Below are 62,180 nucleotides of genomic sequence, written 5' to 3' on the forward strand. Positions count from 1 at the left end.
TCCTTCGTGGTACTTCCTACCAATTTATCGTAAAATGACCCTTTTATAGTGTTGATGAAGAGGACGATTATCTCCGTTTTAGTTAATAGAGGTTCTACTTGAGCCGAGATATCCCTCCATCTTTGTGCATATTGTTTAAAGGTCTTTGTTAGCTTCTTTTCCATCATCTATAAAGTTAGTCGATTAGGTATCATATCTGATACATGCTTATATTACTCACAAAATACTGATGCTAAGTCCTTCTATGATCAGATCCTTTCTCTACTAAGCTGATTATACCATCGAAGAGCCGATCCAACCAAACTGTCTTGAAAGTAGTGTATCAACAATTTATCCTCATTCACGTAGCCAGTCATCTTCCGGCAAAACATGATAAAATGTACTTTTTAACATTTTGTCCCATCATATTTTTCAAAATCTGGTGCCTTAAATTTCGGGGGTAGAACCAGATCGGACACCAAACTGAGCTCTTTGGCACTCAATGCAGAGAAGACTTCAATACATTTTATTGCCTTGAGTCTTTCTTCCAGGATCTTATACTTATCTTGAATATTATGATCATCAATTTTCAACCTTGCTACTTCTACAGGATCATCTAGATCTGGAACAATTGGATCTGAAGGATTATCCCCGGGGTTCGATATGAATATTCCTTGCCCTAAATGAGTAGGTGGTACAGGATGTTGTTCCAAGACTGGAGGTTCCCCTTGGGGATATCTTCTTTGTGTTGTATGGGCGTGAGGTGGAGTGAATCCTAGGGGATAGAGTGGATCCTAATTATTATTAACTCTTAACTGGGGCTCTATGATATTGGGGCTCTACATAGGTCTCTTTCCTTTGACCAAGGTTGTCATCATCTTCATCATTTTAGCCATTTGATCCCTTTGCTCGAGTGATTCCTCTCGAGATCTTACCATCAGATCTCTTGCCTCTTGCTGTGACTTAGCCAGCTTCTCTTGCAATTCTTTTTGGGTCATTTCCATCCTTTCAATTCTTTCGTTGAGTTTAGCATCCATAGCTCTAGCTCTTAGACGTGTCCTATAAGAATGACGTAATTCAAGACTTGTAGTGTCGTAACTGTAGATTATATAGTTCTAGCCTTAGTGAATGATTAGAGTGATATGTACATGCAATGAATGAATGAATGAATGACTAATGAATGTTATTCGTACGTAAATATGGAAAAAATAGGTGTTGATTTCAAGATAGCCCCATACTTGGGCGTTTTATTAATCAAAAAAGTCCATTACAAAACATTTTCCATTTTTGATTTAACAGTTACACAAATTTCCTATCCATATCGCCTTGTTTCCTTACACGTTTTAGAAACTCCAGCATGCTCGATTTTTGACTTAGAGGGAATTGGCAACTGAGAGCTTCTACTTCATCCGATAATTACACTATTTGTACAGCCGCCTTGCGAATTTCATTGACCAAACTGCCAATATGCATATCCTTTTCTTGGAGGGCTATTTCGTAGGCATGAATGTTTCTATCATGCTGATCATTCTTCTCTTCTAGGGCTTTTAGGAGATAATCCAAATGTTGCTGATGAACTTGCAGCGTCTTTTTTAAATCTTGTATCTTTTCTTTTAGCTCTTGACGCTCAGACTGACTAGTCATTAATTCTGCAGACACGGTTTCGTATTCAACATTCTTCTTCCTTAACTCTATCATAGCACGTGCAGCTTTTTCCTCTTCCTTCTTCGCTTTCCCTCTCCAAAACTTCATCCCGCCTTTGATGTTGCTTATTTCTCTCTTCCATTCTGCCGATGATTTACCCAATCCACTATTCCTTATGGTGCCTCTTTATTTCTTATTTCCAAATGAAGATCCCTTAAGTCATTTCTCATGATCTCAACTTCTTTTTAGACTTTCTCGGTTCTAGATTTTTCAATTTGAACATCAATCTTCAGTTGATAGTTTTCTTCTTAAAAAGAACTAATATCTTGTAACAGCTTGGCTTTTTCACGTTCAAATTCATGTCTCGCCTTCTCCAGCTCGGATGGCACTTCTTCTGAGAACAGATTCTAGAAAGCATAATCAGTCGGCGGGGTTAGTTGATTCTTCACTCGTCGTTGTCTCTATATGTCATAATCTAGAGTGATAGTATCAGCATAGAGAGCTAACTCTATTAGGTAGATTTCCTTCCAAGAATTTGTAGCATCTCGAAACTTTTTCATGTAACCCTTACCCGTAAAAGCAAACTCAGATTGTACCAATCCACCGGTAGCTGGTATGAACTTTCGTGAAGCAAATTGTCTTTGAACCATCAACGGAGCATACCCAACTCCACCCCATAATCCTAGTAAAGGCACCAAACATTGGTTTCCACACTTGTATAACAGGACAGAAGGACGAATCTAAGGTGCTATCCAAGTTATATTTTCGGCACGGAGGTTCTGAAAAACCGAGATCTAGTGCTGTTCAGTGACATCCTTTGGCCAATCTTTTTTAAGGTATGCTACCAACGGAGCAAATGTATTTGAAAACATATTGAAAGACGTATGTTCCACTTTCCAAAAGTGGCTAAAAATCCAAGCATTAAGTAACTGAAAGCATCCGATAAAACACCATTCCCCTTTCCTCCTACAACTATTTAGAGATTTAAAAGTCTCGGCCAAGATGGTCGGGACAGGGTTGATTCCTTGCCTCAACTTTTCGAAGAAATCCACTACTGTAACTTCAATGTGCCCAAGAACCTTTGGGAAGATGATCAGTCCATAAATGGCCAAAGCAAACAGATCCATTCTCTTCAAAATATCTGGATGATTTTAAACTAAATCTCGAAGAGAAAACCACGGAACACAACTAACTTCATTCTTTTTCCTTATTTTTTTTTAGCTTTTTCTTTAAAGTCATCAGTTTAGGATCCTTCACATATATGTTGTTGAGTTGTACATTGTCAATGCGAAGTAGGGCGGCATACTTTTCTATGGTCGGAGTCATGTCTTCCTAATTGAAATTGAAACACTGGTAGGTTGGGTCCTAGAATCGAACCATGGCTTGAATCAACTACTCGTCCACACTGATTGTTATCAAGTGAGTTATATCCCCATATTTTTTAGTGAAGATGCCTCTAGTGTCTGAGTCCCACTGTTTCCAGATCCTAGTCAAGTTTTCGAGGTCATTCTGACGAGTATTTGAAGTCACATGCCCAGGAAGATTGGAGATATATCCTTCCTTTAAACTGTGCCTTTTTGTTTTTTGGGTCCTCAAAGACTAGTCTTGAACTACGGCATTTTTATCAGTTACTTGAGTAATTGACTCCTCCATCAGAAACCCTTTTTTGGCAACCAATCTCTAATCAACACTTTCCTAATAGGATACCTATGATGCACGATGGGAAACAAAATGAAAATAAATAAACTTAGTTAGTAACCACGACAAATATAAACAGAGGAAAAACTATGGTAAATCTAACAAATTAAGCTATTTAATCATGCATTTTGGAGAAACTGACCCACATTTTTGTCTCATCATGCTTTACGAAATAAACCTACCCCACATACTCATCAGATAATCTACCCAATCCAAATTTATTAAACGGGCCTAATTCCCTTGCAAAAAGTGGAAATGTAAAAGAAATAAAAGGTAAAAGACATTTCTCCCATGTTGTAATACCTCGAAAATTACTATAGTAAGAAAGTAAGATAATATCCTTGATATAGTAAAATAAGGAAATAAAGTGATCAAAATAGTAATATTGAGTTATGTCAACATTGAGAAGTATATTATGACATATTAATTCAAGAAAGGATTAAATTACAAAAGTGAGAAAAGTTTGGTTGCCCAAGAGTAAATACTCAAAATTTGAGGGGTTAAAGTGTAAATACGAAAAAGTTGAAGGACCAATAGTGTAAACATTTACGGGTGGAATAATCTAGAAACTAAAGAAAATGGATGAATTAGGACCAAATTGAAAAGGTGAAGAATTTTGAGGGACTAAATTACAATTTTACCAAATTAAGTGATAACTCAAGGATGAAATTTAAAAAAAATTATTAAGGGCAAAATGGTCAAATAGATAGAGAGAATTCTAGAAGGTAATGATGATGTTTGTGATATTTTTAATTAATTAATTAGATAAATATTATTTAATTAATATTTTATTAAGATTTTTAGTATTATTTTATTATTAAATGATAAATATAAAAGGGAGGAAAGATGATGAAAAATCATCATCTTTCCATGCAACCAACTTAGAAGAGAAGAGAAGAAAGAAAATTTTGCTTTCTTTACAATTTGGTCCTTTCACCAAAAATTCACTATTTTCACCTAGAAATCAAAAGAATTTCTATAGCTTCCAAGAGAGAGAAATAATAAGGAGACAACAGGGAGCTAGAATATCAAGTTAGATTCAAGAAATAGAAGCTGGAGGAGAGAGAAAATCAAGTTAAAGATTGAAATCAATAGCACAAGGTAAGAACATCAAGATTTCAATATATTTTTAAGTTTGTTATTGTTGAAAAATCATGGAAATGATGTTATAGTAGAGTTTTCTTAAATAAAGTCTTATGTTCTTGATATATTAGTGAAGGAAATAAGTGAAAATGATGGGAAATATTATAGAGAAAGGGAATAAGGGAGTTATAAATTTAGTAATCAACATCTTGCACTAAAACAGTTTTGGACAGCAGCAGTAGGTTAACTTTGAAAAATCACCATAAATTTTGGAAATATAATTAGAGGATGAAAAAAATATGGATTTAAATCTTATTAAGTCTAGTTTCTTATAGAAGAAACGATGTACGTAATGGAATTGTAAATCATGAGATATAATAAATTTTGTGAGACAAGGTCAGAATGAATTCGGGTTCCCCTGTTCTGGCTTTGGAAAATCATAAAAAATTTAATAAAAATGATTAGAGGCTTAAATTTATATGTTTAAAATCCTTAATGATTATATTTTCAATAGAAACAAATGGAAACATCATCCAAATTCTATACAAAGAGATAATTAATTTTTAGTGAAGAGGGTCAAACTGTCAAACAGTTAAATAGGGAAACTTTAAAGTATAAACTGTACTTATTGGATAAACCAAAAATTTTAAAATCTTATGGTAAGAAGATATGTGAGTCTAGTTTCATATAAATTTAGCGTATCTTAATTTGGAGTTCCGTAGCTCAAGATATAAATAATTTAGTGACTATGACTCAAGTGGACAGCTTTGAATTAATATATAAATAAATTGTGGAATTATAGATAATATTACATATAAGCATATTATACATTAAGGATGTGGAATGGAGAAGAGGAGGAGGAAAATAAATGATTATTCAACTAGCATGAGTTCTCATTAAAAATAACCAATTTGCATGTTTTAGGTTCAAGGACTAAATTGAATAAAAGTAATGTTTTAAGGGTAAATTGGTAAAATGTCAAAAGTGACCAAATTGCATGAAATGAATTGTTTTATTATTTAAAACAATAAATCGAATGGAATATTAATTTATATCAAGATTAGGTGGAAATTGCGAAAATAGAAAATTACCAAAATGTCCCTAAATTTTGGTATTTCGCAATTTAGCCTGGTAAGTTCGTGTAACTTAAATTATATTCTTAGATGATTGAAATATATATATATTTGATTGAGAAATTTATTTGAATTGTGAACATGAGAAATTGTGAATTGAATGAAATGGAAATGAAGATTTGAATTACATGAGTAAATATCAGCTCTCGTAGGCCTTATCTGTTATAAATATAATATTTCGAGGATATGTTGTAAAGAATTATAAAAGCACGTTAATAATTTAAAAGTTTTAATTCGGATGAAATTTTGTAACTCGGTTTAATACGTATGCAAATGTATGTCTTCTAGTAATGCCTCGTACCCTATTCCGGCGTCGAATACGGGTAAGGGGTGTTACAATGTGATATCGCCAGATTCGGTCATAATGTTTAGACCGAGTTTGGGGTGTTACACATGTACTTATTTTGTGACTATTCAACGGACAAAGGTTCGGTATGACTCTAATTGGGTGGCTCGTACGATTCACTATATATGGTTTTGGTTCCAGAAAGGTACTCAAATTTTCCATATTGTTGTCTACTAAGGCTAGTATGGAGCCTCGGTCATCACCCATCACAGGGTCACGAGCTCAATTCGAGGGATCACATTTACTTATGCCTATGCGGAGCAACAAGTTAACTCACGAAAGCATAAGTCATATGTAACCCGAAAGCATTTCACTAACCTGTGCGGAAGGACGAGTTAACTTACGAAGGCGTAGCGTTTACTTCCACTTAAACGGACGGAGCTCGGGTGGAGAGCTCATGTTATGCAAGAATGCAATTGCACGATGTGTGGGGAGAAACTCACAAACCTTTTTTTTTGCTTTTTATTTTTTTACTAAAAAACTAAAATCATAAGATTTACAGCTGAAAAGCAAAAAGGTAAAACAAGTTAGAAAAATGTTTACAACATTATGCAGATGCATGACTTTTCAAAAACGAAATTCAAGGATCACGATTAAATGTTAATTTGAACAAAGAATTTAAAAATATTGACAACACGCTTTTAACATCAGACTTAACTCTCAAAAAAATTATCCCCAGAGGAGTTGCTAGCTGTAGCGACCTAAAATTTTTGCGAGCGCTAGTCGAGGTCATTACGAAAGGAAATTTTATCTTGACAGTTATTGAAAATTTGGACAACAATCTCAATTTTACTTAAAAAGAAGAGTCACCACCGATCCTTTTTCCAGGTGTGATCGGACACCTATTAAATTCTCTTTTTTTAAAAGAAAAAACTATTTTTAAAATTTCTTTACAAAGAATCGATTTTAGGTCTATGTCAAAATCCAGAGAAAATCAGAGTTCGGGAGTCGGTTACATCCGAGGAAGGTATTAACACCCTTGTGACGCCCAAAATTGGTATCTCGTTAAGTGCGTGTTGTCTCAATTTTCAAAAATACAAGTTCAATTTAATATTTAATTGTGATCCGATTGAAAATTGAAAATTTTAATAAATTACATATTATTATATCATATATATTTTAATGAAAGAAATTTTTTTGAATTTTTTAAATTTTTAGAATGGCGTTCTGTATTTAGTAAAAATCAATGATATCCACCCAACATAGCAGTGAAATTAATGACTTAATGCTAAATCGGTTCGTTGCCTTAGGTATTGGAATTATTTAGATTTAAAATTGTAAATAGAGTAAACATAATAATATTTCAAAAAAACTATTTAAAAATGTCAATTCAATTAAAAACGAGATGTCATCAAAATACATGGACTAGATTAAAAGTGGATAAAAAATATCAAAAGGCCAAAGTTATTGGCTTGATCCGAGGCAAAATGGGCCTTTTTTATTTTTTATATTGGATTGGTCTGCCTCTGGCGTTGGGCTGCTACCTGGCTGGTCTGCCAATGATACTGGGCTTCTGCTGGGTTGGATCTTCTATTGGGTCTGCTGTTGCTAGGCCTGCTGTGGGATTTGGGCCGTTGTTAGACCGGCTCTTGCTTGGTCTTGACCATTGCATGTGCTCGTTCTTGAGGCTCGGGTTGATGGCGGGTTGGGTCAACCCGATTGTTTCCCTTTCTTTTTTTATTTTCTTTTTTTATTTATTTTCCCTTTTTTTCCTTCTCTTTTCTTTTTCTCTCTAACCCTAGCCTCCTTTCAATCCACTTGCTGTCGTTGCTTTCTTCGCCCTGCGGCTTGGCGGCTACCGGTGTTTCCCCTCTTTTTTTCTTTCCCTACTCTTTTTTTTCAAAACTCTGAAAGACGTAAGGACGTTGTGGCTCATCTTAGACGCCGTCGCTTGCGCTCGTCACTCGAGCTCCCGTTGATCCTTGATGGCCGTGGCCAGATCTCCTATTTTTTCCGGCGTCTTCCTCTAAAGGATTAGTTTTTTTTAATTTACTTTTGGTTTCTATGGTGGCTTGGCATTTTGGGTTGTTGAGGGTGAACAAAGATAGATATTGGAAAGGTTGGGGTTTCGATTTAAGATGGGTCGAGTGAACGAAGTGATGTTGGAAGTGGTGGTCGCATGGGATATGATAGGGGAGGCCAAACAAAGATTTCTTTTTAACTCTCTGTTTCTTTTGTTTTTTTCATTCAAAACCTTTTTTTTCTTGGATACCCATTTTGAAAGGAGAAAAAGTCTTTTTATCCTGTTGATTTCTCTTATTTTCAGGTAGCATTGGAGGCCATTATGAGCCTAGGCTGGCCGTCGGAAATAGCGGATGGTAGGTGTGCGAAATCTGCCTGGCGGCTGCAAAACTGACGTGATGTGCCAAAAGGATCGGATTGTAGAGGATGCAAAACTCTTAGGGCCAAAATGTAATTTAGAGGAAAAGTTAGGGTCAAAATATAATTTTTGAAAAAGTTAGGGCTAAAATGTAATTATTAAATTTTTTATTTTTTCTGATTTTATTTTTTATTATTATTCTATTATTATTTTAAAATTAATACAACATAAAAAAACTTATGGGCTAAAGCCCAAACAAGTCCAAAATTAGATTGGGATAAACCCAATTATCTAATCACAACAGGCCCAATCATTGGACCCATATGAGACGGGCCCAAACCCTAAATCCCTTGATCCAAAAAAATACTTCGAGCTTAAATTATCTAGACCTGTAATTTGGAAATAAAAATTAAAACATGAAATCAGAACCGGACAAAATTCAATAATTACAATGTGTATATGTGGTCATGTTGAACTACTTTTAGTAGGTTGGTTGTGAATGGAATAGACGAATTGATATGGTTGAAAGGTTTGTAAGCTATGAATTTGTGTTGGATGAATGTGTATTAGTTTGAGGTTTGATATGTGGTGTCATTGAAGGGATAATGGTTAGACACTTAGGTTGAATGATTTAGCATGTTTTAGACATGTTTAAATGTGTTTTGAATGTGTGAAAATAGTTGGAAATGGTTTGGCTTGGTACCTAAGAAATGGTTTGGCCTGAAACACAGGCTATCACACAGCAGTGTGCCATACACTGTCGCTCCACAAAACCATGTGACCTATTTGATTTTTGGTGCAGGATTGCCCACACGGTCTTGCAACATGACCGTGTAACCCTAAGTTACACGGACTCAAGTTGTTACACGGTTTAGCCACACGACCATGTCTTTGAGCCACACGGTTTGGGCTCTGTCACATGGTCGTTTGACCCTTGTTTCTCAGTTTTTTCCATATTTTCTATTTTGTTTCAGATTAGTCCCTACTTGTTTTTAAACTGGTTTTAGGGCTATGTAAGCTCGATTTAAAGCCCGCATTCGTATATATGCTATAGATAATGATTGGTTATGAATATTTGATATTTAAATTTATTTTCGAATTGTTTTAGATTGTTATTGAATTCGTTAACTTTTGTAATACTTCATAACCCTAATCCGACGATTAAGACAAGTTAGAGGTGTTACAAGGTGGTAAGCCTTGACCACATTGCTCTGATCTCAACCTTCAAGTTCGCTCCAATATTGGTCAAGAGCGATATTTTGGCCTTTTTACTCTCGGTAAATATTAGCACTCAAAGGGTAGAGACGCAGCTTTTTGTGGGTTTCATCGATAAGGCCAATTATTATAACACTAAAGTTATATACATGGTGCTTGATGGTAAAACAAAGGCAGTTCTATAACACCCTTAACCCCTCTCTGTCGTTGGATTAGGGTCACGGGTATTACTAACACGTCATACAATTAACCAATCATAATTACACATATATATACTACCGATTAACAATATAATATACAGGGGCAAGTCACAAACAATCAGATTGTAACACCCCAAATCCGGTCTAAACGTTATAACTGAATCTGGCGATGTCACATTGTAACACCCCTTATCCGTATTTGACGCCGGAATAGGGTACGAGGCATTACCAGAACACATACACTTATAAACAAGTTAAACCGAGTTATAAAATTTCATTCAAATTTAAACTCTTCAAATTTTTAACATGCTTTTATAAATCTTCACATTATAACTTCAAAATACTATATTTGTAACAAATAGGGCTTTTGAGACCCAGTACATACTCTGCAATTTAATACTTCATTTCTATTTCATTAATTCACGATTCTCATGTTCACGATTCAATTCAATTTCTCAATCCAATATACATTTCAATACCACAATAATTCATTTAATTCAAATCATATCATTTGCAATTTCCATTTAATTCATGTACAATTCAATTTCATTAAGTTCAATACTAATACATATTTATCGTTTAACTTAACGTCCCCTTTTTGCATCATTTTACACTTCAAGCATGAACCTAGTATTTCATTTCCTTTCCACTCCCGTTTCCTATGCATATCACACAAGATATAAACATTACGCTCAACCATAGTCGCAAGCTAGTCTTTTTGAAGACTAACCACATGATAAACCATTTTAATAAAGATTACAAACTTTAAACCTTACCACCCTTTTATGATCACAAGCATATTTCCATCTAGACATTTACCATCTCAATACATAATTTTATAAATTTAATGTGGCGTAATCCAGCCACAACTTGGTCAAAGCCTAAGCATACACACCAAACATGCTAGCCAAATAAACATATAGTATAAACATTATAAGCATGGATAAGCACCACATTTATTTATGTATCAAACTTATCAACATGAGTTAATTCATAAAACATTTTTGACATCGCTACATACCAAATCATATACCAAGTATACCACATACACATACCATGAAGCTTTATTTTCTCACATGAACTTTAACTATAACTAATAATGCACAATTATAAACATCATTTCTTTTCAATCGTTTATCGATTATAATCGAGCATATGGCCAATTATACACAAATAATTCATAAGTTCTTCCAATTTTCCTCCTCTTCCTCTCTATTCCACATCATTAATGTGTATAACACACTTAAACAACATTAACTACAATTTCACTATTCACTCACATGTATATTCAAAGTTGTCTATTCAAGTCAGAGTCACTAAATTATTTTTATCTAGAGCTAAAAAAATCCAAATTAAGATCTGTAAATTTTTCCCAAAACTAGATTCACATATCTTCTTACCATAAAATTTTCAGAATTTTTGGTTTAGCTAAATAGTACAGTTTATTCTTTAAAGTTTCCCCTATTTCACTGCTCGATAGTTCTGACCTCTCTTCACTAAAAATTAATTATCTCATTTTAAAGAATTTGGATATTGTTTCCATTTGTTTATCTTGAAAATAGATTCACTGGGGATTTTAAAAATATAAACTTTATCCCAGAATTATTTTTTTTTACAATTTTTGACAATTTTCTATAGTTAGAACAGGGGATTCTGAACTCATTCTAACTTTGTCTAACTAAACTTCAAATATCTTAAAATATATACTTCTTTTGCTTGATCTGTTTCCTTTATGTGAAAATAGACTCATTCAGCTTCAATTTCATATATTATTCAGCCTCTAATTCAATCTCCACCATTTTTGGTGATTTTTCAAATTCACACAACTGTTGCTGTCTAAACTGTTTTATTGCTAGATGTACTCTTTCATAATTTCTCTTTTTCACTTTCAATCACAATTCAATTCAAAATTCACTTTTCCATTTCTAAGTCGATATTCAATTCAATTCCACACCTATATTCATTATTCAATTACACTTAGTCAATTTCCGATGAACACTTGAATAATAATGAGATACTCGGTGGATTCAAAGACATAGCAACCACCTTATTAATCAATGATGTCCGGTGGAATCAGCACATAGCAACCACCTTACTAATCAATGATGTTCGGTTCACATAGCAGCCTGCACATAGTACTACACATGTGACCATTACCATCCGATACACGTAGTAGCCTGTACATAGTACTACACACGTGATCGAAACTATCTGGTATGCATAGTAGCCTACACATAGTACTATACATGCGACCTACCATTCCGGTACACGTAGTAGCCTGCACATAGTACTACACACGTGACCATCACTTTCACTTTTACATAGTGGCCTACACACAATCCATGCCACACATGTGATCATTTCTGTCACTTCATTCATATCCCTTTTTATTCTAAAGGTTCATTCGGGAATTTTTCACTTTTTCTCACTTTTCTTTTTATCGATCAATTTCAATTTCTCGTTTTTCTTGATTTATAACAATACATTTAACTTATATAACCTTCACACTATTCATTCCAGTCCAAAAATCATACTTTTCAAAAATTACATTTTTGCCCCTAAAGTTTCACAAAATTCTGATTTTGCCCCTAGGCTCGTAAAAATCATACATTTAACTTGCATTTTAGGCCTAGCCATTTTCATAACTATAGCAGTCCACAATACTCACTTATTCACACACTTGTGACATATTTTTTAACTTTTACAAATTAATCCTTTTAGGCATTTTCATCGAAAATTACTTAGTACAAATCGTTTATCACACTCCAAACATTCATATTATTCCATAAAACATAAAAATACATGCATATAACTCATGGGTAAATTTTTAAACACAAACCCTAGTTCAAAACAATGGTAAAATCTTATTACGAGTATTTCAAAAACGTAAAAATCATTAAAAACGGGGATAGAACGGACTTACAATCGAGCTTGGAAGCTTGAAAAACCCTAACCATGGTTTCTCCACGCAATTTTCCACCTAGGGGTTGAAGATGGACAAAAATTGGCTTTTAATTTTTTTTAATTCATTTTAATAACTAAATAACCAAAATGCCCTTAGTGAAAAACTTTGGAAACATCCCTAACCATACCCATTTTTTGTCCACCAACTTAACCAATGGTCTAATTACCATATAAAGACCTCCAATTTAAAATTTCATAACAATTGGACACCTCTAACATATAGAACTCAACTTTTTCACTTTTTACAATTTAGTCCTTTTGACTAAATTGAGTGCCCAAACGTCAAAATTTTCAAACGAAATTTTCAAGAAATCATTTTGTGAAATCGTAGACCATAAAAATATAATGAAAATAAATTTTTTTCTCGTCGAATTTGTGGTCCCGAAACTACTATTTCGACTAGCCCTAAATTTGAGCTGTTACACAGATCATATCATATCATACTAGAATATTATTTTAACAATCCGGTTTAGAACCTAGTCGGACAGTGGTTTCAGGACCATGAATCTAAGTCAGAAAAATATTTAAAAATTTCTTTTGGTGTTTACAGTAAGTGAATTAATATGTGTGAAAATTTCATGTAAAAATTTTACTGTTTGTGTGCTCAATTTGATAAAAAGGACTTAATCGCGTAAAGTGAAAAAATTTGAACACGTCATACAATTAATCAATCATAATTACACATATATACTACCGATTAACTATATAATATACAGGGGCAAGTCACAAACAATCAGATCATATCATATCATACTAGAATATTATTTTAACAGCCCAGTTTAGACCCTAGTCGGACAGTGGTTTCGGGACCATGAATCTGAGTCAGAAAAATATTTAAAAATTTCTTTTGGTGTTTACAGTAAGTGAATCAATATGTGTGAAAATTTCGTGTGAAAATTTATTGTTTGAGTGCTCAATTTGATAAAAAGGACTTAATCGCGTAAAGTGAAAAAATTTGAGGTCTTTTTGTTGAGGGCATCAAATTGATGCAAAATGGAAATGTGGAGCACTTGCATGTCAATTATACCATTAATAATAGTGGTGGACAATATTGGACAAGGTTAGGTAGATTTTAATGATAATGCATTAAGGGTAAAATGGTAAAAAGCATATTAACTTATAATTAAATTAAATAAAACATAATATAGCCATGCAAATGGCTTTATTTTGCCGACACTTGAGAAAGAAAAGAGGAATTTGGAGCTTTGAATTTTCGGCAATTAGAAGATTAAAATTTGGTATGTTCTTTGTTTAGTATTCGATAATTTTTACGTTTTTGAGATCGTTGCTTCGAATACTAGCTAGCCCATGCTTTAATTTTTTATTTTGATGAATATTTTTAGTTAAAAAATTGATGAATTTATGAGCTTTGTGATGTTAGATGATAGATTATGAAAGATATGTTTTGGATTAATATGTTTTGTATTGAAAATTTTGATGATTTTGAGTAATTAGGGCTAAATTGTAAAAATAATAAATTGAGGGACTAAAATGTGAAACAAATGAAATATATAGACTTGTATAATCATCGGTAAAATTCAGCCCAAGCATGGGACCTTGAAATTTTGCATATTTTGTGTTTTATGCAATAGGGACTAAATTGTGAAAAGTGTAAAATGTCAAGGGCAAAATTGTAATTTTCTCATTCATGTTTTTTTTGACTAAATTGAATAAAATGGTGTTTAAATAAGTTTAATTTGAATATGTTTAGATCAAGAACCAAAGAAAACGGATTTGGATCGGGGGAAAACAAAAATAATCGAATAGTCGTTTATTCCGTCCGTCGATATCCGAGGTAAGTTTATAAGCAAATAAATGCTGTTAATTTTGAATATATATGAATTTTATATGCTAATTGGAATTTTATGAATATATATAAGTGTTGGTCGAATGTTTATAAGCTTGGGAGCTATGTTTACGGGATTGATTCAATCGAGTTACGATGTTCGAAAGTCCCGTATGAACCTTAGGAAATAGCTAGGATACATATGTCATGACATAGGATTCCGTTATATGTTATCATGTAAGACCACGTCTGGGACGTTGGCATCAACTTGTGTTTACATGTAAGACCCTGTCTGGGATAGTGGCATCGTTATGTGATTACATGTAAGACCACGTCTGGGACGTTGGCATTATACGATATGTTTGACTATCCGAGTATCCTTTTTAATTCCGAATGGTTCAACGGGAAATGATATAGTTAAGATTGAGTGTAAAATCGAGTTAGAAAGGCTCAGGTATGTATTCATACTAAATTATGAAAATAAGGTAAGTTGAATGTTTAAATTGATGATATGATGCTATATGTTAATGTGAACTACGTGTATATATGTGTGTGAGAATAGGTATATTCGGCCTAATGATGTAGTTGTATTATTGAAAATAAAGGTTAAATATACTAAGGTTCAATTGAGTATTCGACCAAAGAAAAGTTATTACAAGTTATATATGCTTTGATTTATAAGATGATATGTTGGATTGTATATGAAATTATAATGGCTTATTACTACTTAACTAGATTAAATTATGTAAATGATTAAATGTTTATTTGCTTATGGCTTACTAAGCTATTTAAGCTTATTGCATGTGTGTTTGTTCGTTGTTTTATAGATTTTGGAAGCTAGTTACGAGCTCGGGGGTCGTCAGAGAAATCCATCACACTATCGATTACTATTTCGGTATATTTTAAAAGCTTGAATTATGAACCTATGGCATGTATAGGCTAGCACTTGTCTTGGTTGATTTTGAAATTGTAAATATAAAGCCATGCGAAAATGGCTAGAAATGATGTTTATGTTTTTTTATGTTTGGTCATGGTATATGTTCATGTTGGAAAAATTATGTTTCATGATATATATATTTGTGGTAGGATTTGCAAATGTGGATTGTTATGACTCGGTTCAAGTGAATTTGGTATGGTTGATGAATGTGTTTTAGTTGTGATTATTGTTGGCTTATTAATGAAATGTATAGTTGGTATTATGAATTGGTTTAGAAGTGATAAATGATTTGATTATATGTTTGGTTAATGATAGGTTGATTGAATACGTATATATATATATATATATATATATATAAGTATGACATATTTGTTAATGAATGAATTGTTGGTAAATTAATTGATTGAGTATATATATATGCTGTCCAATTTGGTGTATAAAATGCTGTCCAATTTAGTGTATATATGCTGTCCAATTTGGTATATATATATGCTGTCCAATTGGGTGTATAAATGCTGTTTGATTTGATGTATAAGAGCTGACCAAACAGGGTAGATTACCTATGTTTGTAATATGTAGTATAGTTAGTAAATTGAAATGAAATAAATGTGTACAAATAGATATTTTGATATATTCTTGGTATATGATATGTAATCATATATGTTTGAAAATGTTTTAAGAATTTGAATGATATCAAATTTTGTTTAGGTAAATGATAATGATATGGTTGAATTTTGAAACATGGTTGGTATATGTAATTTCATTAATGATGCATGCTTGATTTTAATTGGTTATGTGCTTATATATATTTATATATATATGAGATGACTTATTTGAGCGAGTGAATGATTGCTATTTGAATTTGATCAAATATATATATATATGAAATGAAATTTCGTGATTGAGGTAGTCTAATTTATGCATAAATTTTAAAATGAAAGATTGTGCTGAGTTGGGTTTTGATCGATAATGCCTCATAACCCTAATCCGGCGACGGACACAGGTTCGGGGTGTTACAATTATACAATTGAATAATGATTCATGCTATGCAATGCTAAACTTGGTCTTCCACTGTCTACACTCTTATCACTATTTATACATTGCTAAACTTAATCTTCCACTGTCTACACTCTTATCACTATTTATCCCTTCTTGAATGTCAGGATTTAGATGCATACAAGACTATTCCAATTATGAGCATCAGAGTACTAGCCCATACTAGACCTGTCCATGGGCCGGTTCGGGCCGGGCCCGGAAAAAAATTTTGGCCCGACCCAAAATATGGGCCTAGAATTTTGCCCAGGCTCGGCCCGAGAAAAAAATAATAAGCCCGAGCCCGGCTCGACCCGGCCCGATTTTTAATAAACACAAAAAAAATATTTTAAAAATAAAAAAATATTTTTAAAATATTTTAAAATTAAAAAATAAAAATAAAAAATATATATTTATTATATTCAGGCCGGGCTCGGACCAAAAAAGTTGAGCCCGAGCCCGGCCCATTTTTTAAACGGGCCTCATTTTTTTGCCCAAGCCCATATTTCGGGCCTATATTTTTACCCGAACCCTCCCATATTTCGGGCGGGCCATCGGGCCGGGCCGGGCCGCCCGACCCATGGACAGGTCTAGCCCATACTCCATCTATGATTATCTTTTTAATTTATCTTCGATGATGTTAGTGGAATGCACTTAATTTAGGTTTGCTAATCCACCCCAATATAGAGTAAATATTACTCTTACAACCCCTATTTCGAGTCTATGAGACCTTAAAAATAGTTTAAAAATAGGTAGGGACTAATTTGAAACAATTATGGAAATTTAGGAAATAATTAAAAAAATTTTTATTTTAGGGGTCACACACTCGTGTGGCCAGGTCGTGTGCCTCACACAACTGAGACACACGCCCGTGTGGCTAGGCCGTGTGCACCCAAAAATACCTTAAAACTCAAGTTTACCAGTTCCTGCTTAATTGGGCACTAAGTAACTCAATTACCGTTTAACCTATTCAAAACTCGATTAAACATGCCCAAAATTCACCAAATTCATCACCTAATATGCCTAACCAATGTACCCTCATTAGTGCCACATTTTATATGTTCAAATACATCAAGAACACATCAAACATTCAAGACTTTCATTCATACCACATTTACCATATTTGAACTAACTTTAAACTTCTAAAGTTACCAAATATGAAGCTAAGCACATACTAAGCATTATGCTAAGCTACCAAACTTTAAACTATCACATACCAAAATATAAACTATGCTAACATACCAACATAGTCTCAACCACAACCATATACACATTTAACCATCATTTCACTAGCAACTAAGTTAACCACACCTTATAAACAATATCAACCAAAGACTTTCTAGGAATATGCCATTACAAAATGAAATATCACCACACTTTAGCTCGCGATTTGTGATTTGATGTTGAGTCGACAATAATTGAATAAAGATTACCTAGCTCACTGCATACGAAAAACAAAACACATACTGAGTAAAACTCAGTGGTATTTTTATAATCCGAATAACATAAACTTGATATAAGTATTTAAAATGCAAATGCAACAAGTAAGCTATGCTCATGTGTTTCAATTCAATAGTATAATTTTTCCTATTCCTTATTCACATCTACTAAGATTTTCACATGTTCAAATATATAAGTATATATCAATGACATTTCATTAAACATTTGAATACATCATCTCATGCAATGACATGATTCATATATTTGATCAATACTTGAATTCATTCAAGTTTCACATCTCAATTCATCATTTCATATCTCATTTCTCATATCATAATCATTTCTCATATTTGCCATTTCAATATTTTCTCATCTCATATTCACTTCTCATATTTTTCGTTTCAATATCAATCACATAAATTATTATTTTACTTTCCCCTATTAACACGACACGGACTCGGACGGATACACAGATCCAACCAAAACACCAATTTGGCACCCACTGCCTCATCGGATAAATCCAAAGTAATAACTGCACCTAGCGCTATATAAATTGACACCCAGTGCCTCATCGACTCAAGGTTGAAGTAATCCCTAAGTTTTTCCTATCTTATGGCATGCCATCTATATCCGACTCAGCTCGATATAGTTAATAGAGATTCATTTCACTTTTCAATACAACCAATTTCTCAATTTCATGAATGTACATCATCACATATAAGCATATATTCAATTTGATAATAATCACATTTTTCTCAATACACATATATTCATAATATACAAAATCAATCAACTTCATTTCAATTATGAATTTAATTCAATCCCAAAGTACCAAAGTACTCACCTCAAATGCTTACCATATGCAAACAATTATATATGCAATAATCTACTATTTAATTCGGATTATAGAAACACAAACCGTGAATTCCGAGCTATTCGACGTCGATTTTATCCTTCCCTTTTTTACTTGAGGATTCCGGTACAACGTTAGCTAGAAAAATAAACAATTAAATCACATTAATATTACACACTTCAGTTTCACATTAAATATCAATTTTTACACTATATTTTAGTTAATCTTCAATTTAGTCCCTAAACTGAGACTAATTTTAATCTCCATATTTAATCTCAAATTTTTATACGACTTTCACTATAAGTTAAATTTAGCTCCCATTTTCACTTCTACCCTTAATTTCAAAAATTTTACAATTTAGTCCCTATTACTCAAAATCAATAATTAATTTCACAATTTAGTCCTTTTCCACTACTAACTTAAAATCTATCTATTTAATTTCTAATACTTAAACTATTCAACAATGACAACATCTAAAATCTTGAACAATATTAAAAATTACAACATGGGTCGAGTAGCTCTAAGTATCGAAATTCTAAAAACATAAAATTTACAAAGAAAGGACTAAATTACACTAACCAATTTAGAGTTTGAAAATTTTAAACCAAGTCCGAATGCTCCTCTCCTTTTCTTCAATTGTTTTCGGCTTGCATGTAAAAGAGAATGAAATTCTCTTTCATTCCACTATCAATAATGTTTCTTTTTATTATGTTTTAAATATTATTATAACATATATTATTATAACTTATATATATTAAGTTAACATAATATATATTATATATATACACATATCATAAATGTTCATGACCGTCCACTTTAATCGAAACAAATTGTGTAATTATTTCTTTAGTCCCTTTAATTTATTTTAATTTATAATTCAACTTTTAACCATTACGCAATTTAGTTCTTGTACCTTAATAACTCCTAATTTCACGAAATTTACTATTCCAAAATTTAATTAGCTACAAGCTAGCCTCGTAAATATTTAATAAAAATATTTATGGGTCTAGTTTACAAAGACAGAGTCTTAAAAATACGTTTTTCGATACCCCTAATTATCGGGTCGTTACAGGTGCACATTGTGGAGGGTGTGGAGAACCACTAAGATTAAAGGTTTAAGGGAGTTGAGGTTGAGTCTTAACCACGTGAGACTATATAATAGTCCCCTTTTTAACATGGGTGATGAGAAGGTATTTATAAAGGGAGCATAATTGGGCATGGGTCCCACTCATTGAGTTCCTTACTCTATAGGTGCAATCATAGAGTGGTAGATGTCAATCAATGTATTGTTGGAGCCGACTTGAAGGGACTAGATAAGACGTTCGTCAGGCTTAGATGTGATGAACTAAAGGATGTCATCAAGAACTTTTCCATTTAACTTCCGAGGACTATGTTTAGGCTAAATATATTGTTTTTCCTAGCAAGGTTATGAGGTTGAGTTTTGCCATAAATGTAGCTAAGCTTCACCGAGTACCTGTAGACACTAGTTGTATAGGCGAAGGTATAACAAATGCAATATTTGTAACTACAATGGTATATATTTTTATTAAATTTTACTATTAGCCCCTATACTATATATAAGTTGCAAATTTGGTCATTGTACTCTAATTTGGCCAATATTTTAGTCTTTATATTTTTTGAATTTTGTAATTTGATCCCGGCACAAACAATAGCAATTTAATTTGTTAGGTCAAATTCTTCTATTAGTCTTGTACTATGCATAAGTTGTAGATTTAGTCCATGTTCTCTAGTTTAATCATTTTATTCCTTACACTTTTCAAGTTTTGAAAATTTTGTCAAGACTCAAATGGTAGCCATTAAATCCATTTAACTAAAATGAGGTGATCGTTTTACAAGTATTCTATAAAAATAACAAACTGAAATAATATTACACATATAATAATATATTTACTATATAAAACTTTGAAAATAATACATTTTAACTTAATGGGTTTTACGAGTAACATTTAGTCATGACTAAAATTTTAAATATTAACAAAGCACAGAAACTAATTACTGAATTTATGCATAATTTAAGTACTAAGAACAAAATTTAACTGTATTTTTCAAAAGAGAAAGTACATCTTCATTGATAGAATAATCTTTGCATGTGGTATTGCACGTGCGAAATTGGCACCGTCCAAGGAAGAGAATAACGAATGGAACAAGTCAGAGATGGATCCAACCGGAAAAAACATAAAGAGAAGTGTGAGTGATTAATATTTTATTTTATTTAAAATAAAAATAATACGTTCGATAAATAAAATTTTAAAATAACATCCTGCTTTTCTTTTGAAATTACTCTTTATAATTTTTAATCATATCTATTATTTTAGACACAATAATTAAAATTACCTATAATCTCTTCCTAATTTATAAATAAGAGTATAATGCATTTCAATATACTCAACCCACGCCCTCCTGCATTAACAACAATATTTATATCATTTAAGTTTTTTATATTTGGGATATACTTTTAAAAATTCAAAAAAATATAATTAATAAATATGTAATTATAAAAATATATTTAAAAATTAAATAAGATTTAGATTTAATCAAAAATTAAGACATTAAAAGCATGATATCTTAAGTTTAAATCAATCGGATACTTTCAAATTCTATATTAAAATATATAAATAAATCAAAACATTCTTATAGTAATATTAATTATTTGTATTTTTAAAATTTTATATTAAAATATAGATAAATAAAAACACTCACATAATAATTCTTATTATTTAAAAAGATAAAATTTTAATAAAGCATATCCAATAAAAAATAAGGAGCATGCAGTGCTGACAGAGCCATGTCGGTATCTTGAAGACCATGATACCCTTTGGTCAAACAGTGATTTTTCTGCAATCAAATTGTCTGATGCCAGGTGTCACATTGTCATTTACCACTGTCAACCCTTTGACCAGGGTAATAATCCTCGGCCATTGCTTTTACTTTTCCATCCTAACCTAAAAATATAATTATTACAACAGCCAATCAAGTTCCACCACGTCACAAATATTCTATTTCATAGTTAAGCTCACGTATCTATGAAAATGAAAACATTGTGGTTATAGTTATAGTACCCATAAAGCAATTTAAACATGCATTCAATGTTTTGAAAGTTGATCAGATGACTTCCTCATTTTTATTAGAAATTTCTCATACGGGACAAATTAGGTTTTAGTTCGATTAATATTTATATTATTGACAGTATAGGAAGACATGAATTTGGGTACGTTGAAGTGCATTATCCTCTTATTTAAAGATTGGAGAGAAGTTATGAGTAATTCTAGATATTATATAAAAAAAATTCATATTTTAATAATTATCTTATTTGAATGCAAAACAAAAGTATAATCACTTAATTGAAATGGTAAACAAATTAACTTAAAATCAACATAAAAATTATATTAAATATCTAAGAGCTTAGAATTTTCTATTTGCACCAAAAAAATTATACATACATGGTTGGTATCATTATTTTCCTTAAAAGGTTGTTTTTAATTTCAAATATAATTTTTTCATTAAATTTGAAGTTGAATTAAATTTGATTTTATATCGAGTTAAGTTTTTAAACTCTATGTTTTCCATTTATAATATTCAAATCTGAAATTTTACTTTAAAATATATAAAATCTTTAATATTGATACCAGTACCATGGAGTCGAATTGCATTTTGTCTATTCTACTAAAAAATGGGTAAATTAATCTATATACATTAGACCAAAGAGTAAATTAGTCATTTTGTTAAAAATTTCATCTATTTTCACTAGTAAAAATTGGCCTCGTATGTCAACATAAAGTACACATGGCATATCATTTATCACTATTTAATTATTCTATCAAGCACGTCAATTTTAATGATACAAATAAATAAAAATTTTAATAGAAAATACTAATTTACCCTTAGATATCTAACGTATAAAGATTAATTTATCTAGTTTTAGTAAAAGGGACAAATATTGAAATAGAAAAGATTAAAAAAGTGGAATTATAGATTTGCAAAACAAAGAAAAGGTAGGATGGTCATAATTTCATGTAGTTTTGGCGGTGGGAAATGAAACCCTTTGCTTTGAACATTTCCTATTTTGAACATCCTTGAATAGAAATAGAAGTGGAAGCATTGTGAGATAAGGGGCAAAGGGAGGTAAAGATGGTCGGTTTAACTTATATTATTTTCCTCATGAAAATGACATAATAGCCAAAAAACCAATGGCAAATAAAGTCAAAATGTTAATTATGCGGCAGGCATACCAATAACCATCTTCTGCTTCTCTGCACTGCCTACCCTTTAACCAAGACCCTCTGTTTTGCCCTATATATATACCCTTTTCACTGCCCCTGTCAAACCTCAAATCCATAATTTCATCCATGGCTGATAATAACCTAAGGATTGTTGTGGAGAAAAACCCTTCAGAATCTAAGCTTTCAGAGCTTAACATCAAGTGTTGGCCCAAGTAAGCTCTTTTTTCTCTCTTTTGTTTGTTTATGTCGTATGATTGAAAAGGCTTAAAAAAGGGTGTTTGCGTTTTTGGAAATAGATGGGGTTGCTCACCTGGGAAATACCAGTTGAAGTTTGATGCAGAGGAAACATGTTATTTGCTGAAAGGGAAAGTGAGGGTATACCCAAAAGGTTCGACAGAGTTTGTAGAGTTTGGTGCAGGAGATCTTGTTACTATCCCTAAAGGTCTTAGTTGCACTTGGGATGTCTCTGTTGCTGTTGATAAACACTATAAATTCGAGTCTTCTTCACCACCTCCTTCTTCTTCCCGTCAGTAATATAATCCTTCTGCTATATCTCCACTCATTCTTTCAAATTCTTTTTTTGTTAATTACTAGTGCAAATTAATTTCTTCTCTTTTTCGTTTTAATTTAAGCCTGTATTTATATTATTAAAAATTGATGTATGTATGGAATAATTAGATATTAACATGTATGGGTTGAACATTTTAAACATTTAAAATGTTTAAAACTACTCTGTCTCTACTAACTCATGAACAGGAAAGTAATGCATTTGAACGTACTTAAAATTATATTTTTTTAATTAATAATAATATTCATACCAACTGAATTAATACTCAATCAAAATAAGAGTTAAAATTGGTAATAAAAGATATTTTTAAGAAAGGAAGGGAAGGAAGCACCTAGTCAATTTATGTCTCATTCAAATCTTCTTTTGAGTCTTTAAATAAGCTTTAAATGTTTCCTTTGACTGGTCAATCTTTGATATTTTGTTTATCGCATAATGAATATTTTGATGAAAATGAAAAGATGTTATTAAAATTAATTTATTTATTAATCAAGTAATAAAATGTGTATAATTATTTTAAAAGGAAAAGTATACGAATAAATTAGAAAGTAAAGGTTTTTATCGGTTGAGTTCATTCAAAATTTTAGGCTCGTTTGTTAAATTCGGGCCTAATTTTGTTTGAAAAATAGATCTAAAATTTTATTCAAGGCCTGATCCACTTGTATTAATTTTTATATTATTTTTAAAAATATATATAACACATCAAAAATATTAAAAATATTAAAAAATATTTCTCAACAAATTGAAAATAATTTTTTTTAAAAATATATACTTAAATAACATTAAGGGTCTGTTTGATTGAATGAATTGATTTTCCGGAAAATCATTTCTAACTTTTCCAGCGTTTGATTGGCGGAAAATATTTTCCATTTGGAAAATAAACTCCAAAACAAGGGAAAATGGGTTACATTTTAAGGAAAATGTCTTACCCTTTCAATTTTCGTAAGACATTTTCCGTGCTCTCCTCTCTATTGCCTCCTTCATTCCTTCCTTCATTTTCGGTAGAAAATTGCTTCTGTTTATCGATTTTCCAGTAACTTTTTTTTTTAATTATTCAATACTTGTTTTTTTAACACAATTACAAATAATTTATTTGATATTAATTTTTTTCAATTTATAACGATTAATATTGTAGCTTAATAATTGAGTATTATTATAAATAAATCATTGCAATATATGTAAAATAATTTAAAATATAAAATTTATTAATACATATCAATATATGTAAAACAATTTTTTGAAAATATTTTCAGAAATCATCAAACAATAGAAAATATTTTACATGATTCAATCAAACACCGAAAATATTTTCCAAGAAATCATTTTACGAAAAAGTAAAACATTTTCGAAATCATTTTACGAAAAATATTTTACGGCAATCAAATGAACCCTAAGATATATGCAACTTAACAAGCAAATGTCTCTAAAATAGTAACAAAATTAATAATAAAATAAAAATTATATAATATTAAAATAATAACAACAAAATAGTAATAATATAATTGTGAAATAGTAACAAAATAGTGAAAAAACAAGAAAATAGCAACAAAATAATAAAAAAACAGCAAAAAAAGAGAGAAAACAATTGCAATTTTTTTATCTTGCATATTTGGGCCGGGCTCGGGCCAAAAAAGCCTTACCGAGGCCCGAATCATTTTCTAAACGAGTATTATTTTTTTGTTCAAACCTATTTTTTGAGCCTATATTTTTACCCAAACCCTCCCACTTTTCGGGCAGCCCGACCCATGGACAGGTTTAGTAGAAAGTAGTTACTTTTATTATTTTAAACTTTCAATTTGAAAATATAAAAATAATTATTTATTAAAAGTTTTAGGATAAATTACACTGAAAGTCATTCTAAAATACAGATTATCTTATTTTGGTCACTCTAATTTTTTTAAATTTAATCACTCCAGATAAAATAGTTGTTCAAATTAGTCATTCTCGTTAAAATATTTCGTTTCTTTCTAATGGATTACTGATGTAGCACATTAGCCGATTGAATGATGACGGGTTTTTTACAAAATTATTATAAAAAAATAAAAAATAACCAAAATATTATAACTTTTTTTATTTACTAAAATATTATAATTTTTTTTATTTACCAAAATATACCAAAAAAAAACCTACAAAAAGCCTGCACCAAATTGACAGCACCTTGGTCAGGCCAAAGCCAAAGCCATTGGCAGCACTACTCGTGTTATAAACACGAGCTCTGTCCAGCTGAAGGGAGAAAAATCAAAAGAAAAAGAAGAAGAAGAAGAGGTGCTGTGGAAAAGAAGAGAAAAAGAGAGAAAAAGAAGGTATTTTTTAAAAAATAATTGATTATATTGTTGTTATTGTTTTGTATATTTTGTAATATTTTTTGTTTTAGTTTAGTTATTAAGATTAATAAAACTCAAATTGATAGTTTTAGTTATTATTATTGTTGTTGTTGTTGTTGTTAGTATTAAGACATTATTAATGTATTAAGATGTAACTTAGTAGTATTATTGTTAGTAAAAACTAGTATTATTATTATAGTTAGTTATTATTTTATTTACCAAAATAAGCTAGTTAGTAAAAAACTAGTATTATTATTATTATAGTTGTTAGTTATTATTTTAGTAAAATCCTAATTAATAATTTTAGTGTGTATTATTTTGAGTATAAAATTATTAATATTATTATTATGTTAGTTATTAGGATTAGTGGTTAAACGGTTTTCATGTACAAAATTGCATATTGAAACATTAAATTTTTTTTAATTAATTTATTTACCGTTCGAGAATTTTTATGAGATTTTGTTTTTTTTTTACAGATTAAATATTGAAGATGAATGCTAAGTTTCTTGTATGCGTTTATTTCGATGGAGTCATCTTGACAACAAGTGTTGGATGTGTATTTGAATGTCGGCAACAAATAGCAATGAGATTTAATAGAAATGTATCGTTCGATGAAATGAAGGTAAGGATTAATGCAAAAATTCTTAGACGTTGTGGGAGAAGGATATCAAAAATTTTCTACAAGTTTCCAGTTTCAACAAATCCAACCAAATTCGTCGAAATGGAACTTGTAGACGACAAAGACATGGAGACAATGGTCGATCTCTACTGTGGGAATGGGAATGCACCGATTCACTTATTTGCTGAGTTAGTTGGTATGGAGCAAAATGAAGATGTTAATGCATCTGATGAAGAAGACGGGGCTGAAGAACCGTGGATGGTGGCTCCAATATCATACATTGATACTGAATCAACTATGGGTGGGATCGGTATCGACCTGAATATTACACCTGATGTTGATATGGTTGGTGGTGAAGAAGAAGGTGGTGGCGATCATTGGGATGAAGAGGTCGATAATGACGGTGATCCCGATGTGGACGATGTACTTGATGATATTGACGATGAAGATGTCAACAACGATGACGGCATTAACTCTTCTTCGGTCGGGGAGCAGACGCGGCGTATTTTGATACACAATAATCCTGGGCCACACATGTCGCTCATAGACCCCGACGCAGCGTATGTAGCTGAGTTTCCGGAGTACCCTGAAATAGTTCATTCTCACGGGTTGGCCGTAACATCTGATGATGAAGAGTTATTCATAGGCCAGAGATTCAGGTGTAAAGCAGAGTGCATATATGCCATTAAACGGTACAACATGAAGATATCGGTGGATTATAAAGTCTCTGTCTCTACTCCGACAATATATGTTGAGGAGTGTTGGAAGGCAGCGGAAGGCTACAATTGGCGGGTACGAGCTGCATTCATTAGAAGTTCTCAGATGTGGGAGATACGAAAATTTGTTGGTCCTCATACATGCACATCAACACGTATGACAGAAGATCATGGAAAACTTGATTCGAAAACTATTTGTACGTGTATCATGCCAATGGTGAAGGACATGTCGACCATTAAAGTTTGATCGATTAAAAATGCAAGCACGATTCCAGTATCGAGTCTCATATCGGAAGGCATGGATAGCTAAACAGATGGCGATGGAGCAACTGTATGAGGATTACGATTCATCGTATAATGAGCTTCAAGGTTGGATAACTACTATGCGGGAGTACGTACCGAGGATTGTGATTGAGTTGCAGACAAAGCTATATTACGGCTCGGATGACCAGTTACAGCCGGCAAAAAGGATTTTCCATCGGATGTTCTAGACGTTCAATCCATGTGTGCGGGCATTTTCCCACTGCAAGCCACTTGTGCAGGTGGATGAGACCTGGCTGTATGGAAAATATACACAAATTCTACTTCAAGACGGTAACAGAAACGTGCTCCCGATAGCATTTGCTATTGTAGATAAAGAGAACATGGAGTCTTGAGAATTTTTCCTCACAAATCTGCGGAGGTATGTTATTAGGAACGATAACATTTGCATCATCTCCGATAGAGGGAAGGGTTTAATTGCAGCTATTAGGCGTTCCGGTGTGCCATGGAGATCCGTTTACTGCATTCGTCACATTGCGTCTAACTTCCATAAAGATTATAAGAATGCAGACTGGAAGAGACAAGTCGTGGCAATGGGTAAATGATAACCTTATCTTTTCAATAGAAGTTGTAATGTTTGATGTTATCGACTTACTAGAACTTATTTTTCCTTAATACGTATGCAGCGTACGAGTTAGAGCCACATATTTTTCGGCAAAGAATGATCCGACTGAGGTATTCGACGCAATCGATCGTTCCACAGTGCCACAAATTTCCGGTCTTAATTCCCCAATCCAATTGAAATCTTCCTCTCTTAGTCATGCCGTGAACTTCCCCCACCTGGCACGGCGGATCCGGGATAGGTTGGATGCAGCCAAACTGTCGTAGCACCCGATCTCCGTGATACCACTCGACTACGTTGAAATTGATAATTGGTGCGTTAGTGCACCATATGTGGGAATCAACGTATGCAGACGAGGGTACAACATTTGTAATTTTCGGCTTACGGTATGGCATCCATATAAACTGCCTGATTAATAACATTGTAACGAGTTAGAGCCATAACATGTGAGTAAGATATAGAAATAGAATAGATGTCATGAATATTAGAATAGCAGCTTACCCCTTCCCGGGCATGCTGTTCAATCATGAGGCGGTATATCGGGACATCATACGACTTCCCGATGCCTGAACGAACAGTCCACCTACAAAAAATAATATAGGGTTTAGGGTTGGTAACATTAGTCAATATATTATGACTACAAATAATGACAATTTATATTTTATCACCTGAGTGGCAGTGGATACACATACGGTTGGTGACTAACGGATGCCAAAACCGGCAGCCAATAAAGCGCCCAGGACTGCAGCAGTATGAGGCATCCGCCGATGTTGGAAATATTCAGGTTTGTCACCTGACAAAGTTCCCGGTACAACATTGCTAGAACGGCGGAACCCCAGCTATACGACCTAGCAGTGGACAAATCAGCTAACAGGGGCAAGTACATCAAATGCACATTGTCGCCGTTTGCATCGAGCATAATCTTGCCCTACCATATGCATGATGTACGCTCGAGCAGCGCACATCAACTCACCTTCAGTAGCATTCGCTGATAATTGTCCAATTATGGCTTTCAGCCATGTAAATTTTATGCCGGAAAAATATGACTCACCGTCACCTGGCGAATGTCCTAGGAGCTGATAACAAAGTGGAGCCGGATCGGTAAATGAAGATACTCCCGTTACGGGACTCTCGTCAATTGGGAGCCCAAGCTGCAATGCAACATCCTCCAAGGTCACCATGCACTCTCCGCACGAAAAATAAAAAGTGTGGGTCTCCGAGCGCCACCGCTCCAGTAGCGCAGATAATAAATCAAAGCGCAAGTCAGAGGACCGGATCAATACTACTGACCCAAATCCGGCTAGCTCCAAGTACGGCATCAATCGTGCATCCGAAGCTTTCTTTAAAACACTCACACGACCCCTTAATACTCGGAACGAGTCCTGATAGTGTTAAATTACAGAAAAATATTACGACAACATAATTTATTTGTATATACTGCGTATATCCTTTATTAAAAAATAGAACTCGTGATTAACAAATAATAAATCATACTGCGTTATTAGCCGCATCAGATATGTGTTCATCGTTTCCAATCAATCGAGCCATTGCGATGCCTGCAAGTTGAAAAAAAGTTAGTAAAAAAATCTTACTTTGGCCATTTATTCGTATTTTTTCTCCGCATTTTATTCCTTTAAAAAATATCATAATTTCTAATTTTATAATTTCACATTATTTCAGTACATAATGTTTGAAATTTATTAATTTAGTGTGTTATTTAAATTAATTTGGTGTAAGAAAATAACCCTTACCTCTGCCCTTTGCTCGTATTATTTTCTCGATTTTATTACTTTCAATAAAAATATATTATTTTCGTATTTTATTATTTTATATTATTTCAAGACATTTTCTTTGAAATATTTTGTATTAATTATTTCTAAATTTAAAAAAAGTTAGTAATACACTCTTACTTCCGCCATTTGTTCGTATTTTTTTCTCCGCATTTTATTATTTTAAAAAATATAATAAACTTAGTCTTTTATAATTTTACATTATTTCAGTGCATAATGTTTTAAATTTATTAATTTAGTGTGTTAAAGGGGAATAAAAGAGAATAATAAATAAGGAGGGCTTAAAAGACAATTAGCCACATATTGGTGCCGCCTTTTTATTCCTCTCCATTGGTGCCGCCTTTTTATTCCCCTCCATCACCCTCTTTTTTTTTGCTCTATTATTTTGGTAAATAAAAAAAAATTTATAATATTTTGGTATTTTTTATATTTTTTTGTAATATTTTCGTAAAAAACTCGAAAAAAACTCTTTTCCCTGCCCTTTGCTCGTATTATTATTTTCCTGATTTTTATTACTTTCAAAAAATATATATTATTTTCGTATTTTATGTAACACCCCCTAACCCTAAACCGTCGCCGGAACAGGGTTACGAGGCATTACCGGACATACCAAGCAATTTACAAATAATTCTTAAATAAATAACCATCCTATTAAAATAATTCATAAATTGTTATAAATTTTTACTAATTGATTTCATTCATTTTTAGAAAAATTTGGGCAGTATTTCTGCTTATTTTTACATACAACCCACTGCAATTAAAATTCATAACATTTCCAAATATAACCAAATCAACCAATTCATTTCACGTTCTCATTTTCTATTCTAAATACTTCTAATCAAACTCAATCTACATGATATTAATTTAAATTTAACAAAACAATAAATAAATCAATTTAGGTAAACTTCATTCATTATAAATCTTAAACTTATAATACTAACATTTTAACCATTTATATTAAACATATTACTCTTTATACACATCCTATGTACATGCCACATTTACCAAAGAAAATATACATCACCAAAGTTACGCTGAAGTCGGGATTAGTCGGATCTTTGAACAGGACCTTTGACTTCTATCGACCTGCGCATGGAAACAACCGTACGCTGAGTATTTCATACTCAGTGGTATTACCATAATTCAAATTATAACAATATTTAAACATGTAATGCATAATTCGTATATACAATTTAAATTCATCAACCAATATCGTATATCCACAATTTGAGTTTGAAGAAATCATGAACCTTAGGTTCATTCCTCTATCTCATATCACATTTCAATTCACAATTCAACTTTTTCATTTCATTTCAGTAGCTCGTTTGACCAACTCGTTCGGTTTATCATTTCATCATTTACCTTATTAACAAAACTCGGACATTAGCGGATACACGGATCCAACCAAACACACCAGAATGGCACCCAGTGCCTCATCGGATAGTTCGAAGCAATAGTTGACACCTAGTGTCTCATCGGCCAAGCCGAAGAAAGTTGGTACCCAGTACCTCATCGATTCTATCCGAAGAAATATTGTGACACCCAGTGTCTCATCGACTCGAGGTCGTAGTATCCCTGAACTCTTCCAATCCTATGGCATGCCAACTATATCCGACTCAGCCCGACTAGTTAATAGGGTATTTAAATCACATATATTCTCAATTCAATCACAATTTCTCACATTTTCAATTCAATCATTTTTCCACATTTCAATCAATAATTATTTCACAAATTCACACATTTTCACAACTCAATACATTTCCATACAATTTAATACCATTCACAATTCGATTCAAATTCATTTCCCGCTTTCAATCAACAAACAATTCAAATATTAATTCATATCAACTATTCAATTTAATTCCCACTCATAATAATACTAATAATAATGCTAATAATAAATTAATACTAATATTAATACTTACCTCACATTTCATTTACTAGACACATAAATTAAAATTTAGCATTTAATAATAAATAACTTGAATTATAGTAATACAAACCGTAAATCTCCCGCTTTAGTCCTCGTAGCTTTCTCCTTTCCTTTTGATGCTGATGCCTCGGGCTCTTTGTTAGCTACGAAAATAATAATAATTTTTTGCTATTAATTTCAACACTAATTATGATAAATAGTTAAATTTCTATTCAATTTCTTCATTATTCTCAATTTAATCCTAACTAAATTCACTTACTTTCCTAATTCAATTCACACTCTATTTCTATTCAAATTTCATCCAAACTTAAAATTAACTATTAAAATTTCAGCATATTTTCCTAATTTCGAATTTTCCCCAATTTAGTCCCTAACACATAAAATTATTGTTTCTTTCACAATTTAATCCTTTTATCAATTCTAACTTGAAATTTATTCAATTAAATCCCTAATCCAACAATTTATTCAACATGAACCATGCTTAAAAAAACTATAAACTTCCAAAATATCAACTTAATTCCATCAAAACTTTGTTTTAAAGCTTTTAAACATTAAAATTAAGAAAAAAAAGGGCTAAATTGACTTACCAAATTAAATTCCAAGCTTTAGAAACCCTATTTCCCCTTTTTTCTTCTTTTCTTCTTTCTCCCTGATTCTTCTCTGTTTCGTCCTTTCCTATTCTGTTTCTTTTCTTCTTTTGTTTCTTTTATTCTTTTTATTTTAACTTACTTAATATAATAATAATTAAAACAAATATTCATTTAATAATTACATATAAGTATTACAAATGTATGTATTTTATTAATACACTTGTCTTAAATATCGCCATACATTTGTCTTTATTAATTTATTTCTTAACATAATATTTATAATATAATTTATATATTAATAAAAGTAAATAATATAAAAATCTAAGATTTTTTTTTCAATCTTATGCCGCCTCAACCTCCAATGTGGCTTACTTGCCCATTTGGTCCCTCTTATTTTCTTTTGATCTATAATTAGACTTTTACCCTTTATTCAATTTAATCCTTTTTTTTTCCGAATTACTCATAATTAAGCTAAATTCACCTATCTAAAACTTAATTAAACACACAACTAGTCTCGTAAATATTTCTAATAATTATTTTCGAACTCAATTTACTAAGACGGAGGCCCGATATTATACTTTTCCGATGCCCGTAACTTTTGGGTCATTACATTTTATTATTTTATATTATTTCAGTACATTTTGTTTAAATTATTTGTATTAATTATTTCTAAATTTTTAAAAATTTACTAATACACTCTTACTTGACCATTTGTTTGTATTTTTATCCGCATTTTATTATTTTAAAAATATCGTAATTTTTAATTTTATAATTTTACATTATTTCAATGCATTATGTTTGAAATTTATTACATATACAATTGTTTTTGCATTTTATTATTTTATTGAATATACAATTTCCGTTTTTCTTTTCGTATTTTATGTTTTCTTAAACATATTTCTTTATCATTTTACTTTTAATGTTATTTTCCTAAAGTAACTAATTTCAACTTCCTAAGTAAATTTCATAAAAAATCCCTAATCACAAATAATGACAATGTACATACCATGAATTTTTTCATTCTAAATATATTTCATAAAATATATATGCTAAATAAAATAATAAAATACGTATAATGTACATAACATAAAATTTTAAAACACAAATATTTCAAAAATTAAATTTATAAAAAAATTACCTTTTTTTCTTTTTTTCCTTCCCTCTTCTTCTTCTTCTTCTTTTTCTCTTCTCCTCTCCTTTTCTTTCCTTCTTTTCTTTCTTTTTCTTCTCCTTTCCTCTTCTTCTTCTTTCTTTTTTTTTTCTCTTCTCCTTTCCTTTTCTTTCCTTCTTTTTCTTTCTTTTTTTCTCATTCCTTTCTTTCTTTCTTTCTTTCTTTCCCTCTCCTTCTCCCCCCACCATCGGCTGTCCCCTATTATACCATTGGTGCCGCCAATGGCTTTGGCACCTTTGGTGCCGCCAATGGCATTGGCCTGACCAGGGTCTTGTCATTTTCGGTGCAGGCTTTTTGCAGGTTTTTTTTTCTGTTTTTTGTTTTTTTTAGTATATTTTGGTAAATAAAAAATATATATATTTTGGTAAATAAAAAAATTATAATATTTTGGTTATTTTTATAATAATTTTGTAAAAACCGAATGATGACACATGACACATTTTGTTGACTTTTGACTAATGATTAGGGACCTCTCTATAATTAATCCAAAATATTTTATTTTTAAATTAAATTAATAAAATATAAATTAAAATATAAAGTGAGTTTTTTAACTCTTGAATGATCATCATCTTCATCATATTTCGACAACGAAGATCATCATTTGATAAAAATCAAGGGATTAAATTTCATACTCAAGGAGATTAAGACCATTTCATTTTAACCATGACTCATATTTTTATTTTCCTTTTTTTCACTTAAGAAAAGTTAAATTAAAAAATCTAATAATTGATTATTATCATTTTGGGACCTGAATTTCACAACTTTTTTCATATTGGAGTTTGAATTTTTTAATCAAAATTAAACTTTGAACTTGACATTTTTTTCCATATTGTGGCATGAATTTTTTATCTAAGTTAGACCCTAAACTTGACAATCGTTCCCACATTGGGTCTTGAAAATTTTTTCTTAATTAATCCTTGAAAATCCTAAAATTTAGACCCAATATAAAACTAATTACCAAATTCAATACTAACTCCAAAAAAAAAATCAAACCTCAATATAAAATTTTTTTGTTAATTCATGGCTTAAATGATATAATCTAAGTTTATAACATTTCCTTTTGCTTACATGGCTTCTAGGTCAAAGTTTGAATTCATTTTCAAGCAACGAGTGAAATCCAACTCAAGTCCGAGAGACTCTGACAAAGTAGGACTCTGGTTATTTTGCCTATCTGACCCAAAAAAAATATTTATTTAAATGACCTTAGTTCAAAAACAATCATCTAAATATCCTAAAATGAATAGTAGATTTGGGTTGTGGACACTAGATGGCTAACACCTACATTATATCTTGTGTCAGGGAGTAAAAAAAAAAACAATTTTGGGGGGTTTTTGACGTTAGATGACTAACACCCATGTATTTTTTTTCAAATTGTATCATACTGGTATATTTAAAAAAAATTGGGGTGTCATGACACTGATGGCCGGCACCCCTTTATCTGAATAAAAAAATTTTGGGTGCTGGGACACTAATGGCCGACACCCCTTTATCTAATTAAAAAAATTTTGGGTACTGGGGCACTGATGGTTAGAACCTCTTTTCCAGAATTAAAAAAATTTTGGGGTATTGAGACACTGATGGCTGACAACCCTTTATCAGATAAAAAAATTTAGGGTTGTGGCCAGTGCATGGCCGACACCCCTTTTGTATTTCGAAAAAAAAATATTATTTTTGGGTGCTAGACTTCCATTACCCGACACTGTTTTTTGTCTTCCATTTGAGTTTTTTGTTTGTTTTATCAGTTGAAACTCAAAATTAAGCATATCAGTGTTTTGTTTGTTAAGGAGGAAGTAGATATTGTTGAAGATGAGTTCTAAAATTTTGTTAATGTATGTTCATTTCGATAGAGAAATAATAAATACAGCTGAAGAAGATCGTGCCTTTCAAAGTCGCTAAAAACTCGGAATAAGATTCAACAAGCGTGTTTTGCTAGCGAATTTGAAATAGAAGATCAGTATAAAAATAGCTACCCGTTGTGGGAAGCAAATGTTAAGATTGTTTTACAAATTTTCGATTCCAACAAATCCGCTCAAGTTCTCAGAAATTGAGCATGAAGATAATGATGATCTAGGGACAATGATAGCAATTTATTGCCCCACAAAGATAGAGAATCCTAGCACAGTTGAGTTGTTCGTAGAGATAGTTGATCTGGAACCCATTCAAGTTGTAATTTCAGTAAGTTAGTGTCATGGATTTGATTTTGATCTCATTGTCTGTTGGAAAGATCAGTCGGGCTATGAAAGGTCACTACAAACTCCCGAAAATTTAAACTACGGTGAATGTTCGTATAATATATCAATCCTGTGTCCTCGTCTAGAGATTCATCTAGAGGTGTTGGACATCGTAGCAGATGATGATGAAGGGTCCTGTAACAACCCGTTTTAATAAAATTGGAATAGTGGTTTCGGGACCATAAATCCGAGTCTAAAAGAAAAATTATTTTAATATTATTTCATGGTCTACATTATAATTGAAATATCGTATGAAAATTTCGTAAAGAAATTTTATCGGCTACATGTCTAATTAGACGGAAAGGACCAAATTGCATAAAATACAAAAGTTAAGTTCTAGTAGCTATAGGTATTGTAATAGGCCATTTTTTCCTGGGCCCAACAAAAAAAAACAAACCAAAAAAATAAATTAACAGTCTCAGTCCACTTACAATAGGCCCGAACAACCCAAACCTAAAATAAAAAAACCCTAGGCGGCCCAATAAGCCCAAAAACTTAAACAATGTTAGAAAACCCTAGCCTCCCTAAACACTAGCCCGCTGACGCCCCTAGCCTCTGTTGTTGTCAGAACCACCTGCGCCACATGCCATCACCGCTCGAGGCTCACCTGTCACCGGCCATCGCACGCCTCTGACACCTGCAAAGAGAAATCAATGCAAGACAATAGAAACAATAGCAAAACGACAAAAAAAAATAGAAATTAGGAGTTTTGTAAATTGGCTATAAAAGCCGAAATATTCTTGTAATTAGCCCAATTTGCCCGGGCCTAATTTACAAATAAAATTACAAACCCAAGACAATAAAAATTACAGCCCAAAAATTAAAGGCCCAACAGGCCCAAAACCTAAAACATTTTCAGAAAACTCTAGCCTCTGCTGCACCTAACCCTAGCCTGCCGCCGCCCCTAGCCTCTAGCGCTATCAGTACTGCCACTGCCGAGCCACCAACTCCACCTGCCACCGCCCACTTGCACCTGCAAAGATTAAAAGAAGAATTGACAGCATACAAATAGACTAAAAAATGTGTAAAAATGGCTATATAAGCCATTCAAACCGATTTGTAAAAGAGGTTTTTTTTGGAGAAATAAAAAAAAGATTCAAAAAACAAATAATAGTGACAAAACAGAGAGAAGAGAAGTAAAAAACGTTCAAAAGGTCTTTAGCAGAGAGAAGAGAAGTAAAAAACGTTCAAAAGGTCTTTTCTTTTTTACTTTTAGTTTTCGAAACCTTTTTTAAAATCTTTTTACTTTTGTTTTGTTTTTTTTTAAAATAAAACTATATATATATATAAAAATATAAAAAATATATAAAAACACTTACCTTTTTTATTTTTCTGACCACCGTGGACAGCGGCGCCGTCACCGGTGACCAGCGGCCGGTGCGATGGTGACTCATCGGAGCCTTCGCCAGATTCTGGACTAAAAGGGAGGAAGAGAAGAGAGGGGAGAGCTTTTGAGAGGTTTTTTTGGAGTTTTTTAGAAAAGGTTAAAAATCACTTTTTTTTCTTTTGATTTTTAACTTATATAGACTCATTAAACGGCAACGTTTTGGGCTTAAACATCAATGGCCAAAACGGGCATAAGACCCATCCGACCCGACCCGCTCCATGGCTAAGATCCGCGTGTTTTTGTTGGAAGGGCTAATTTCACCTTTAGCCCTTCCGCTTTTTTAATTGTTTTTTAATTGAGTATTTTCTGAAATAATTGGACCTGTTGCATACCAATTAGCCCTACCACCAAAGCGTGACAAAATTCACAATGTCTTTTACGTGTCTTTGTTACAACGGTATCAGTCAGACCCTTCACATGTTATTTCTCTGACAGATGTTAAAATTCAGCCCGATATGACATACGGTGAAGAACCGATCAAAATTCTGCCACATGAGGTGAAAGAACTGAGAAATAAAAAGGTAGCTTTAGTAAAAGTCCTCTGGCAACACATGGAATAGAAGAGGCTACCTGGGAACCTGAAGAAACTATGAGAAAGAAATATTCAAACCTTTTTACTGGTAAGATTTTCGAGGACGAAAATTCTTTTAAAGGGGAGAGTTGTAACAACCCGTTTTCAGTAAAATCGGAACAGTAGTTTTGGTACCACAAATCTGAGTCTGGAAGAAAAATTATTTTAATATTATTTCATGGTCTACATTATGATTGAAATATCGTAAATAAATTTTATCGGTTACATGTCTAATTAAATGGAAAGGACCAAATTGCATAAATACAAAAGTTGAGTTCTAGTAGATATAGGTATCAAATAGCTATGGAATTCAAAATTAGAGGTCCTTATATGGCAAATAGACCATTTAGAGGAGTTAGTATATAAGTATGATTAGTCATCAATGAAAAATTTAATAAGGAAAAAGATGAAATTGGAAAGTAAAAGATAAAAGATGATAAATAATAAAATAAAGTAAAATATCATCATATTATCATATTTCCCAAATAAAAAGACACAGAAACCCTAGTTTGAAGAGCTTGAAGTTAGCAAGCTTATTTGGCTTAATTAGGTATGAATTCTTGTCTCGTTTTTAGTAATTTTTATATTTCAAAGATCGTAGTAGCTTAATCTAACTATCTCGGGGATTAATTTGTAAAACTATCAAAGTGTTAGGGTTTTTCCATGGATGAGTATGCATGAATTTATGAAGTTTTATAGTAAAAAAATGAAAGGTTGCTGATAGATAAACAACTTTTGTAAAGATAAATTTGATAAAATTATGGTTTAGGGACTAAATTGAAAAGATGTAAAATTAATGGAAAAATTTTGAATTTTATGAAATACATGGGCTTCTAATGTTATATGTAAAAATAGGCTAGGCTTGGAATAAGGATTAAATTGCATGAATTTCATTTTCCGAGCCAAGGGACAAAATTGTAATTAATCACAAGTATAGGGGCAAAATGGTAATTTTTCCTAAGATGTGAATTGGATTGAATTGTATAATAATTGTATAAAATTAATGTTAAATTCATTCGTATAGATCCGGATAGATCGAATACAGAGATAAATCTAGAAAAAGAAAAAGTAGCAGATTAGAAGCTTTTGTGTACACGAATATTGTCGAGATAAGTTCGTGTAACTAAATTGTAAGTTTATATGTTTTAAATTGAACGTTATATATTTGAAATGTATAAGTGCCATGTATATGAAAGCAATCACATATCCGATAATGACTGACAAGTATTAAGTCTTGTTTGAATAAATGAAATTCGATGGATACAGGGTTCTCCAATTGGTTGTGGTCCACCATGTGTTGCGGACACACCACAGCTTGAAATAGAGTCCCGATATATGACTTCTCAGAGCTTCCCCATTAAAGGCTCTTTCATGAGATTCCTAACTAATGGCTCTCCGGAGCTTCTCGATATTGATTCGCTTGAACTTCTCGTTACATGGCTCACATGAGCTTCCCCTTATATGGCTCGACAAAGCTTCCCATTGACATGCTCGTATGAGCATTCCCGAATATGAATTGACGTATTAAAGTTGTACACTTCGTATGTACTACCCGTGTATCCATTGATATTTCAAATGGTTCAACGTACAAAGTTTTGATATGAGATAACATGAATTCAAAACGAATTATTATGTGTAAATGCTTGAAATACATGGATATGGTTATTACATGATATATGGATACAAGATGTGAAAAGTATATGTATATGGAAATATGATTATTATTGAGTTCATACATGTTCCTTGATATTTATATGAAATACATGTCTAACATGATTGATGAGGATATGTGCTAGGGCTTTTAGCCAATTTGCTTGAGTATGCCTTGTATGTTTCCTTTAATGTGATTAAATGGTAAGTTAAATTCTATGTTATACGAACTTACTAAGCTTTAAAGCTTACTCTGTTTATTTTCCCTATTTTATAGTAATTCGAAAGCTCGTTGGGTTGGAAGCTTGGCGGAGATATCTCAAACCATCCATCAACTCATTTCAGTATAAATAGCAAATTAACTTTGGTTATAATGGCATGTATAGGTTAATAGACCAATGTTGGCAAGTAAATGTTTGGTTAAAACTAGCCATTGGTATGGCTTGTAATTGGTATATTTTTTATATGAAAAAATGGCCTTGATATGTTTGAAATTGATGAATGATGGAAATCATATATGCATATTAGTGATTGGTTTGTGATAGTATAATTGGTAAAATATGCTTATATGTATGTATGGTTATATTGGTAAGCTGGATAGTTAAATATATGTATTTATATGTCATGCATAAGACTTAGTTTTGGCTTGATTTGAATGTTTTGTATTGGCTTATGAATGTGTTAAAGTGTTAATGTAGGTGGATGATAAATTAGGTGAGAAATGTGGCATTAGAAATGACCTATTTTAGTCCACATGGGCAGAGACACGGGCGTGTGTCTCAGCCGTGTGTGACACACGGCCTAGCACATGGGCGTGTGGTTTGGCCGTGTGTCCCCTGCATCTTTAAAATTTGCAAAACAAAATGCTCAAAATATTCACATGGCTTGGCACACGGGCGAGTGACTTGGCCATGTGACCCTTGCACCTATTTAACGCAAGTTAGTATGCTCACACAGCCAATTCGAGAACCCCATGTGCTAGGTAGTGTGAAACTTCCTATAGAAGTTATAGGGGACACACGACCGTGTCACCTGGCTGTATGTCACACACAGCTGAGACACACACTCGTGTCTCTGCCCGTGTGGACAAAAATAGGTCATTTTCCAAATCATATTTCTCACCCAAATTGGTACCAACCTAAATACAACAATTTGCATATAATAATGACATAAATATGCATTCAAAACCAACCAATATCAAGCTTATAATATATTATAACATCACACACAACCATGATACTAATAGGCACCTCAATTGGCCACTTTAAAAACATGCCAACTATGTCTACAAAATCTACCTAAATGGTCAAACATATATATGCATCTTTATGCCTAAAACTTAACATGTATACCACTTATCAATCTCAACTACTTGGTACTCAAAATACCAATTCACAACCAAGGCATTCACATGGCAACCATACACCACATATAAAAAGGCTATTTACATATTTATAAGACAAAAGATATATATACAATACAAGCCAATTCAAATGGCTAAAACACAACAAAACATATAGGCTATCATTAGCCAAAATGACCTATACATGCCATTTAACCAAAATATATAGTCAAAAGTACCAAAATAGAGTTTGATAGTGTGATGAAATCTCTGGCAACTTCCAATCCGAACGAGCTTCCGAAACACTATAAAACACAGAAAAATAAACAGAGTAAGCAATTAAACTTAGTAAGTTCATATAACACAGAGTTTAACTTACCATTTAACCACAATTCAGGTAAATAACTCAAAACATAACACAATTCAATTTGGCCAAAGCCTAACACATGATCACTAACCAAGTTAGCCATGTAATTCATATAGAAACCAAGAATTATGTATGAGTTCAACAACTATTTAAATTCCATATATGTAACATTTATACCATGTATCCATATATCTTATATATAAACCATTTCCATGTAATTCACATTAATACTTGTACTAGTTCGTATCGAACTCATATAAACTCGTAACAGAATTATGCCCGTTGAACCACTTAGAATATTGTTAGATATGCGGGTAATGCACACGAGGTGTACTGAACTGTAATCCGTTAATTCTTATACATGTATGCTCATACGAGCAATAAACTGTAAGCTCCTCCGAGTTGAATAACGATAAGCTCACACGAGCTGAGTATCGGTAAGCTCATAAGAGCTAGAATCGGTAACCCTAATGACATGTCATTTGTATCCTACGAATTTCTAAGGTTCAAAGGGGGCTCGGTACTATTCGTACGTCGTCGGTTATGCACTCGATAATTATACATAGTAATTACACAATCCATATACATATATTTCAATTAAAGCATATAAATACGTAATTTAATTACACAAACTTAACTTAAACTTGTACGGAGAAAAATGATTGTTTAATCCAAAACTTTGTCCTTTCCCCGATCTAAATCCATACATTAATTTTCTTGATTTATATAATCAAATTTAACTAATTTAAGCCTCATTCTATTCAATTCAATCCAAAAATTATATTTTGGAAAAATTACTATTTTACCCCTATACTTTTGATTTCTTTACAATTAGTCCCTAGGCTCGTAAAATGAAATTCATGCAATTTCCCTCATAACCAAGCCTAGCCGAATTTAATATATACTTATAGCAGCCCAAGAATTTCACAATTTCACACATTTACCACACAATTTACACATTTCTCAATTTAACCCCTAATTGGCAATTTCATTAAAAATCACTTAACAAAAGTTGTTTAATTCTCAATAAAGATTCATTTTCTTCCATTAAAATTCACAAACAACTAAAATTCTCTCATTTTAAACCCTATACTTTCAACCATTTTGCAAATTAGTCCCCTAATTAGCTAGGTTAAGCTACAACGATCCCAAAAACATAAAAATCAACAAAAACGGGACAAGATATCACTTACATGCAAGGGATTTGCTTAGGAAAAATTTTCAAGCTTCCATGGCTATTCTTTGCTGTAAAAATCGGTTGGGGAAGAGAATGAAAGATGATAGCTTTAATTTTTGATTTTTTTTCTTTAATTACCTTTTTACCAAATTACCCTTATTTAACTTTAAAAATAACAAAAATTGCCACCTTTAATGGTCTAATTACCATATAAGGACATCCACTTTAAAGTTCTATATCTTTTTAATACCTTTAGCTAATAGAACACAACTTTCACAATTTATGCAATTTAGTCCTTTTCATCAAATTGAGCATACAAACGGTAAAATTTCTTAATGAAATTTTTATACAATAATACTATCATGCTGTAGATTACAAAATAATATTAAAATAAATTTTTTGACCTCAGATTTGTGGTCCCAAAACTACTGTTTCGATTTCACTAAAAACAGGTTGTTACACTAGCACACGGGCGTGTGGCTTGGCCGTGTGACCCAAGTCAATAAGCACCATAATTTGTACACGGGCTGGGACATGGTCGTGTGCCCCTATTTCAAATTCCCACACAGCCTGGGACACGTCCTGGCCTAAGACATGGGCGTGTCTCTTGACCGTGTGAGCCATACGGCTTGGCCACACGGGTGTGCGTCCCCTGCACCTTGAAATTTTTTTTATATTTTTGCGAAAAATTCTTTAAGTACCCAATTTAGTCCCGACTTATTTCTAATGCATAATTAGGGCTTCGAGGGCTCGTATAAGAGACAATATTATTGTATATGATTGATTTCTGATATGAATGATAAATGATATGAAATGTTTGAATTTGATCTGTAAATTTCTGTAATGCTCCGTAACCTTGTTCCGGCGATGAATATGGGTTAGAGGTGTTACAAGTCCGATAATGAAGATTAGTCCCACCATGATAATGAAGATTTTAGTGAGCCCGATTTAGATGAGATCCCTGAAGACATAGACGATGAAGACGTGGTGGAGGGTGAAGATGTGCACCCCATTCGGCCGAGAACACGTAATCCAGTATAGTTATCCATAATAATCCAAGGGCCTTTATGTCTGACGTAGATCTTGATGTCGCGTATGGACACGAGTTCTCCCAATATTTAGATATAGTGCGTGCTCACCTACCATTGAGGATATTTTTCGCTCAACACCTTCGATATCGCAATGCTCCATCACCCCCCATGATGGGGCATACGATTTTGCCACTTTCTTCAGTACACCGGTAGGAACACCGGAGGTCGGCCTAAGCAATTATCAATTGCCACATTAATGTACACCCCCTTGCTAATGGAGGCAGCTAGACTGTTACACGCTGGGGTCTGGGACGATGCCTAGGTCCACACAGTTTTGATTCTTTGTAATTATTTACTTTGTAACTATTTTTGTAAAATGAAAAATGAATTTTTATCATGATTATTTGTTTGAATAGATGAGTACTGAATATTAAGTACAAAAAATATAAAATTCGAACAAATAATAATATGGAACAAAATTGTTTTAAAGATACAAAAAGTACGAACATTTTAGACTACTATTGCACTAACCATCAGTGTCTTAATATCCAAAAAAATTTAATCAAATAAAAGGGTGCTGACCATCTCTATCTCAATACCTTAAATTATTTTTTATTCAAATAAATGAGTGTTGGTCATTGGTGTCACGGTACCCTAAATTTTTTTAAAAATATTGATATAACATGTATATCACTATAATATAATTTAAAAAAATACATAAGTGTCAATCATCTATATCCACAATTCAATTTATTGTTCATTTTAGATGATTTAAATGATTATTTTTGACTTTTTTTTTTTTGGGTGAGATAGGTCAAATAGCCCAGTACTCACGACAGTATCTCTCTATAGTCTGCCCATTTTCAGCTGGTACCTAGCGCCACTGCACATTGTAGTTTACGCCATTAAAATAAACAAAAGACACATGTGCTTTCGTCTCTCTCACCAATCCCCAGTTACATATCTCTCAATTTTGTCTCTCTCTACCAGGTTTCCTCCTCTCTCTCTCTCTCTCTCTCTCTCCCCTCCCCTTCATTTTCTTCCATTATATGTTATTTTTATCAATCCTTGCATGCTTTATTCATAAACTATCTCTCTTGGAAAAGAAAATTTTCAGGGCCTAAATGTCATCCGATTCGCTTCCACCTCTTCCCCAAAACCTTATCGTAGTACGTTTTTTTTTTTCCCTTTTGTTAAGCATTAGCCTTTAGAATACAAATTGACTATGTGTTTTTGAACTTTGTACAACACAATCAACAGCTAGGCTGTGGGCAAGTCGCAGTTGATTTCTTGGCCACTGTGGCTTCTTTTCCTAACCCAGATGACAAAATCAGAAGCACTAGCTTGAAGGTTCTTCTTCTTTCTTTTCCTTTTCTTTTTTTTTCATTTTGAAGTTCTGTTTCTTTGTATGCATTGACTACCATTAGTTGACAAATTATGGCATTTGTTTTATTAGGTTCAAGGAGGTGGGAATGCTGGAAATGCCTCAACCTGTGCTGCTCGTTTGGGATTAAACCCACGTTTAATTTCCAAGGTCTTACATATCTTTGCACTTTCTCTCGTTCTTTCTCAATTTACTTCCTTCTGTAAAACTCTACTATTGACTGAGATCACATATTTGTGGCATCATATAATTCATTAGGTTTCCAATGATTCTCATGGCAAGGGTATATTGGAGGAGCTTGAAGCTGATGGAGTCGACACTTCATTCTTTATTGTAAGCCTTTTATGAGATGATTTATGGTTCTTAGTTTTGGGAGAGACCTTTAGCCTGCTATTATCTTGATTGGTTTTAAAGCTTATTTGCTTTGAGGATTTGTTTCACTCATTTATTTGGCTCTGTTTGATTCTAGAATAAGATTTCCTATAAATGTATATTGTTCATTCAAGTATGCTATCTTAACTTTCCTAAGGCAAGGATATAACCTAGGAACTCAGACCTGTGAAGAGATGTGTTTATCATTTTTAGTTTGGGAAGTACATGTACATCGCATCACCTATGGAACTGTTTCTTGGTGAGCAAAGCAGATCTTTGCTATTTCCTTGGTTCATATGAACAAGGTTTTGGTCCCTTGAATATTAAAGTGTGAAATCTTTATTATCAGATAATGCCATACAGTAGCCTTTGCCACCTTTTATTGTATCGTACATCTTTTACTGCTCTTACATGTTGCATTACAACCTAAACACTCTCCTTCTCTAACTTAATTTTGTTGCTTTCAGGTTTCTGAGAAGGGTAATTCATCATTTACTTATGTTATCGTTGACAGCCAAACGTAAGCACTTAGATTTAGATTGCTGTGACATTCTTTATATTCTAATGTCCCACCTTTATTGGTTTATTCCCAGTGTTGGATTATACGTTATCCTTTCAGTAAGCAGTGTGTTTTCCTGAAAACCCCCTCTTTGCAATCCATCCATATTAGGCTTACAGCACTGAAAATTGTATTCGGCAGAGTGGCTAGATGGCTAAATTCTGTTCTGATCAGATCCTGCACTCCTTTCTTTGCAATAATGTTTAAATTAAAATTGTACTTTCAATTTATTACATTTTCTTTGGGTGTGGAGGGAAGCTGTGATCTTATACTTGTAGCAAGAATAGCAAAAAAGAAGAGAGAAAATTGTTGCTTAGGTTACCAAAATGAACATAAAATCAGGATGTTTGCTGACTGGATTAATTCAGTCAAAGTGCATATTATGATAAAATTATTCCTCATCATGGTTTGAAGTGAATACTCATGTATCAAATAATAAATTCAGGAAAACCCGCACATGTATCCACACCCCTGGTTATCCACCCCTGATACCGGAGGAACTTTCTCAGTCAAGTTTATTATCTGCATTGGATGGAGTAAATATGGTCTACTTTGATGGAAGACATCATGAAACTGCTTTAGTTGTTGCAAAAGAGGTAAACTTTTATTTTCTTATTCTGCTTATGCTTGTAGTATCGAGGTAGGTGAAGCCATGAGATTTTGCATGGTTGGCAGTTTGATTTGATTTAAACTAATGTATCTTCGTTGTTCTAAAGTTTAAACTCATTTATGGTGATTATCTTGGTTCCTTTGTTGAAAAACTACTAGAAGCGAAGAGTTTGTTTTGCAACTGTTAGGCTGCCCACAGGCTTGTGAGCAACTGGTATTTTGATTGAAAACTTAAAACAGGACCAAGTTCATTGGAACTTTGTTATTTTATGTTCTGTGATTAGCTTTAGCTTCAACCTATGGCATATTATGATGTTGGCAATTTGACATTGTAATTGCTAAAACATTATACTTTTCCTCTACATTCCTCATTAAGATTAATATCAATAAATAGCAAGTCAATAGCATTTCTTTTTGGCTATTTTCAGTACAGGCTGCTCGCAAGAATATCCCTATATTAGTTGAGGCTGAAAGGGAAAGGGAAGGTTTAGATGATCTTCTGGATTTTGCTACTTATGCTATATGCTCAGCAAAGTTTCCACAAGTATGTTGATCTTGCATCACTATATGCTTCTTTTACATAGAACATTCTATCACTTGACCATCAACTCTCTCATGTTTTCTTTTGGCATTGTAACTTTTGGCCATTGACTATGCTGTTTCTGCTTACAAATTACAATACTCATGCCTTTTTTTTTCTTTTTGCTTACTTTGGTCTAGTGTCTGTTCGGATAAATGTTTGTCAAAAATAAATAAAATAAGCTCTTACTCAACCTCCACAGGGTCCTCCTTTTATATCTTTTATGACTGACATCATCTGCTGCTAGCTTCATGAAATCTTTTTTTCATGATCACTTAAATTTATTTTAGTTTTGAATTTAGTTGGTCATTCTAATTATATGGTTTTGGCCTGCTTCTTTTAGGGGTTGCTTGCTTGAGTGGAAAAGTAGAAGGATGGAAAGAGGGAGTGGAAAAGTGAAAATAAAATAAATTTTCAGTGTGCTTGGTAGAAAAGAGAAGTGAGAGGAAAGAAGATTAGGGAGGTGGCCATTTTCCATCCTAATTCATAAAACCAATTAATCTTAATTGGAATGATACGAGGAGAGAAAATGAGAGAGAGATGCAAGTTAGTTCAAAGTTATGCATTTTTCAAAAGCTCCATTCTATTTCTTTTCATTTTCAACACTACCAAGCAATGAATGGAAAGAAAATCACTTTTCTTTTAATTTTTTCATCTTTCCTACCAAGCACAGCAATGGAAACAGAATATATTTTCTTTCTATTTTTCTACTCCAAGTTTTCAACTTTCCGATTTTCTTTCCCCCTACCAAGTAAAACCTTAATGCTTTGTTGAACATTGTGGATGGAAATTTATTAAGTTTTTTAAATTTTTTGGCATGTGTTATGAACTTCCAATGATACAGGCATGGACAGAAGCTCCGTCGTTTTCAAGTGCACTTATTTCCATGCTTTTGAGGTTGCCAAAACTAAAATTTGTGATTGGGACATTGGGGGAAGAGGGATGCATAATGCTAGAAAGAAGTGTAAACGGTGAGTATAGTTGCAGGAATTGTGCTGTTGCATAATATCACTTTAACCAGATTTATACTGTGCTTTATTTATTTGAATTGGCAGTTTTTTACAGGTTTTTTCTACCATGATTGTAGGTGGTTCTGATGCTGAAGAAATGGATGTTCAGTGTTTATTGGAATCATTAAAGCTGATAAAAGATGACAGCAAGACCATCCCAACATGTATTTCATCGGTAATATACAATGCAGAGGACTTTATAACTTATGTGTAAGCCTTAGGACTAAAGTTTAGTCTGTGGATGGGTCTCTCGTAAACTGCTGTCCAGTGTGGATAGAATTGTTGACCGACATGAGCTTCACTGCTTCAAATCTTTTTTAGATTTGAGTTCTTAATTAAGGGAAGGAGAAGCCTATAGTTATGGTTAAGCTGCCTTCAATAGCATGTTGCTATTTAGCAGGGGTTGGCTTCTATGGCAGTTGATACTCTGTAGATTTCATCACTTATAAGTTGCTATTATTACAACTAATTTTGGACAATCATTTCAGATAAAAATATCATGTCTTTTATGTGTTTGACTAGGCTAATTGATTAGGGGATGTTAAGGTTATCTCTTTGGACAGCTAAGTTGTAAGAGTTGTTCCGAGCTACTTCTGGCTTTTCAAATTCTATTCTTCTCCTATCGCCTGCAATACCCGCCAACTTTTCTTTCTTTGACACGTAGACGATGCAATTTGGTTGTTCATCTTCTAGATAAAAATTCCTAGAGATGGTGTGAGCATTTTTCTTTTAATTTGAAAATTGTGTTTGGGGTCTTTATAGGTGGAAACCAAGTTGAGTGCAAATGGGATAGGGACAATAACTGGCCGGTTATTTGTGGGAACAGCTGAGAAGATCCCACCATCAGAACTTGTTGACACAACTGGCGCAGGAGATGCATTTATTGGAGCAGTATTATATGGTACGTTTCAGCCTACTATGTACTTTTATCTTCTAAATTAGGTATGAGAGACTTTCCTATTATTCTTTAGGTGCTCGTATTTGTGTCAGTATCAAGGATCCATTATTCCCAAAAGACCCTAACTACCAATAAACCTAGAAGAGATGTGAAATGGTATCTAAGTTAGCGTTTGGTGCTTTCCTATGGTAGTGATTTTTTAGAATATGATTGCTGGGAATATGATGGCATTGTACTGCTCTGGCTTACTACTTTCTGTTTGATTCGGCCATTATGAAGGCGATGATTGAGTATTCATTTTTCTTGTTTTTAGCTCTGTGTGCAGGTATGCCACCAGAGAAGATGTTGCCATTTGCAGCTCAAGTGGTAAACGAATTTACTACTCTTTTTTAATGGTTTTATAATGATTGCTATGAGAAGCTTGTTTAGCCAAATGTGATGCTCCATTTCAGGCTGCAACTGGCTGTAGGGCTTTAGGCGCCCGTACTGGACTTCCTCTCCGTACAGATCCACGTCTAGTGAGCTTCCTATAGAAAGTACCCTACAAGGCAAGGCACCCCCATGTTGTAGGAGAAGTTTGTTATCTCATACGTTGACAGTGATAAAATGATATCTAGACTAACATTAATTTGCCTGTTTTAGCCGACACAAAGACAAATATAAATAAATAAATTAGAAATTTAGTGATGAACCTTTTATATTTGAAATTTATTTAATTTTATATACAAATATTATGTTGGGATTAACCCGTATAAATAACGAACGAGAAAAGTAGAGAAGATCGCATATATATATTTTACGTGGAAACCTCCTCCGAAGACAATAAAAACTATGGGCAAAAGAGGTTTCTAACTTTTCACTAAATAAGTAAATAAATGAAAGTATAATATGGAGAAAATAAATTTAAATGTACTAAATTTAAACCTCAAAAACAAAACCTCAACTCTCATAGAGTTCTCTCAAAAGGGGTAAAAAATTTTCTTCATAGTTATCACGAAAAAATTTTCACCAAAATTATCTGCGACTGCATCTTGTTGTCCCCAAATGAAAAGTACTGTAAAAGTACTACATCTTTAATTGTCTTTTAATTGGTGTCTCAATCATACTAAAATATCTTTAGAGTAATTAGAGCATATCTAGAAACTCGCAACGTCCCCATTCGTGTCATTATAACATCGTTTGTTATCTCAATATCGAGAAGTTTCTCGTCGTGACATCACCATCTATTTGACTGAAAAATACAAAGCGCACCCTACATGTTATATATATTAAATATTTTTTAAATAAGGATAAATTTGAAAATGATATGCTCCAATATCGATATACACCAATTTACATCTATCGGTAGGTTACTACAAATCCAACTATCAGGATCAAGGGAGGAAAATGAAGGACTAGACATTTTGAAAATAAGGGGAAAGTATAGGTTTGGCAGTCCATGTGAAATACTCATGGAATATATTATATTTTTTATACCATATTGGGCCTTTTAGGCTTTCAGCTGGTCCACAAAGTCATTTTCCCTTGGACCATGGTTTTAATGGGTTTACCAATTAAGGCATATAATTTTCTACTTGTAGGGCTCAAACTCAAATCAAAGGACCCCAGCTGGACCACCCTTTAATTAATTACATTCCCACCAATATTGTCACGGTTCAACCCAAGTTTCCATTAGACCTGATCGTGGTCGGGGTTGGACTGACCTAAAATTTTAAACTCACTTTTTAGATTTGGATTTTGCCAGAAAAAGGATTTAAAATTTTGTTTAAATTCGGTCCAAATAAAAAATGTTATATTCGAGTTCGGTCTGGTCCGCCCGTATTAAAGTTTTTATATTATTTTTTTATATAAAATAAATTTTAAAAATATAATATATCAAATACACTAAAAATATTAAAATAAATGTTTCTCAACAAGTTGAAAATACATTAAAAAATCTTATACTTAAATAACACTAAGATAACTACAACTTAGCAAGCAAATGCATCTAAAATAGTGACAAAATTAACAATAAAATAAGAGTTATACAATATCTAAACAATAACAATAAAATAGTAGTAATATAATAGCAAAATGGTAGCAAAACGACAACAAAAAAAAATTAGGCAAGTTTGAGCCAGGAAAAAAAAATTTACTCGAGGTCTGGACTGTTTAGAAAACATGCCTTATTTTTGTCCAAACTCATTTTTCGAGTCTATATTTTTGTCCAAACCCTCCCGCTTTTCAAGCGAGCTTTCGGACCTGGGAGAATAGCCCGACCTATGACTTATGTATAGTATATGGACTAATAAAAGAATTTGACATTTTATTTATATCATCAATAAATATCCTCATCCCTCTAACAAATCAGATTTTTCTTCTTGAAAAAATTGAAATCCAACTAAAAAAAGCTAAAAATCAAGAGAAAAAAATCTGATTTGTCATTCTTTTATTAGTAAGATATAAAGATGACGTGGAATCACAATTTCATACAATCCTTTCTCGTAAATGATATTACACTTCTAGAAAAAAATCATAATTTAAACTTCGGATATAACATTACCGAGAGAAATATTTATGAATCTTGAAAAAATAATCTTGATGAATAATAAAATATATATAAAAAAAGTTTGGAACCCACCCCTCGTTAGAGGTTGGTCCATGGATTTTATACGCTCAAGCAACTCTTATCTGTTGCAGTTGGTGAATATTGATTAGACCCAAACCCATGCCATCCAACACTCATCATACACTCATTTATATGTATATATATTATAGGGTAAATTCCTTAATTGACCAATTAACTTTTTAGGTGTTTTCATTTTGATCACTCAAATAAAAATCATCACTGTTACAATAAATTATCATTTTGGTCACTGATCACTGATGAGGCCTTCCACTTCATGTCCACATAAGCCCTTCTTCCTGGTAATAAGATTCGTTGTCCACCTTGTGGGAGAACAGAGGAACGAAATTGAAGCCAGAAAACAAAACTGTATTCCTCTTGTTGGTTCTTTCGTTAACTGGGTGTGGCTCATTTGTTGATTCTTCACTTTAAAGAATCTCACTGTCCTTCATCTCCCCCTGCAAATCAGTGCCCTCTAAAACTCATCACTGGACACTATATATACTCATCGCCACCACAAAACTTAAGTACGCATCTATTTTCTTCCTCATTTTCTACTCTGTCAACCCATTTGCTAAAAATGCACTGTGGTTCGGTACTTCTAAGCCTCATCAAAGTTGTTACACTGCTGATAGCAGCTCCGGTTCCGGCCATTGGGTATCGTCCATGGTTTCACTTAAAAACCCAACAGGTCCAATTTAAGATCCGGTATGGCTCCAAGAAATACGAGAGTTCATCGGAGTTAGTACACTTGAGATACCACATGGGTCCAGTGCTCACCGGCAGCATTACCGTTCACACGATTTGGGGCGGCCGGTGGCAGAAATCCCAAAAGAAGATCATCCACGAGTTCTTCGGCTTGATTTCTGCCGTCAATGCCAAGCATCCTTCGGTTGCTAGTGGTGGCAGACAATGAACCTTATGAAAAAAACTATTTATCAGCAAGGAGGGCTTACGTGGACACGAAGTGTAATGCAACTTCAGACGTAGTTAGTGAAAAAGCTGTTGAGTGATGAAAACGATAAATTATTATAATGTAGTAATTAAATTGTAATTCTTTTTATTTGTGTGACCAAAATGAAAATATCCAAAAATTGAGTGACCAAATTAGATAATTTACATTATATTAAATAGTGTATAACGAATGGGTCCATTGTTAGGATCAAAACTTGATATATACATCCATCACTTTCGTCTTTGATTTCTCTTAAAAAAGAGAAATCTCCAGAAGAGAGCTGGGTTTTCAAAATGGCTGCAATTTAAATATATAATATGGATTTCTTTCTAAAAGGTGTCAGAATTGAGTAAATTTTAAAAGGATTAAACATAATTTTCTTCATTTTCGAGGGATCAAAATAAAATTTTACCATAAATTAATGTTTAATGATAATAGTAATTTCCAGGGGAGGCCAGATTCCCCTGCATGGAATTATGAAATATTGAGGATTGGAGATATGTATGGATGCATGCATGAGTGCAACTCAAATTATTTATTCTGATTTCAGCAAATTGTTGACTTTCAAATCTATTTATATTTGACCAAAGCATTATTTTAAAACATAAAAATTATCACGAACGCCCTTATATTAGGAATTAGATGGTATATTTTGCCTCCTTTAGTTAAAAAAAATAGACAATTTTTTTCTTATACGTTAAATCAAAGAGCAAACTGGTCATTCTATTAAAATTTTATCAATTATTACTGTTAAATGTTAACGTGGTTGACATATCAACCAAACAGTGACACTTGGCGTGCCACACGTACCTCGTATTGATTTGGAGAGACTAATCCACTCAACCGGATAATAATGCGTTATCACCTACTAATAGAAATAGATAAAAATTTTAACAGAAAGATTGATTCTATTCTTTGATTTAACACATAAGAATCAATTTACCATTTTTTAAAATAAAAGAGACAAAATATAATCCGAGTCTTACTCTATTTTAAAGAAAATGGTGTCATGGATAGTGATGATGATAATGATTTAGAAATTTGGACCACCATTTTTCATATAGTTGGAACAACTTGATTTGTAAATAAAGTAATCCTAAAGTCGGGCGACTGCATGCATGCGAGAACTCATATCATCATTAAGAGTTGGAGAATACTTTAGTTTTTGCCGATTTACTTTAATTCATCATCATTAGACTTTTATTATTATTATTATTATTATTATTAAGTCATCATCCTCCCAAAATATTACATGATTTTATATCTTATACCTTTTTATAAGATTAAATAAAGTACATATTATAAAATTAAAAATATCTAATTAAAATACATATAAAATAGTTTACAAAGTCTTATAAAAATTTCAAAATTTTTAATTAAAAATATAAAAATAATTCTAATTAATAATATAAAGGTGTTTAGGTAATTTTCTTGAAACAAGCAATGCGAGTTCAAAACGAGGTAGTGCGAGGTGGGCGCTCTTCCCAGAACCCTATTTTCATATATATATAGAGAGAGAGAGAGAATTGAGTCGAGTCAGAACTTGATGGATTTCAAATAACCATAATTTTACCAAATGCCAAATTTTCATTTATTTATTTTATCTATTTGTTAATTTAATATTCAAAACCATATATACATAAATTAAGTATTTGTTATATTTATCGATTGAACCTTAATTCAGTTAACACTATTATTACTATAATAATTACGAGGATGTGAATTTTAGTGTGTTTAAGCACGTTTTCCTCCATTATAAGTAGAAGTTCCATAAAAAATGTTTGTTGTATTTAAAATTTTGACATTAATCATGATAAGAATATAATAGATAGGGCGAGCCAAGGGCCCCTTAAAATGAAAGTTTTCACCTTTAGTCCTTTTATAATTTTAAAAATTTAAATTAGTATATGATAAAATAATACTTTTGCCCCTAAGAATGAGAAAAATTGATTTAATCCTTTAAATTTTATACAAATATAGAGTATTAAATTGATAAAATTTTATTTTACTATCATAAAATATACAAATTTATTCCGCCCTATAATCAACCATATATAAAAGGTAAATAAAGAAGGGTGAAAAGAGAAAAAGGGAAAGGAATGATTATAATTAGATAGTCACAATCACAACATCTAAACTATATCCAAAACTTTGAGAAATATTTTTAAAATCTATAAATAATAAATAAAAATAAGAGTGAGTTAGTAGTCATCTTGGGTGTCACATGGCGCTCACCATCTTCAATTTCCCTGTTTAGAAAGTCCCATTGCCATTTCATGTTGATGAAGTTATGGAGCTACGATTGAAATTAAATTATATATTTTTATAATAATATTTTTATAAATTTTAAAGGGTTAAATTAAAAATTTATCATTTTAAGAGGTTCATGGTCCCTGGATCTCTACTAAACTTCACAGTTGTGTTGATGATAATGTTGTTAGCAGTCAATAACTTAGTAACTTCTCTCTTTGTGGGCCTTTATTTCTATAAACATAGATTATTTAGTAACATTTTGTAATTTCATAATTAAATTTAAAAATTATTGTATGATGTAATGGAAAGATTAAGGCTCTGAGAATTTTAGGACGTAAATTGAGTCTTACTTTATATTAAAATATAAATGTGTGGGTTATTTCAACTAGTTATCAAGTTAATAAAGTTTAAAAATGATGTGTTTGAATGTTGAAATTTGAATTCGAGATCGATTCGTGATTTTAATTTTAAAAGTTGAATTAGTAATTTGTTATACATAAAAATTTAAGTAAATGTATATAAAAAATTTGCGTTGATTGAATTTTTTAATTAAATTTGTTGGTTGATATTTTTAAATTTTTAAAAGTTTTCAAAATCTTTTTAATTTTTATATATCTTTAAAAGGTTTAGTATTTCCCATTATAATTGGAAGGGTAATTCGGATGATCCAATTTATTAAAACTTTCAAATATTTAATTAAATAAAAAATTAAATAGGTAATTTAAATGTGAATCCTTATAATTGGTCTAGTATCAAATTTTATATAAATAAAATATTTTAAATATAATAATGACACAAAAATACAAATAAATTAATGTATCAAAGTAATCATTAATGTAAATTCAAATACTTGCAAATAATTAGTTGTGCTTGCAGTCACTTTCTAATAAAATCCTCAATGGCTTAGCCAAAATAAAATCCTAAAAGAAAAAAATTTCAGACTAAAGATTTGGTTTATCTTATTCAAAAGTGGTGGAGCCCTAAACAAGTTTTAGGGGTCGGAATTAAATTATATATTTTTACGATAGTAAAAATATAATTTTATCATTTTAATAGTCTATACCTTTATAATTTTTAAAAGATTAAATCAAATTTTTATAATTTTTAGGAGGCTAAAGTACAATTTTATCATTACTAAATTAAAATTTTATAAATTATAAAGTGCCTAAATTAAAATTTTACCATTTTAAGAGGGATGGCCCCTAGGTCTCTTAGTGACTCCGCCACTGAACATATGCAAAAAGATATTCTAACCAATAATTATATGAATTTGTATTTGATATATTGATTACGTATGAGTTTATATAATGTAAGTAAAATTTATATTTGATATATTAGTAATGTATAAATTTATATATTGTTAATACATCATATATTTAAAAAATCTAATAATTATATATTATTTTCAATAATTTTAAAATTTTAAATTTATTAATTAATTTATTGATATATTAATATTATTTATTAGTAATATGTAAATTTATACCTATCAATTTATGAAATAACATTTAGTGAGTGGAATATATATAAAGAAGATATTCTAAATCTTTCTATTTCTTCCTTAAAATAGAAAAAGAAATAAATTGTTGATAAGATTTTCATGTGGGGCTCTTCTGTAATTCATGATTTTGTTAAATGCATTAATTGTAATAGTGATATTTTATATTTTATTTATATAAATCATGTTAAATTTGATCTAAATTAATTTTTAATTATTTTTAAAGAAATTTCAAGTATTCAATAAATATTAATGTATATATTTTTTAAATTGATATAATAGCGATATCATATTAGTTTAAAATTTTGCATGTATGACAAGTACAATTATATCGATAGATTCAATAGTTGGATTATTCAAATATTACTCCTACAAATATATATATATATATATATATATGAAGAAGTATAAACTACTTTAACTTTACACTGGTATAAATAGGTCTCTCTCTTATATTTGTTGTATATATGAAAATTTGATTTTGATTCAAACGTACTCATTTAAAGAAATAAATACATCAATTTATTTTTATATTGGATAAGTATAATTATTTGGATATGCAATATATAGATGTAAAATGATGGCATATCAATAACGATGTTAGTTGTTTGTGAAAATTGAATCAAATCAATATTTCATATATAAAATTGCACAATGGACCAAAGTTCATGTACAATTTTGATCTTTATCTCTGAAATTTATTAATGCAAATTATTTTCCAAAAGATCACATTTAGTAAGTTTAATTTAAATTTCAATATTTATATTTTTTTCTCATCTCGAATTATAATTTTTTTAAAAGAATTGTTTACTAATTGTTGAAAGATTTTTGATTCTTTTGGAAAGTCTTCGAAGTGGCATTTTTTGAAAATGGTGGACACTCAACACGTCCAATAGTATTATTGGTTAAGGTTTTCGTTGGATCTAGTGCCCTAGGTGTAGTATTTTTATCAATATACACTTGTATTTTTTTTAACAAATTGGTTAATAAAACAAATTCATTGATTATATTAATATACTTTGTATAATTGTCTTCACATAGTTTTTGCACGCAAAGCAAAATGGAAGCATATTTTGCTCATTGGTTGCCTAAATATTTAACTAATACCAAGCGGTATTAAGTGTATAAAAAGACAGCTTGTATTAGTAGACGAACCTAAACATGTCATTAGCCTAATCGAAAATGAGCAAATTGATTAAAAGACTAATATGCTGTCTATCAAGCCTAATTGGAGAGATGCCTTGTCTTAGGCATCGAAGCGGATGACTCCCAAAAGATAGAGACATAGATGTGACTGACTGAATTGACAGTACATTGGATAGGACCCAAGCAGAATAGATCCTAAATTCGTTTATGGGCTTATTCACTTGTGACGTCCATAGTGTGGCATACCTAAATCCTGAATGGATAGCGGTCTATGTATGTGTGACTTTTACACTTTGATGTAAGTAAAAACCTGAGTTCAAATAGATAAGGAACCTAAATCTGGTATGTTGGGTGTACGACTTCTGTAGTATGTAGCATCATTCACAATAGTGGAATTCATAGCCCAAAACATGGGTAAATGATATCCTCTTATTGACATTACATGGTTGATGAAAAGTAAATGTGGCCACGAGTTGTCCGCCTTTGTGATGGAAACTTGATCACTAATTGATAGTGATTGATTTTTCATGAAAGAAGATGTAATGATTACCATGAGATAAAATATGATCATATTAGGAGAACAAATATTATCCCAAAGAGATCAAGGATATCCTATGAGGGTAACACACTAATGACAATGTCATTGGACGATTACTAAGTAGTTGCTTTCGTAATGATATATCGTTGGGGAGAGTTCAGTCACGATACTATAGTGGAATGACTTCGTGACTAAATGAATTTATAATTAATAGGAGAAAAGCTAGAACTTAACTATAAATCATTTGAGCTTCAACTTCATATGTCCAATCGGTTTCACTGCTAGTTCATTGAAACCAAAAATGAATTGCGTGTTTGAATGGAAATGAGCGAAATTGATAGAAAAAGAGAAATGAGAAACATTCAAGAATGATTATGGTTTTCTCAAAAATGGAGAAATAAAATCATTTGAAAATGAATGTAGGTTTCCAAAAATGGAAATAGAAATGGAAACTTGCAATTCTATATATGATTACTTAAAAAATGATGGAAGACTGAGCTTATATTTTTGGATTGTTTTGAAGCTTGAAAATGAAAATAAATCATTCAATCATAGTGAACATATTGAGTTGTGTCATATTGAACGAATTTTTCTTGAAATTTTATTGGAGGTAAAATTGTCAAAGTTTTACTGGGTAAAATTGTCGTGAGAAAATTATTTAATATGTAAATATTAAAATTTATTTTGGAAATGGAAAAATTGAATCGGGTTGGATCATATTACAGAGTACTAGGTTAAAAAGACACAGAAAGTATTCGTACTTGGACCCAATATGAGAGAGGCCCAAAACCTCTCATGTAATGAGGTGGGATGGCAAAACCCTAGTATCATTAACTAGGGTTGCCGCCCCCTATATCCTAGATAGGGTTTTTCTGCTTTCTCCTCCTATAAATAGATGGCACCAGTAGAGCTATTTACACAACTTTTGAGAGACTGTTATTCTGCCGAAAAATAGAGATAATTTATTCTCAAATTGTAAACATATTTTTCAGAATAACAATTTTACCGATTTCTATTAAAGAAGAGAGAATTTCTGTTTTCACCCCAAGAGGAAAACTTTTTCTAGTTCTGTGTTTTGATTCAATTAGTTCAAGCCCACACTCGAAATAGTTCATGGTACGAGAATAACGCAGAAGATCGTTTGGTTGAAAGCTTGAAAACCTCAAGGATCCGCTTATCTAAAAACACATGTATGAATTTGGTTAAGGTTTATTGCTATAAATATCACAAACCGGGTCAATTTTCAAAATTTTAATTTTTTTCTGTGCAAGAAAACCGTTTTCAAACCGAGTTTCTTTTCTAATAATTTTATCTCTCGACTTTGTAAAGAACTCAAGTGCCTAAAACTACCTAAAGAGGTGACGGGTTGAATAGAGTGAGAGCACCTTGTTGGGACAAACGGTACGTGGCGCACAACCACCTACCAAGGAAATTTGAGTATTTGAGTTTGGTAATGTTTGAGCTCATGCCTTACAACACACATGACACTTATGGACAACTATGCTACCACTTAATTAGGTCACTTTATAACTTCTCATTAATTGGAGGGTAATTGCTATTAATATTTTGCCAGATTGGCTTTTGTCACCATCACCTCGCCTAACTACAACCTCGTCAACTATGACTTCAGTTGGGGGCTACACTTTCCCAGCTATAGACCTCATCGATACATATATGCCTGGCACGTGGCGCTTCTAATTACCTTGTCAGTGAAAGATGTTGGATTCTTCTGTGCATGGATCACACGTAGGGTACTCTTGCCTAGGAATGGAAACAGGGTAGTATCTAGATTTTTTGAATTATTAGAATTTGAATATGCATATCTACTTGAAAATCAAATTTTATTTATTGTCTACAAATTATCCGAGTATTACTATCTAAATTTGGCCTAAGTTAAGTACTATTATCTGTCAAATATCTGAATCCGGATAAAAGGAGTAATTTTAAAATTTTCAATCATTTTCCAGATATCCAAATCCATGAAAATTCAAAATTGAATCCACCAACTTTTTTATATATATAATCAAAACTATATACATTTCGTGATTAGTTGATTCAGATATCCAAATTCCAACCTACATCTGTTATTCGAATAAGTAATGCAAATTCGACTAATGTATATTTGAAATATCTATCCGCATTCACTTCAAATCTGCAACAGATAGTATCAAAATTTGAATTGAATATTATCCGAATTCAAAATCCAAATTGTCATCCTAATCTCATCTAATTCATGTCAATTCCATCACTACCTATCTAGAGGTCTATCGATCATTCCCTTAGTGGCCAACCACAATAAAACTAGCATCAAACACTTGTCAAGGTCTAATAATCAACGATGATTAACCTCACCTATAAATACTCATCCTTAACCTTAATAATAAACACCCCACCCTTCTCTTATTTTAAAGTGGTTCTTTGTGCCTCACCATCGTACGAACAACCATCCCCCACCTCTTACTCATTTTTTAACCTCAATACTACAAATTTTTAAATTTCTATTTTTTAAGTAAATCATTAAATATTAATCCTAACTAAATGAAAGATAATTATGGAAGTGGAATTTCTTCCAATTTTTTCGAGCCGCCTCTTAAAGCTTAATCATGATCATGATTAAACTTAACCATTTCACTAACCCAGTGTGTGAAAAACTAAAAGAGAGAATCCAAGCATATATATTAAATAAATATAATGTATTAAATATATGAAAGTGGGCATTCCCGGATCGAAACTCTCAACTTTGTGCTTAGCGAAGTTGGCAAATGGCAATGGCAACTAAGGTTCCAGCTGCAATATAGAAGTGTGTAAGCTGGTGGTGCCGAGCAGCCAGTTCAGTTCACTTATATAATTTTATATGCCAACGATTTCGCCTTTCTTGAACTTTTCATTACGCGTGACTAAAACTATAATCATACAGTTTATCAAATTTAGCTTTTTTGGGTTAATAGTTTACATTTTAAATCATTCATTGGTTGGCATTATATATATTATGGAGTATGAGAAATGATATTCTACTCCTAAAGCCTCTAACTTCCATTCAATTCCCATAGCAAAAGTACACCGCCGACTGTGTAGAAATAAAAGAAAAAGTAATCTAAAGTGGTCCGATTCAAAATATCGTTCATCGCGTAGTTGCGAGAAACATTACCTACCAATATTATTGGAGATTCAACTAGCTACTCCATCCATCCCTAATAGGTAGAAACGCTGGGTGGTGGAGCAATGCAATCCAAGGCTGTTTCATTTGGTGTTATGGGCATATCTCTATCAAATCAGATATCATATCGTGCATGGGATATGAGTGACTATCCACTATTAAGGTTTATAGTATTTAGTAATCGCATCAAATCTTAATTAACTTCGAAATCGAGTGAAATAAAAATTTTAAATAAAGATAAAACTCTTTAATAGTATAGTTTTTTTCATCTACAAAATTCGAACTCAAAATTTTACGTAAAAAATATCGAACTAGTTACCACCTGATGAGACAAAGTTCAATATTTATAATTAAGGTTTTATACCTCTTTCCTCTTTCATTTTCCAAATTGTTTGTTGCATTTGGAGGGTAGTTTTTAGTTTTTATTTGCCAATCAAATAAAGCTAAGCTGGAAATGAAATGATTTTAGTATATGGTTAAACTTAGAAACGCCAAATCTACCCACAGCTCTCAATCTTTTCATGAAAAGGAGAGACCTACATGGAATTCAAGGTCGATCTCAAATGCCTATGCACATGCTTCCCTACCTTTTCTTTTTTTCTTTCAATCATAGATTAATTTTTAATACAAATGCGATTCAACAACACAAAAAATACAATATAATTAGACGAAATATCAAGGTGGGTGTTTTTCTTTTTCCTTCAATGTGATTACAAAATTGTACTTTGACAGGCCTATTCAAGAAAGTACAGCTATAAAAAGAAACCCTAAACCCTGAAAAAAGGGAAGGGGGAAGCATTCAACGAAACCGAGTAATCACCATCAAAACCACAAGCGTAAAAAAGCTTTAATATGTCTTAATTAGGGAGAAGATGCAAATGCGCGTCAAACCACCGAAAGCTATGATACCTTAGGTTTATTGGCCTCCATCCACGTACCACGAATGAAACTTTGACTAGTTAAGATTTTTATTTTTAATATCATAATAGAAAATTGGGTTCATGCCTTGAACCACAAAAGGTTATCCTAGTACTTCACAATCTTTACCATGCATGAAGAATATTCTCCTCTTCTCTTCACACACTGCCTAGTCTTTTTCTCTTTGTTCAATGCCTTTGTGATCTATAAAAAATAAAAACATTAACTATCCATTATATTTTTTTAGTATAATCACATGCGTTTTCATCTATTTTATAGTTTGAGTATAATTTTATTCAGGTTGGAGCAATATTCAAGTAAAGCCTTTCAAGTGTCTAGGAGAAGAAATTATATAACGGTAGAGCTAGGGACTTTGGCCCCTTGAATGTTGCAAATGTTACTAAGTATATTCAATCCCTTTTAATCTCTTTGTTAAGTAGAAAGATTTCATTTTTGATCTCTTTCAAAAAGTAAAAATTT

The 62,180-nt window shown here is 32.0% G+C and overlaps 3 protein-coding genes and 1 long non-coding RNA gene across 5 annotated transcripts; all 4 read left to right on the forward strand.

Annotated features, from left to right (window-relative positions):
- Window positions 1-22,786: 22,786 nt before the first annotated feature.
- LOC105761275 (uncharacterized) lies at window positions 22,787-23,589 on the forward strand. The gene is made up of 2 exons (XM_012579049.2): window positions 22,787-23,083; window positions 23,168-23,589. Exons 1-2 carry the CDS (start codon window positions 22,998-23,000, stop codon window positions 23,403-23,405), a joined length of 324 nt encoding a protein of 107 aa, XP_012434503.1. The 5' UTR covers window positions 22,787-22,997; the 3' UTR covers window positions 23,406-23,589.
- Window positions 23,590-24,854: 1,265 nt separating this feature from the next.
- Window positions 24,855-27,342, forward strand: LOC128042469 (uncharacterized). The gene is made up of 2 exons (XM_052633809.1): window positions 24,855-25,739; window positions 26,237-27,342. Exon 2 carries the CDS (start codon window positions 26,251-26,253, stop codon window positions 27,340-27,342), a length of 1,092 nt encoding a protein of 363 aa, XP_052489769.1. The 5' UTR covers window positions 24,855-25,739; window positions 26,237-26,250.
- A 14-nt stretch (window positions 27,343-27,356) lies between these two features.
- Window positions 27,357-28,891, forward strand: LOC128042396 (uncharacterized). The gene is made up of 3 exons (XR_008197732.1): window positions 27,357-27,953; window positions 28,043-28,364; window positions 28,658-28,891. It is a non-coding gene; the product is annotated as an uncharacterized LOC128042396 (long non-coding RNA).
- A 15,167-nt stretch (window positions 28,892-44,058) lies between these two features.
- On the forward strand, window positions 44,059-49,317 carry LOC105761255 (uncharacterized). 2 transcript variants are annotated; one of them, XM_012579020.2, is made up of 13 exons: window positions 44,059-44,208; window positions 44,325-44,387; window positions 44,479-44,568; window positions 44,675-44,752; window positions 44,861-44,935; window positions 45,442-45,494; window positions 45,979-46,129; window positions 46,576-46,686; window positions 47,567-47,693; window positions 47,810-47,907; window positions 48,495-48,633; window positions 48,944-48,996; window positions 49,083-49,317. In XM_012579020.2, exons 2-13 carry the CDS (start codon window positions 44,343-44,345, stop codon window positions 49,161-49,163), a joined length of 1,101 nt encoding a protein of 366 aa, XP_012434474.1. In that variant the 5' UTR covers window positions 44,059-44,208; window positions 44,325-44,342; the 3' UTR covers window positions 49,164-49,317. The 2 variants fall into 2 exon arrangements, with proteins under 2 accessions (XP_012434474.1, XP_012434484.1); XM_012579030.2 differs by having other exon boundaries at window positions 44,077-44,208; window positions 44,336-44,387.
- The last annotated feature ends 12,863 nt before the right edge of the window (window positions 49,318-62,180 follow it).

This window comes from Gossypium raimondii, chromosome 7 (genome assembly GCF_025698545.1).
Source record: "Gossypium raimondii isolate GPD5lz chromosome 7, ASM2569854v1, whole genome shotgun sequence".
NCBI lineage: Eukaryota > Viridiplantae > Streptophyta > Magnoliopsida > Malvales > Malvaceae > Gossypium > Gossypium raimondii.

Coding starts and splice junctions, on each gene's coding strand:
- LOC105761275 (XM_012579049.2), top strand. CDS start 22,998: ATGGCTGATAATAACCTAAGGATTGTTGTGGAGAAAAACCCTTCAGAA. Junction 23,084..23,167: donor AACATCAAGTGTTGGCCCAA/GTAAGCTCTTTT, acceptor TTTTGGAAATAG/ATGGGGTTGCTCACCTGGGA.
- LOC128042469 (XM_052633809.1), top strand. CDS start 26,251: ATGAATGCTAAGTTTCTTGTATGCGTTTATTTCGATGGAGTCATCTTG.
- LOC105761255 (XM_012579020.2), top strand. CDS start 44,343: ATGTCATCCGATTCGCTTCCACCTCTTCCCCAAAACCTTATCGTA. Junction 46,130..46,575: donor CTTTAGTTGTTGCAAAAGAG/GTAAACTTTTAT, acceptor TTTTCAGTACAG/GCTGCTCGCAAGAATATCCC. Junction 48,997..49,082: donor TGCCATTTGCAGCTCAAGTG/GTAAACGAATTT, acceptor GCTCCATTTCAG/GCTGCAACTGGCTGTAGGGC.